Source organism: Crinia signifera, chromosome 3 (genome assembly GCF_055691185.1).
Source record: "Crinia signifera chromosome 3, ASM5569118v1, whole genome shotgun sequence".
Taxonomy (NCBI): Eukaryota; Metazoa; Chordata; class Amphibia; order Anura; family Myobatrachidae; genus Crinia; species Crinia signifera.
The window spans coordinates 275,139,324-275,211,412 of NC_139219.1; the positions used below are offsets into that span (position 1 = coordinate 275,139,324).

General features: G+C 44.9%; 1 protein-coding gene across 2 annotated transcripts; it reads right to left on the minus strand.

Moving 5' to 3' along the window:
- Positions 1 to 13,523: 13,523 nt before the first annotated feature.
- Positions 13,524 to 38,907, minus strand: AP1S3 (adaptor related protein complex 1 subunit sigma 3). 2 transcript variants are annotated; one of them, XM_083178081.1, is made up of 5 exons: positions 38,758 to 38,907; positions 28,429 to 28,607; positions 21,541 to 21,649; positions 16,907 to 17,044; positions 13,524 to 14,412 (listed from the first exon to the last, which is right to left on the minus strand). In XM_083178081.1, the coding sequence occupies exons 1-5, from the start codon at positions 38,758 to 38,760 to the stop codon at positions 14,377 to 14,379; spliced, it is 465 nt and encodes a 154-aa protein (XP_083034207.1). In that variant the 5' UTR covers positions 38,761 to 38,907; the 3' UTR covers positions 13,524 to 14,376. The 2 variants fall into 2 exon arrangements, with proteins under 2 accessions (XP_083034207.1, XP_083034206.1); XM_083178080.1 differs by lacking the exon at positions 38,758 to 38,907 and adding an exon at positions 38,673 to 38,738.
- Between the last annotated feature and the right edge of the window lie 33,182 nt (positions 38,908 to 72,089).

Here is a 72,089-nt window from a genome sequence, read left to right on the forward strand (position 1 = left end):
AACATTCAAACCTGTCAGTCATGTCAGGCAGGTTAAAAATGGTCAATGGTTCCCACACAATGTAATAAGCTCTGAAACAAAGCTGACTGACTATGCTAACTGCGTAAAGCAGACTGACTACGCTAACTACGTAATGCTGACTGACTACGCTAACTGCGTAAAGCAGACTGACTACGCTAACTGCGTAAAGCTGACTGACTACGCTAACTGCGTAAAGCAGACTGACTACGCTAACTGCGTAAGCTCCGGTTAGGCACGAACGTACACACAGTCGCAGACACAAGCTGACTACATGCTGACTACGCTGAGTATGCTGGCTGCGGAAACATGACGCTGATGCTGAAAGGGACGCTGACTACGCTGTAGGGTTACCACCTAGTCCCTTTAATTCCGGACACATGTTAATTACACAGGTTCTGTGGCAGTTTAAAATCAGGTGAAGTGGAGTCTTGAAGTCAGCCAGCCAGCCACAGAACCTGTGTAATTAATATGTGTCCGGAATTAAAGGGACTAGGTGGTAACCCTACTACGCTGGCTGCGATGCTGACAGGGACACTACACTGACTACGTAAGTGCCACCGTGAAACTACACAAGTACCACAGCATCTCCTGGAGGAGCCTCAGCTGGCTGTGATTATGCAATTATTGGCCTGAGCATCATTAGTTTTTAACCAGCCACCAGTACATCCACAGTCTGTGGTATCCCTGTAGTGACTCAGCCAGTGTAAATGATCAATTTGCATTTTCTACTACTGCCGATGCCCAAGGAACACCCACTACATGCCTCGCATTGCAGAGATTGTGAACCCCACCCATTGACAACTCCACCACTCCTTTCCCCTTTATAAAATGGTATTGCTCTTAATATCGTCAAAAACTTTGTGCAATTGCAAAAACGGACTTGGCAGGTGCGCATTGGATTGTATATGTATACAAAGCATACCGATTAATAGTACATTGCGATCCAGTTTGCATCTGTGACTGATGCTGAATGAGGGCCATGAATGTGACCATGAGTGTGGGTATGTAAGCTGCTTTCAGAGGCACTGAAAGCTGTTGTGTAGGTGTGGGCAGGAATGCAGGGCTAGTATGATGCTTTTTAGGAGTATCATGTAAAAGAGGAGCTGGCTAATTGAAAGGCAAACACAAGCTAAGGGCTTCTCTGCCAACAAGAGATTAAGATTTGCTTCCAGAATAATAGATTCCTTTTGGAATAATGAAAAATAGCAATGTACTCTAAAGGGAACAGAAGGAGGGCTGTGTGACTGTGTGCTTGTTCTAAGACATGGATATTCTGTTCCCACGGAACCAAAATGAAAATAATAATGTAAACAAAAATGAGACAGTAGATTCTACATAATAAAAGGCTACTGCTGCTCCTCACCTCTGTGGGGGGAATTAAGCTGTTTTGTGCATTGGCGGCCACTAGATGGCACCTGAGCAATTCAAGTGTTGCTCCATTCGGGCGCGCACATCTGCCACTGCTGACATTACTGTTATATTAAACCATCATTTTGACATGCTGGTAACTAGTACCATTATATATTTAATTGCTAATGAAAATTACAAATTGATGTAAAAAAAGAAAAACATTTAGGAGTTTTCCAAACCACAGGACACTTGAGTTAAAAAAAATGTGATCCCATGATAGCATATTTTAGCCCAGTCATTCCCATTCTCAAGGCACATTTAAGGTGTGTACACACTGGCAGGTATATCAGCCGTTCAATCGAAAGAAACATCGGTAAAAGTGTACCAGAGATATATCTGAGAACGGCATCTAAAGATATATTTATGTATCATGCAGTGTGTACAGGTGATCCACCGACTGCACGTACACCGGCACAGGAGCTGTTGGGATTGACAGCTCAACTGGGCGGGCGTATGTAAGTGCACCCACCCAGTTGTGACGTCAGACAGGAAACATTGGGCAGTGTGTGCAGGTCTGTCCAAACTGCGGACTCCAGCTGTTGTGAAACTACACATCCCAGCATGCCCTGCCACACTATTGCTGTTAGAAAATGCTAAAACTATTGCAAGGCATGCTGGGATGTGTAGTTTCACCAAAGCTGGAGGGCTGTAGTTTGGACATGCCTAGTGTATGGAGACCACTCTGTATGGAGACCACTCTATCTGATCCAATGAGATCTGCAGATATATCTTCTAGTGTGTACTCAGGTTCAAGCTGGGCACACACACACACATCGATCATACTCAGGGCCACTGACGGGGTTCTATGGGGTTCTATGGGGACAAGTGTCCTCGGCCTGGCGGCCTTCATTCCCCATCACATCGGCGGGCTGCACTTTGTCTGCAGCCTGCTGCACAGCACATCAGCGCCTGCCGTCCGCTGCCTGCCTTGGACATTAAAGCAGGCAGTGCGGTGGGCAGCAGGACTGCTGACAGCAAGGAGCCACCACAGGAAGCCCCCACAATTGCGATGTGACAACGTCATGAAGCGCGAGGATAAGGAGTTGGAGGACACCCGCCAGCTGGAGGACACCTGCCCCCAAATCACAGACCGGGATACCCGGCGGCGCCTGTGTTTAAGCATGGATATCATTACAACCTGCACTGTTAAGCTGGGTACACACTGGCATACATATCAAATGATCTGCAGATATATCTCTCGACTGATTGGGCAGCATGTTCTCCATACAAACTACCCAATTTGTCCTGAATGATGTCACAACAGGGTGGGTGCATTTATATGCCCTGCCCAGTTGAGCTGTCAATCCATGCCGGCTCCTGTGTGGGGGGTCCACACAGCACAATGCACAGACATATCTTTAGTCAATGCAATATGTCTGTGAACGACGTTGTTCACAGACATATCGTTGGAACACACTGGGCATTGGATCCCAAATCAATTGCTGTGGTACCCTGAGGTGCTTGAACAGGTGCCACAGGTTGATAATCCAGTTTTGGTGGCACCTAAAATAATCTAAGATTCTAGATTTTTACACCCCATCCCCCCCAGCATGTTTTATCACTGGTGTCCAAATCAACAAACACACACAGCAATGGGTCCCACAGTCCAGCCCTGTAGGTACAAGCAGCGCATGTGGCTGTCAATCATAACATAAATACAAAAATAGGTGATCAGATCCTTTCTCACCCAGGATGCTACATAGATCCTTATTCAGTCACTAATCTTCGGATAGGACTACTGTAATCCCCTCCTATATGGCCTCCCTGACAAACACCTCTCTCCACTCCAATCTATCCTCAATGCTGCTGCCCGGCACATCTTCTTCTCCAAATGTACTATGGGGATGATTCAACACCACTCAGTAAGCACGGTCCCACTGAACGTCCCTCCCCCGCCACTGAATACCCTTGGTACCATGCGATGGAAGGAGTTTGCTAACACCTCCCCTTGCATGTATATGCTAGCAGGAGAAATCATTCCAACGTTCCCGACCATCTAATGATTTCTCCTTCCATCGGAAATAAAACTGACTTTTATATCCTCATAAATCCCCCCAAATGGGGATATCCCATTGGAATGCCCAGCATTTTTATGGGGACACCCATAAAATGCTGGGCATTCCCATGGTCCAGTGACAACTCCACCACCATCCAACCCTGGCCGGCCCTCCCCGCAATAAATGGCCAGCAGGTGTAAAACTCGCAGAGGCCATTCGTTGCTGGAGTCTGCACATACCCGCCAACATCGAGCAACAGGAGCTGTTATCTGTCTGCTCAGTGCTGTGGTTTGTAAGACAGCGAGTCTATGGCATGTATTCAATGCTGTGGGCGAGCAACGACAGCGAGCAGAGCTTCCTGCTCGCTGTCACCACTCACCTTGTCAGTATTCAACGCAGCCCCCTCATACGTCAATTTCCCCTAGCTCCATTTTTGAGTGAGGGGGAATTGGCGTATGCGGCTCCTGAACCAGCGAGACTCGCGGCTAAATACAGCGAGTTTTCTGCATTAGCCGCGGGTCTCGCTGTTTTGGGGAATTCTTGCTGTCCTGTGACGGCGAGGATTTCCCCAGAACATTGAATAGAGCGAGCGGCTGGCGCGGGGGTTAAACAGCGAGGATCGCTGGTTTTCTGCAATCCTCGCTGTTTAACCCCCTCGCCGGCCGCATTGAATACCTGCCTATGTGTCAGATCACTACAGTGCTGATGCAAGGAACTGTAACAGCTCTAAAAGCTTCCAAAACTATAATGTGTGACTGAGCGTAAGCAGAGAACAAATTATTGTAGCCAGCTATCCAGACATTACCCTTATGAGGAGATTACCCGAACTCCGGATTCTAGACAGGGGACCTGATTTACAGACTGTCCACAATAATCTCAGAATGGTGGCAAGCCCACCACCAGGATAAAGCACCAACTGCAGCAATCTAAATAACATAAATGCCTGGATCAATCCGCTATAAAGCTTTAATACGTTTGCACATTAAGCCATCGGCCCCTGTACTGTTGCCACTGCCAGTAGTAGTGATTTGGATTGTTATAAATGTATTTATGCCATTGTCTGCTACTTGCCAAATCCTGGCTGTCAGCATGGGCAGCCAGGTGAGAGGTATCGAGTGATGGGAGTGCCGAATAATTTGGGCAGTGCGGGGTTGCATAATCACTTCATTGTGCCCCTGCCCCTGCTGTACAAAGCTGTGACTCCTGACGATAAAAAGGTTCAGAGCCAGCCCTAGGCATAAGCAAACTAGACAAATGTATAGAGCATTTAGCCTATGGGCATGCAGCTCATACAACTGAGTCAGCAGCAGTAGGAGTGCCAGTGTGGGGAGCAGAGACAGTGGTTGCAGCGGCAGGTAGTAACATAAATGGCCACCTTCCATGGAGGAGGGCTGCTGTGCATCCCCAGCCCCTGCCTCCCATAGGCCTTTGTGGAGTCCTGCAGAGTGAACTTTACACTGACTGACTCCTTGCAGCTAAATCAGGCTTCAATATCTGCAGAGTCCAAGCTGTGTGACAGCTTTGCAGAGGGTGGGGGTTTTGGTTATAATAATGTGTGTCATATGTGTACATAGCATTACTATGTGGCATTATGTTTTAAAGGACATTACTAATGTGCGGCATAATGTGCAAGGGGAATTACTGTGTGGCATTATGTGTATAACAGCATTACTAATGTGTGGTATAATGATTAAGGGGCATTACTGTGTGGCCCAACATGTACAAATGACACTACTGTGTAATAATAATAATATATCTTTATTATCATCAAATGCCCACATACAATGAACACTTAACGTAATTCAAATGTGAAAAGTACAGCGTAGACAAGAACAGATAAAAGGAAGCAACATCAGAATACGAGACCATGCTCAATTCCAACTAATACTCCCACTAATAGTTCAGAATACGAATTGCCACTGGTAAGAAACTCTCTCTAAACCGTCTGGTTTTACACAAGATTGAACGATATCTCTTGTTCGTTGGTTATAAAGAGAACAGTTCTCCACTAGGGTGCAAAGGATCCCTCAAAATACTCTTTGCCTTTGAGGGGTGGTGCAGTGTGAATAAGAATTCATAGAGTATAGTGTAATATGAATAAGGAGCAATACAGTGTTGTGTAATGTGAATAAGGAGTCATGGGTTAGAGTCGGAACTAGTAACAGTGAAAGGGGGCACCAGTCAAAATCTTGCCTGGGGCATCAAATAAACTAGGGACAGCTAGGAAAAGGGGACAGGTCACGATGACCTGATTCAGCATGCATCATGTTATCAAGCCACCCAGTCTACCCGCTTGAACTGAAAAGCCAAATAGGGCCTGATTCAGACCTGTTCACTAGGCAGTGTATATGTCTGCCCATCAATGAGCAAATGCCCTGGCGAGTGTGAAACTCGTCGATGGCGTTCGACTCGGGAGTTTGCACACACACATGCTCAAACCCAAACAATCGGTTGGGGTAGCGAATTCGGCCCGCACCAAGCGGGTATGAATCTCCCCCATCACTTGTTAGTAATTCACATTTTCATTTAAAATATATGCACATACTAACAGAACAACCCTCCTTATTAGTATTTTCTATTAATGACTAGTCTATACATGGCAGAGCCACGTGCATATTATTTTGCATGCAGATAAAGAAATACCATGGCAACGCTAACTCTGCACAAATCGTTTCCTCCTCGCACTCCAAGGTCAGTCTTTTGACAAGCATTGGTTCCGTCAGAAGTGCATGTATTCATCACTGATTCAATCAAGTCTAGAATTGTTTAAATTGTACTTTATATATTGAATAGAACCATCAAAAAGGAACATATTGTGCGTACAGATTTAAAATAAAATTCAACAATGTTTTTGACATTTACAATCTAAATTCATGTTGTTCAGAGGTATAAATATCTACAGGATTATTCCAAATAATATCCGAAATAATTAATGAAATAAATAAAACACTCCAAATGACTCTGAACATTGTAAATGAATACAACCCCAATATTGTTTCAGATGTATTCTAGTCTACCTGTGTGTATCCACCATATTTCGTTCAAACTCCCCTATTTAGTTGGATTTGTCACTTTGAACAGTTTAGTCAATATTTCAGTGGGCCATGGCTTATTGCTAAATGCTGATGGCTTAAGCCTTTGTACGATTGCTAAGCAACAGGTATTCCAGCACACAATCTGTTCTCTGTTTATGAAGATCCTTTACTCTGTGGAATAACAAGGGTGGGGCTCTGGGCACCAAATATGGGGCCGTCGTTGTTATGCTTAAAATGTGTAAAAAAAATAATGAAATGAAATAAAAAAACTTCACATTTGTGTGCACGTATGCGTAACTGTGGGTATGTGTAACAACACTAGTGTTTATTTTGAAAAAATAGATTTAGGTTGTGTGGTTGCATCCAGGTGTGGTTTTACAGATGAAATAACCCCTGTTCTTCTGCCTGGCAGCCAGTGTTCATACAGCAAATCCCTAGAAGTGCTCCAGGCCAATGCTGCCATCTTTCCGCCATTATTAAAAAAGATGGCGCATGCACAGTATAGATCAACGACTGTGGCACAGTGCCAGAGCCTCTGAAGTATCTTTCCAAATGCATCTCGGAAAGATGGCGCTGTTGGGAGCACTTGCAGGTGGTGTTGCTTAGCAAGTCCTGCTATGGTTACATGCTGGAGCTAGGTACATACGGGAAGGCAATCAAAACTCCATGTATGAGAAGTAGCTGTTCTCCAGTTTCATCTTGTAGATATACTTACTCTCGTTTTCAAATGAGGTATAACTAGGAAATGGTAATATGTTGTATTAGAACCCCAAGTAATACATGAAGGCTTCTCCACTGTCAGTAGTGCATGTAGGTGGAGAAGACGGCCCTACTAGAGAGATGCATATGTACTGTGGATGGATCTTGTCAAATAATAAATATATTCTGGGCTAAAATAACCATGGTGTGCTTCCAATAAAAAAATAGGCTATTCTGCAGCGAAACGTGTCAAGCATCAGGCACCGTGTCAAGAAGAACATTGAATCCACAAATTGCTGGACTTGGATGGGTGTAGGCTTCAGCTCCATCTTCCCAGCAGTCTGAGGAACCTTTGGTGGCTTATACTGTACCATCATTGAAAAAGGACATTGGCTTAAGTCTTCACAGAGGAAGCACTCTCAGTTTTGTACATTCAGTCCATCGACATCTCAAGATTTCTCTGGACGCTATATCTCCATAGCTATATGTGCATTATTAGCCACTTGTACAAGGACAGTACATTGACATTCAGGCTGCAGGCCTGCTAAAGTCCCCTCTATATACTGTTTACAATGGCATCCAGGACTATAAATGAATGCAGGGCCTGATTCATAGTTGTACACTTTTCTGATTTTAGAAGCTGACTGCATATCCGCACATACATAAAAGTGGCATAAAAATGCAAACGTATAACTGCCTGTTGGTGTTTATAGAGGTAGATTACTCTTAGGGGTAATTTTACTAAGATCAAATGGGTAGGAATGCAGCCATTTTTACCCAATCAATGTGAAATGTGAAATAAGTCCGGGACCGGGTTCCCGACTGACTACCAAACACCAAACAGCCGAATGCGGCTGATCCAGTGGCGTAGCTTGGGTAAGGCGGCCCCCACCACTGTTTGGGGGAGCGGGGGCTGCGTAGGTGCCGTCTCCCGCACGGAGAGGCATGATCTCATTCTCCGGTGTACTCCCTGCTGCATCTGTAATACTGGAGGGAGGGACTGGCAGTGGCGTAACTATAGCGCTATTGCTACGCCCCCAGCTCTCCCCTCCTTGTGGATGCAGCGGGGTGCAGGCAGGGGGCAGGGCAGGCGACAGGGGGGGTCAAGGGGGACAAGTGTGACGGGCCCCAGCAATCTCAGGGGCCCCAGAGCTTCCATGCCCCATCACATCCGCTGGCCTTTCAGTGACCCTCGTGGCCAGGCCGTCTACTGTGCACCATCTGTGTGTGGCTGAGTCTGACTGACTCACTGTGTGCCACTGCTGTCTACTGTGTGTGCGCCCTGCTGTTCGGTGCTCAGAGTCATCTACTCTGTGTGTGCAAATGGCCTGTGGCTGCAGGTGCTCAGCCAAACCCGCCGCTGGCACTGTAGCCTCTGGCTCCTGTAATTTATAGCACATGCGCGAGTCGTCTGATCCGTGCCTGCTTGTAATGTTCAGCGTTCTTTTGTGAAAGTAACAGGCCAGCAGTAGGCAGCAGCCAGGAGCCAAGGCAACAGGACTGAGAACGAGAGAAGTCCGCACCTGAAAGCAGGATCTGGAGCAGCGAAAGGTTAAATGAGGCTCGTACAGAAGAAGGTTGTGTGGATTTGGGATTAGGTGGGGGCCCCAGAAATATAATTGTACAGGGCCCCAAGATTTCTGTTGCCAGCCCTGGCAGGGGGGTCCGTGCAGGTGTACCTGCGGCGGTGTCTAAGTGTCTAGAAGCCGCGGTGAAAAGGTTCCCTGCGTCGCTGTGTAGTGAGTTGGCGCCGGGTGACCGGGTCCCTGCAGTGTCTTGGAAATAAGAAGTCTGACTCTAGCGCTATCCGCCGTGCGGTGGCGCGGGAAGCGCTCCTGATTTTGAAAACACTGAGCACGCTGATTGGCTGAGATTCAACCAATCAGCGTGCGGACAGTGTTTTCAAAATCAGAAGCGCTTCCCGCGCTGCACGGACCCCCCTGCCCACTCCCTAGGTGGGTGTTTTAACTGGGGTGGGGTGGGGGAAAGGGGGCGCAAAATTTTTCCTGGCAGGGGGGGGGGGGGGGGCGCAATATTTATTGTTACGCCACTGGGCTGATCTGCTGTGTGTATGTATGTGTGTGTTTGTACACACACACACACATATATATATATTTTTTTTTTTTGCAGGAATAGCCGGTACTTATGTATTATCTGGGCTCCCATGTTAAATTCACCCCACTTTTTCATACCCCTACTATCCAACTACGCATGGAGTCGATTTTATATAGTGTGGCGAGCGCAGCGAGCCACCGTGCCCGAAGCGTGGCGAGCGCAGGGAGCCCCGCGAGGGGATATGGTCTCATAAGAAAAATGGGAGCCCAGATATTACATAAGTACCGATCAGCCTTATTCATTGAATAAATGTCTACGCCATCGATACAACACGGCCGTATGTGCGTAGTGTTCTTATCCGAATTCACCAGTGAAGATGAATGTCAAATATAACAAGTTTTTGTTTGGATTTGGGTGAAGGCTGCACGAATCAGTCAGATCTGTGCAGGCATTGCAATGTAAAAAAAAAATGAATAAAATGTAAAAAATGGCGTGTGGTCGCCCAGCCTGTCAATAACTAGCCCTGGGCTCATTGAGCCAGTCCTTGTTGCAGAAATAGAGGGGGGTGGGGGGGTGGAGTTCCCCTGTATTTCTATAAACAGCACCAGGCTTAGGGACTTGGAGAATCACAAGTCCCAGCATGCAGGGCTTCAAAGAGCCCGCTGGGTCTTGCATTTTTACAACTTAACCAATAACCAAATATATGACATACAGACACAGAAAAATAAAACTTTAATCCACACTCCATTCATCCATACATAATTACCTATAGGGTCCACTGTAGGGCAGTCCTCTTCTCCAGTAGGGTACCTATGAAAGGAAATTATACTCACCAACTCCTCATGCATAGATTGTGTCCTCTTTGTTCCATGTAGGCATCCACGGGTTACAAAGACAAACAAACCGACAGTCCAGACAAACAAACAGACAAACACCATAATGAACTGGAGGAGCCACAAGTCCTCCCCCAAACTGATGGAATTGGGAATACAGTAACTAGTCACTTGACCACAGGAAGGTCAACATTCATCAGGTCGATCACTGATGGTCGACAGGCCTTAAGTCGACACCCTCAAAAGGTCGAAATGGCTTTAGGTCAACAGAGTCATTAGATCGACATGGGGAGGGTCGGCAGTCAAAATTTCGACGTGTTATTTAGCCGACAGGCAGTATTTCGTGCTCTACCATCCATTAGGGTGTGGAGGGAGAATAAAACAGTGTTTCTGAAGCATGGCGAGCACAGTGAGCGGAGGACCGATATGGTGTCCGTGTAGACTGTCGAAATTCGGGACAAACAAAAACGTGAAACACCCATGTCAACCTTTTGACTGTCAACCTTCCCAATGTCGACCTAATGACCCCATCGACCATATGATCCCAACCTGGGATTTGCATGTATGATTCATGATACATGAAGAGGGAAGTCCAGGAACAGAGCATTCTGTCCCTCCAGTACAGGGTAATGTTGGAAGTTACATTTAACAATCTCTACTTCCATCAGAAGTGAATGAAGTAGGATTTTATTGCATATTAGGGTTTATTGCAGAGGGATCGGTGTACTGAAACAAAATCGGAGGATCATTTTTGCAGATCTTCCGAATAATGGTGAAGGGTCCTCACTCAACCCTGCGTACTGTATCACTGCCTGTGCTTGATCACATAGTAATTAAAGATGGATCTGGTGTCTTACGGCCAACAGCGATGCTATGTGAACGTAAGGTTAATCCATGGTTGCTTATCTGATCCTCTTTGCTTATCTTAGCAACTACATACAAAGATGCAGCGTGATCGCAGATGCTTCAATAATGGCCTTCCTGAGTAATCCATGGTTGTCTACCTGACCCTCTCCTTCAGGGAGAAAATGCTCTGCTCCTGGACTTCCCTGGTAATGTATGATTGCCAGCACCTGTGGTGAAACAGCTTTCTTATCAATTACCTAGCTCCCCACAGGTGATGGCAATCCTACATTACCAGGGAAGTCCAGGAGCAGGGTATTTTCTCCCTGAAGGAAAGGGTCAGGTAGGCAACCATGGATTACTCAGAAAGGCCATTATTGAAGCATCTGCGATTATGCTGCATCTTTGTATGCAGTTGCTAAGATAAGCAAAGCCACCAGAGGGCAGCTCAGCACAAATCCTACCAGCTGACATTTGTGAATGCATTCCCATACAACTGTGAATCAGACCCATGGTCTTGTGAGATTATATATATATATATATATATATATATATATATATATATATATATATATATATATATATATATATATATAAAGAATAAATGCGTCACTCCTGGGGCTTCACCGAAATAAGTTTTAATGGCGTAGTCAACGGCGTTTCGGGACACTTCCCGTCATCAGGACAATTACGATAGTGCAATAAAAAAGACATTTTATACATACCGGCAGGTCTGGCGGTTCTCCGTTCCGTTCTCAGCCCCAACTTCCGGATCTCAGTCAGTGCACTCATTTCCAGTTTTGACACACTCCAGATACTGTTGCTGCTACAGTACTGTGAATAGTGTACATTATCTATTTTTTGTGTATACCATCTTATATCACACCTGCGATATTTTTTTATGCAGAGATGTGATCATGATTGAAAAAATAATTTTTTTACATACAGAATTTTTTTTTCAATATTCCTTTTTTTAATGTCTTCTTGGGTATCAGTAATTCTGGCTATTAACAGCCACACAACCCGATGGGGTCACTCTATACTGTAATTACACTATAGATTAAATTTTTTTCTATGACAGCGGGATGTCACAGCCCCGGATGTCACTTCACATGATATTGTATATTCCCCCTTTTTTTCCTTATTGCACCTATCCGTGCCTATGGCCCTATGTGTTACACAATGAGTCTTGTCACTATGCATCATATATATTGAGAACAAACTGAGCCATATAGGTTCAAGATGCACGTATATATTTTGTACTGTTTACTTGTTAATAAAGTTGTGCTATTGTCATTCACAGGCTTCGCCCGCCTCTGGCGTGCGTTCCACCGGCCGGAATCGCGTCACTTCCTGACTGAGATCCGGAAGTTGGGGCTGAGAACGGAACGGAGAACCGCCAGACGGAGGGGGAGCCTACACCTGCCGGTATGTATAAAATGTCTTTTTTATTGCACTATGGTAATTGTCCTGATGACGGGAAGTGTCCCGAAACGCCGTTGACTACGCCATTAAAACTTATTTCGGTGAAGCCCCAGGAGTGACGCATTTATTCTTCTATACATTTGGAGCACGTTGTGGTTTCACGTGCGTGCACCGTGACCCGGGCAAAGATTACTACAAGCCACCACCTGTTGGCGGAGGAGTGCCAGACCCCTGCCTTATATATATATATATATATTACTTTTATCAACAGGTGGACTGGAGAACACATTAGGAGGGCACATACATAGTTTGAACACTTTTCAGACATAACACCTTTACTCATCACCTGATTGCAGCTGTCCATATCACAACTGGAACAAGCTCAAGGTATGCAAGTCGATGTCCTCTTAAGCCATGGCGTAATGCAACAGGCTTTTATAGAACCTTTAAATTGAGATGTGGACATTTGCAACCTCGTGTCAAATATGGTTAATATGCCTGAAAATTGCTAAAATTATAAAAAAGGTACAATTCTAATGAGGGGATGGTTTGCCTGAGCAATATTACTCTATATTTGCCCTCTTCACCTACTTTGGGTCATCTTCAATAGAACTCCCATCTTAGTAAATTTACCCCAAATAGTTATACATTGTAGCAGGTGTAATATTTCTCAGAGAGAAGAAATGATAATTCTGCTACACACAGTGAAAAAAAAACCAGCTTACTGAATAAAATAATACTCCTTTCACATCGCACAAAATTACCGGGTTCATGCCGGTTTGACTCGTTAATTGGTGCGATGTGAATGGGGTTACTGGTTACAGCTAACCGTTAGCAACATGGCAATTCGAACCGGATAAGAAAAAGGGTGCTTACTGGTTCATTGCAGTGTTGCTATGTAGTGTGAATGGGTTAATTGGATCGAGCGACTCGTTTCCCGTTCACACTATGGAGGAGGCAGCGCTAGGAGCAACGCCAGCTCTAAGCACTGCCGTCTCCTCCTCCCCCGCTCCCGATGATGCTCCGACGCACACTTACCTGACGTCAGCGAACCGGCAATATTGCCGGTTCGCTGATGTGATCTGAACATGTAGGGTCGCACCGGGACTGAACAGTTTAAAAGTCCCGGTGCGACCCTGCATTTGTGGTCTGAAAGCAGTATCATGGTACACATTACTTATAAATCACCAGACAATGGACACATCTTCTCAGACATCTTGTTTAATTGGATAGAATGTACAAAGACAAAAGAATAGAAACGGAATGTTGGTACTAGATAACATCAGTCTAGAATGGAGGCCTCCTTCCTCTTGCACCTTTATTTATGAATGTCTGTGGGAATGCTAGATTTTTCTAAACTGCCTATACGGCATGTGTATTTGTTTTACTTTCTATTCATTTCCTCTTCAGTTATACAGATTTTCTGTAACTTCTGTGATTATACAGCTTAGAAAAAAGGTTTATAAATATATATAATATGTGTATAAAGAGGGCAAATAAAAAATTGCAGCCATAATTAGTGTTGAGTTAGGGCTTCGTACTCGAACGCTAAATGGCAGTGTAAAAATAAAGACGCACAGCATTCGTAGACAAAAACAGACCATACGATGTCTGCAAGAAAATGTACAAAAAAAATAAAATAATAATCATGTTTGGTCCAAGGTGAATTTGCCCTGTTCCCAAAATAAAGAAAAACATTTATGCAAGACCTGGCATTGGCTAGTGTTTCGCAGACAGTTGTTCTGGTTAATACAAGAGCCCAAGGTGTACATATAAAAATATTTTATTTCTAATCTTTAAAAACACATCCGTTGCATACGCGTATTCCCTTTGCATGAGCTCATCTAAGCCCATACAGCTGCACAGGGTTGAAGAAAAAAAAAGTCTTGGTAATCAGGTCCCATATGATTTGGTGCTGCCCGGTTGCAGCTAGTCTGGTGGCCCGCCCAGCGGTGCCATCACATCTGTCAGAGCACTAAGGGTGCTTGGCTACTGCCCAAACAAATCCTTCATGAAGAATTCTCTCCTCTTGCGGTAAATGCGTCATCAGTTTCCTGCTTAAAAAGTTGGTTTGTTCATGTATTCTTCCATTGTCTGTACAGTAGAAAATACATATAGTTATTATTAATCTTATTTCAGAACCCTTTTATTACAATGATTAATTTCCCCCCTCACAACACTGATCTCTTAGTTTCCCATCTGTGTATTTGTAAGTTCTCACTTGATACAGAGACTGATGTGAGTGACAAATATCCTATATATCAAAAGCCTAATGCTGCTTTCACACCGCAAAACCTGCTTTAGACCAGGTATTTAAAACGTTTTTTTTTAAAACGGGTCAGAGGAAGTTTACCCCCTTTCACACTGCATCTAAATACCTGGTCTAAAGCAGGTTTGCGGTGTGAAAGCGATAGTGAAAACAGCTCACATTGCTCCCCTGTGCACTGTGGCTGGTCCAGGCTGAGGAGGGGGGGGGGGGGGAGCGGTTGCCCCAGGGTCCCCACCAAGACTTTGTAGCCGCGGAGGGGGCAGACCTGTGCCGCCCTGTGCACCCCCATTATCATCATCCCAGCAGTAGCCAGTTACCCATGAGCCCCGGGAGCAGCCCTGGTGCGCTGCCTGCTGTAATAGCCGAGGACAGATAAGGCAGCAGCAGCGGGGACTCGGCTCGGGAGGCATCACAGAATCGGCTGAGCTCTAAGCATCCACATCTCTGATGGGGGGTGTCTACCTGGGAAGCGCAGCACGTCCCTACAGTGTATGTTATATCAGTGGTGGGGTCCCTGCAGCGTATGGGAACTAGTAGCTGCAGGGACCCCGCCACTGATATAACATACACTGTAGGGACCCCTGCCCCCAGCGCGATTATTCCCCTCCCTGAGCTGCCCAGGGGGGAGGGGGTAGGAATCCTGTTTCAGATCCGTTTTCTCACCAAAAAAAATGGGTCTGAAACGGGTAGGACCCTGCTTTTTTACCGTTTCCAAAAAACGTTTTTTTGGAAACGGTAAAATCACTTTGCACCTTTCAGACCGCAGAGATTACCGTTTCGAAACGGTTAAAAATCTGCAAAATACCGTTTTTTTTTGTGCGGTCTGAAAGGGGCATTACACTGCTCCCCACCTCTATGGTGCTTCCACTAGATGGCGCCCAATAGGGCTCTGTTTGGGCATGCGTTCGCGCACACACACACACACACCTCAGTATGACAGAGTCCCGGCTCCCAGCATTTTAACAGGCTGCTATCTAGTTCTATGTAAAGTGCTGCCAGATATGTGGATGCTATGTACTAACTGGTAAGAAGTAAAAATACATTTTGAAGTCATTAGAAACCATTCTGTTTATCCTACGAAAGGCCTTGTGAAAAACAAATTGCAACATAATAGCATAATTGTAGGATCTGCAACTATTCATTACACAAATAATAATGATCCTTCTATTGCAAGCTGGAACCTAGACAAAGAGGCGCTGCACTCAAGCATTTACATTTCTAAAGCCTACATAATAGTGTATTCGAATGTTGCCTTTTTTTTCGGTTGGAGGTAGAATTGCTGCCGTGTATCTCCCTTAGCTTGGTTGACCCCCCTTCAAAAAAATATTTGGCCTAGGAGATTCATTCATTGGAGCAATGCATGATGGGGCAGATTGCTCTCTGAGTAAAAGCTTCTCACTGATATTAGCGTGAGAGATACCCAGAATCAGGAATTAAAAATAAATAAATCATAATAAAAAAATTATAAAAACTCAGACACCGTAGTACAGTAAGTAGGGTATGTGGTCAATATGTCGACAGTCAATAGGACAGCCACTATTGGTCAACATGAAAAAAAAAAACCTTTTCCATGTCAACATTCTGCCTGTAAGTTGTCGACCTATTGATTTCAGACCTTGTGATTCACACCTCTAGGTGGGGGGGGGGGGGGGGGTCAAAGCATTTTAGAATATAGAACGCAACTCTCAAAGTTTTTTTTCCCCTGAATTCATCTAGGTTTACCAAAGTGAAATGGTAATTGTGTAGTTACTTCCGGGTTCTACGCTCGCCACAAACTATCTAAAATAAACTAACTTAACTCCATGCCAACATGGATAGTTCATACCTCCACTATCTATGTTGGCATGGAGTTGATTTTAGATAGCGTGGAGAGCGTAGCGAGCCACCGAGCCCGCAGCGTGGGCGAGCGAAGCGAGGCTGTGGGACTCAGACGCACGGCGCCATTAAACTACACAAGTACCAGTGAAATTGATGTTTAAAAAAACCAGTAGAGATATGGCTTAAGGGACCGACACAGGGGGAGACCCGGCTGCACGTTCTGAGCGACGCTAGATCGCTCAGCACACAGCGGTGTGTCAGTGGTGTGCTGAGCAATCTGTCAGGGCCAGTGTTCTCCAGTTAGAACATTGGCCCTGACCGGCAATTAAGAGATGAATATCGAGCATGCTGGATATGAAACGCTGCGCATCACTATCGCCCCAATACTCGGAGCGATGTAGGGGCTTTTTCTAAGCGATCGGGAGAACGCCCCTGTGTGTAGGCCCCAATACTTTATGGAGCAAGATAAATAAGAAATCTATATTTAACACTCAGCAATACCTCTTGCAGCATGTCGGAATCCTCGATGGCTTTCACCACAGCCTCTTTGGAGGTCTCTTGAATTTCACCCCCCATCAGAAACTCATCCAAGATGAAAAACGCTTTCTCAAAGTTAAAAATGATGTCCAGCTCGCAGACCTAGGAGTATGAATGTACAGCATCACAATATGTATCCAACAGTCCATCAGTTTACGGACAGATCAGTAATTATTGCCCCAGCTTTGTTCTGTTAAAGGGGTGGGGCATTGACAATTCATATGTAGCCAGGGTGGGATTATGATGCATCATGATACAAACCCCACACTTGTCCAATGGACTCCCCTCATCCAAACAGTAGGATCACACACACACACACACACACACACACACACACACACACACACACACACATTAATTCTATATTTTGTTTCCTAAATGCTAATTGCCAGGGTTTTTTTGCTCATTGCCAAGGGTTACATGCTCATTGCCAGAGGTTACATGTTTATTGTAATGGAGGGAGGCAGTACATGGGCGGCTCCAGCTGTTCCTGCCCACCGCAAGGTAGTGCTCCCATTGATTAAGGCTATAGACAGCACCTATTGGCTGCTGTGTAAAGCTTTAACCAAAAGGAGCACTACCTCGTGGCATGAGTCATGACGCACGCGCTGCTGGGCCCGCCGCCCACACAGATCCCGCTGCCACGCGCTCCCCCAAGCGGCAGCAGGGGCTGCCAAACAGTAGTTATGCCACTGCTGTGTTTACTCTGGTGGCTCAGTGTTGCTAAAAGATTAATAGGCTGTGGACTAAAATAGACCTTGTAAGTTTATGTGCAAAAAGGAATTTATACTGTAAACTCCAATGGGACAGCGACTAATCCGACTCATTCTTTATTCATTTAATATTACTGTGTAATACGTTTTCCCTTTTAGAAATAATTTAAGCAAATAATTTTGATTTTAAAGAGGATTTACTTACAAGGTATAAATATACTGAAATTAATAAAACCAAAGCTAATAACTTATAGTATAAAAAGTTAAATTACCAAAAAAAAAAAAATATATCCTGTCCTCTGTTGGTAACATTGTAATTGCCTATTACTATGAAATCATTTGTTACCATGACAATGTTTCCTAGAACAGTGTGTGTGAGTGTGACCACAACGCTGATGTCTGTGTGAGGACTGTATGCACTTAACCCTTTCTGGGCTATAAGCAGGTATTGCCACCGTCGTACTTCAGCATAATGAAAAAAAAAAAAAAAAAAAACAGTTTAAAAGAAGAAAAGCATCTAAAATAAAAAACAACTAGTGCTGGGTACACACTAAAGCGGATTCCCGCAGCCACTGATAAAATTAACTATACCACGGGAGAATGATATAGTCACTGTTATCAGTCAGTGACGTCACCCGCTCCGTACATACAGTCATTGACAAGATTGTCAGATTGAGCTGCATGTACAGATAACACGCACACATCTTACACACTGGATGATATGCACAAGATAAGGTTTATTATATTGTCCATATAGCTTAAAGAAGTGTAAAAGATCTTCATGAATTGTTCTAGAAACATTTATGCTCGTGTTCACCTCAGATATTCCAAATGTCCCAAGCTTCAGATATCATTCCTGGTTAATAGGGGATAGGAGGTATAGATGTAATATAAAAACAGGTTTCTATACATCTATACCCACATTAATAGGCATAGGCGTGCGCAAGGGGGGTGCCGGGGGTGCACAGGCACCTCCTAATCATAGCTGAGGGATGGGGCTTTCCAACGAGCCCAGCCCCGTGTCTCTAGCCCCCTGGGAACCGGAGATACAAAGCTGGAACGTTTTCCCTATAGGATAACATGGTACCCGCTAATTCCGACCCCCACCCAGTTCAATGGCTGCCAGTTCCCCCTTCGGCATCACTGAAGCTCGAGGTTGATTTCAGTCGAACCCAAATCGCTGGGCCTTCAATCTGATACCAGGCGGATCCATATGGATTATTTGATTCCAGGGATATTGAGGTTAAACCGTTTTTTTTTGTTGTTGTTTGTATGTGTGTGTGTGTATACTATGTGTGCGGGCGGGCATTTGCCCCTGGGCACTTGGGGTACAAGTGTCCCGTGCCCGCCACAGCCTCCTTCCCTTTTGAGCGGCTGACCAGATGCTGCCTGCCGCTGATAGGTAAAGTAGCTTCAGTGTGCAGCGTGCAGCATCCGGCCAGCGGCTCAAAAGGGAAGGAGGCTGCGGCTCCGGTGGGCATCTTATAAGAAGAGTGCACAGCGCTACCCGGAAGTCCGGATTCACGGGAGCGCTGGTGTGCAATGCACACCCCCAGCAATGAGCATGAAACTCCCCTTGTCAACGAGCATTTAACCACCCCCTTCCCAGGGAGCATGTGACTCCTGGCAAAGAACATTTCACACCCCCCCCCCCATGGCATAATCTGTAATGGCCATCACAGTCTGAGGCGTAACGTGTAATGGGCATCATGGTGTGAGGCGTAACATGTAATGGGAATTACACGTACAACGTGTAATGGGCATTATGGAATGTGGTATACTATATAATGGCTGTGTGATGTGTAATATGCATGTAAGTATGTGTTAATTTTTGGCGCGCGCCTTCGACGTGCACAGTCCCTATTGTCCCTGTTTTAATAATATTTTTTTAAGCCCTAACATAATGTGTAATGGGCATTACGGTGTGTGGCATGTGTGATGGGCATTATTGTGCGTGACATTATGTCTAGTGTGTTTCATTATGTGTAATAATAGGAGATGATGAACACGCCCAGTAGATAGTGATGGACACGCCCCCTCCAATGGTGCACCCCCTAATAAAACGGGCTGCGCACGCCTATGTTAATAGGATAAAATCAGAACAGGTTCCTGTAAGTGGCTTACAGCTTGCTTCAGAGCAGGCTTGTCTACTTTTAATGTCTCCTCTCCGGGAGAAGCCTGGAGACGAGATTATCAGCAGCACTTCAGGGGGGCAGGGCCTGATCTAGACCAGCGGTTCTCAACCTCAGTCCTTAAGGACCCCACACAGCGCATGTTTTCCAGATCTCCTCACAGAATCACAGGTGAAATAATTACCTCCACCTGTGAGCTTTTAAAATGTGTCAGTGAATAATGAGTGCAGCTGTGCACCTGCCAAGTGACCTGGAAAACGTGCACTGTTGGGGGTCCTTGAGGACCGAGGTTGAGAACCACTGATCTAGACTTGATTTGCATATCTAGCCCTGCCCCTCCCCTTGTAAAGCTACAAATCGTGGTATTTAAATGTCACGATGGGGAGATGTGTGTACTGGGGTCTGGGGGAATATGGGAGGCTTACACACAGGGGCCACAAGGGGTTCCTGATTTTCGGGAAGCTCCGGGCCATTCCGGGAGGGTAGGCAACCCTGCTTCAGAGATGGACACAGTTGATGTGTGTGCTACAATATGCCAATGCTGCAGGAGAATTCATGTAGAAAAAAAAAAAAAAAAAAAAAAAAAAAAATATATATATATATATATATATATATATATATATATATATATATATATATATATATATATATATATATATATATATATATATATATATATATATATATATATATATATATATATATATATATATATATATATATATATATATATATATATATATATATATATATATATATATATATATATATATATATATATATATATATATATATATATATATATATATATATATATATATATATTATGGAGATATAACCGGCACTCCATAGAACTTAAAGCCAATGACCCCTGGTGCCTTTCAAACAAGTATGCAACAAGATAAACGGCGTAGACGGCACTCCAAACGGGGATTTGTAATCCAGGTAAATAAGCTCACACCGCAACAAGCTTAAGGTGCTAACAGTTTCGGAATGATTTATTCCTTCATCAGAGTACAATACAAACATGAACAGTAAGTAAGTAAGCTTCCCTCCACCTTCCCCACCACCGTGGACTCCAGTGTCCCAGCGAGAGTGACCAGGGGTGACGTCATCGGCGCCGATGACGTCACCCCTGGTCACTCTCGCTGGGACACTGGAGTCCACGGTGGTGGGGAAGGTGGAGGGAAGCTTACTTAGGTAAGTGCGTGTTCATGTTTGTATTGTACTCTGATGAAGGAATAAATCATTCCGAAACTGTTAGCACCTTAAGCTTGTTGCGGTGTGAGCTTATTTACCTGGATTACAAATCCCCGTTTGGAGTGCCGTCTACGCCGTTTATCTTGTTATATATATATATATATTTATTCGAGGCATTCCGCCGGGTTTCTCTGATCCGCAGCTGTGCCCCAAGACGCAGCATTGGATCACTTTGCTGGAACACCGGCCACCTCAGTAAGCCTCAGATTGCTCAGAATGGCCGGTGTTGTTAGGCAGATGGAGCCAGTGTCGCTACACTCGATGACACAGCCACTGGCCTCGCAATGCCAGAAAATGGGGATGACGTGCCCCCGTTTACTGCAACACTGGACAAATGGCGAAGGCATGTGACCAGCATTGCAGATAGAGATATGTGCAGTGCAGATTCTGTACATCTCTGGCCTTTAGTTCACAAAGACGTATGCAGAAAATATTAGGACCTATCCAAGCTTCCTGTAGAGATGAGATATGTGAAGTTGCCTGAATTTCTTACATTTCCAAAGTATTTATCCAGCAGCTCCACAAGTCGGTGGATGACCTCCAGAGCAAGCAGCTCGTTATCCTGATCGTCAATGGCACAGCAGAAGTACAGACTGGCGTACCTAGAGCCACAGAAGAGACAGGCGTTACATTCCCAATCCCCAGCATGTACATAGTTCCCATGGGGGACTATTGACTAAGTTTTGGAGAGAGATAAAGTACCAGCCAATCAGCTCCTAACTGCCATGTTTCAGGCAGGGTTAAAAAAAAAGTAAGGAGCTGGTTGGTTGATCATTTCTCTCTCTCCATGGCTTAGTAAATGGAGCCCCATGACTTAAAAGTTGCACTGTTCAAAAGGTTTTTGCACAACATAGTCAGCCAAGCATTCAATACAAGTATGCAGACAGAAACATCGTTAAACTATTTTCAAACTGAATATTTAGAAAAGTCAAAATAAAGCAAATTCTGCCTGTTCCTATAATTGTAACAGTAGACAACTATTGCCTTGTATGTATTGGGAATACACATTATATATAGGTTAATGTAATAAAGTGTTTATTTGGTGTGAATATCACTTGTTGACTGCATATGAAGATTAAGCGGAACCTGTCAATTTAAGTTCTGGGTACTTATGTAATATCTGGACTCCCGTTTTTCTTATGAGACCGCGTCCCCTCGCGGGGCTCGCTGCGCTCACCACGCTTCGGGCAAGGTGGCTCGCTGCGCTCGCCACACTATATATAATCAACTCCATGCGTAGTTGGATAGTAGGGGTATGAAAAAATGGGGTGCATTTAACATGGGAGCCCAGATAATACATAAGTACCAAGTTCTGCATCAGTGATGTCACTTGTTCATTTAAACTGTGGGGTTGGAGCCTCATTCTCTTTTTGATACGTTTTCATACATCAAGCCCACCTTCGCTACCAGACCACTGTTACTTACCCTATGGCAATGGGAGCTGTCAAAGGGGAGGGACAAGCTGGAGCCTGCCCTGAGACTGTGCATATCAGTCTGAGCATGTACGTAAAGGCATTAGTATATAGGTTACAGAGGCGTAACTCCTAGAGCAAGTCATTTTTGATGGAGTCCGGAAGTTTGAAATGATTTTGGTCGAGGTCCAGGGGATGTATCTATTTGGCAATACAGGGACAATGCTGCCAATACGGGGGACACTGCTGCCAATACAAGGACAATGCTGGCAATACAGGGACAATGCTGCCAATATACTGTATTGCCAGCATTGTCCCTGTATTGGCAGCATTGACAGCATTGTCCCTGTATTGAATACAGGGACAATGCTGGCAATACAGGGACAATGAAGGCACATTCTGCTCACCTTTTTAAAAATGTAAACTCTGCATACTCGACTTTAAAAGTGGACGGGCAGGCCCAGGGGCGGTGCTAGGGTGTCCGGCGCCCTCCTGCAAACCATACATTTTGCGCCCTTTCACATTGCCATTGCAATAAGCTGCAGCCCGATTGTGGGAGTGTATGCAACATGAGATCCTATAGAGGATATCCGCAAAATGTTGCAGGCACTAAAGGTGCCCATACACGCTGCGAGAATTGCATACGTTATGGGCTAGAACGCATCGCATGGCATGCATGCATGCAATGTGTGTGCGATGTGATCCGAAAGCAGTACAAAAAGTAGGTGCAGCACATACTTTTTGTACTGTGCGATGCCCGCAGGAGCGCAGATCGCATCGCACGCTGCTATTGCAGCATGTATGGCCACCTTTAGGCACATAACCCAACCCATTATTTAAAAAGTGTCTAAATTAATATAAAATAAAATCTAGAATTATTAAAAATGTTGTTATAAACATGTATAATAAAAGACTCACTGTTCTTTTGCTAAACAGTGAGTCTTAAACAACTCTTGTGCAGTCCCTCCTCTTCTATCTGCGTAGGCAGGACGCTGAGGATGCCATTACACCCCTCTCGTAACTGGGGGGGAAAGGAGGGGAGAGAAGGAGGAGATGGAAGAAGAGGGGAGGAGATAGAGGGAGCGGAGTGTTGAGGACTGGCAGTGGCACTGGTACAGCACACTGAGAAGAGGGAAGGAAGGGCGGCGCTGCTGCCTGTTTGTCATTTGATTGACAGCTGACAGGCGCAAGGAGCAATGGGTAGGGGGCGGATCCGGACATGACATGTCATCCAGGCATTCACAGACAGCGCTACATGCCTCAGCGCAAGTGTCCGTGAGGAAGAGGGGGCAGGTCGCATGAGGAGAATAATGTGTGCGCGGTGCAGGGAGCTTCTTAGCCATATACTGCCACCAGCTGTCAGACAGGCGCTGCGGGCGGTGTGCAGGAGGCAGTGACAGTGAGGGCTGAGGCAGCTTTAGCAGAGCAGGGAGGCAGACAGCGCCTTTTCAGCATAGCAGGAGCTGCTGAGTGGGTAGCGCCGGCCCTGGGCAGGCCGCAACCCGTAGATGCACTTAAAAGTGCCTCCCGGCTCCGCTGCCTGCACCTCTCTCTGGAGTCTGGACCCTCTCCTCTCTCTCCAGCAGTGGACGGGGATCGCTGCGACAGCCCTTCCTCGACAGCCCCTGCTCAGGCGTGGGGTGCGGCGTGGCGTCAGCTCCGTCACTCGGCGTGAGGGAGGGGGGGGGCTTGGCGCGCGCGCGGCGTCTCCCCCTGATCAAGCTGGGCGCGTCTTCAGCGATATCACGCTCGCTCATCAGGGGAAGGAGACATCATGTCTCACTTCCCCTGGCATTTACACAATAACTGTGCGGTCCGGAGATCTGGCTTCTGCGGTCTGGAGATGGACCGGTGTCCGCCAGTTGCCGGTCCCTGTCCTAGAGGCAATGGGATCTCCTGCCTCCGGGCTAAGTCTGCACTGCAGCAAGTAATGGTACACCCTCCGCTGCTAGTGGACTGTGAGATGGGACCCACCGGTGAATGGGATTCACGCTGCAGCCGGCTGTATCTTGTGAGGTTGTCCCTGACCCTCCGGCCATTGTCACACCTTTTTTTAAGGATAACGGAGCACCAACTTTTAACTTGCCTCTGGGCAACAGGGATGAAGTTACCTAAATTATAAAACTACCTTTGCACATTGTCTACTAATGAACCCACTATTAAAACACTATGGGGGGGTATTCAATCCTGGGTCACAACTTTTGGGACGTCCCGACAGTCGTGGCCCTGGCCCGTTCTCGGCCCGCTTGACTGTTTATCGGCAGGTGCAATTCAATGTTGTGCCTGCTGATTGGCAAGAAAGGGGGCATAGCCCCGTAATCGGCCATGGATTGTCGAGTTTTATGTTTTTATGAATTTGTACATTAAATTACTTACTATGGATTGAGGATACTAGCACTACCCTTCTCCTTAATATTCCTATAATGTAAATATAATATTATATAACGTTTAGCGCAGTCACTTCACATTTCTAATACCCCTTTCACATCGCACTTTTAAAACGGTATATTGCCGTTTTTTTTTCCATTTTAAAACATTTAAGGCTGCAATGTGAAAGTGCCAGAGTTGATTTACCGGTTAAAGATAACCAGTATTTCAACACGGTTAAAAAGCAGAGTCCTACACGTTTGAAAGCCGTTTTTTTGGCAGTTTGAACAGCTCTATTTCAATGGCTTGAAACGTGTCCCTTGGGGGTTAAACGGGTTGAATGGTATTAAATGATTTTTAAAACGGTTTTCACCTGCAATGTGAAAGGTCTCAAGGCTCAGACCCGGTTTAAAGTCCCATTTAAGAATACCGTGTCATTACCTATTTCTGCAATGTGAAAGCAGTATAAGCATGTAGCATACAAAAAAGCTGCTTGCATACATGGCAAGGTATATCCTTTGGTACAGACCAAACAGTGAGAAAAACAATACTCAATGCGATCAATCATTTTAGTAAATTAAATTAAAGTACAATCACAGATTGCTTTCAACACAAAAAAAAAGTCTAATATAGGCAAAATATTAAAGATATATGGTTGTTCCAGAATGAAGAAATGCAGTAACTGGAGATTAAGGTTTCACTGGATACAGGGAGTGACATTGAGGAAACCTGTTGGGCAAGGTGGTAAAGTCTATGAGGAAAGAGTAACCAACAATAGAATACACTATGTTCTACTTTCAAACAGGTTTCCTGGATATTAATTTAGCTTTTGGTATGTTTCCATTGAAAAGGGGAATTTGAGAATGTGAATCAATTCTGACCCTGACTTTCCACACTATAATGCTGCCCAAGTTCCACTGTCATTTTTTTCACACAGGCCAAATTTTTCAGGTAATATAATCAAGGGAAAATAAAATTGCCTGTGGTAATTTACTTTGGGATAACTGACCCTCCAGTCCAGAGCTTTCCAATTAGCCTGAAGGAAGCCCAAAGTCTGCACTTATGCCGTGTTCTCAATGCGAGTGAGAAAGACACTGCTTTTATCCGGCATTCTCACTGCAAGGCAAATTCCCGGGTGAAGAAGTTCTACCCGGAAATTTGCCTTTAAACACAGGTTTTTCGGCAGTGTGAACGTGTCAACCCGTGTCTGCATACTCGGATCTCAGACACGGGTAAATAGAAGGGTTTTACCCGTGTAGGAGATCCGTATATGCGACCCGTTCACACTGCCAAAAATCCTGTGTTAAAAGGCAAATTCCCGGGTCCACATGCTAGAACAGGGAATTTGGCTGCAGTGAGAACGGGGTATTACAGGGATTTTTTTTCATTTTGTGACCCTCTGAGGTCCTGGAATAAATAAATAAAACAGAGCAATTGCTCTGTATCCATGATCGCAAAAATAAAGGGTAGTTTTTGGGCAGTAAAAATAGGCCTTAACTGAAGTGGCAACCGCCTCCAAAAAAACAACTAGTAAAAAGAATAAAAAAGGTATTAGAAGCATAGGCCACTGACAGACCCAGCGCTCCTGAATCCATTGAAATGAAAAGAATCAGCAAAGTATCCAAGAGTACAAATAGGAGGTCATTCTGCTCTGTTCTCACCGTTGCAAATTCTCAACTGTGAGTGATGTTTATGGGCTGCATATGCGCATGTACAGCCTATCTGTGCAAGTGGACGCAACGACTTGTATAGGTCACTGGCCCATCCGCATGGATCAGTGCGAGCGGTGGGGGGGGGGGTTAAGGGGTGTCAGCGGACATGGGTTGTGCCCATGAGAATGCCCAGCATTTCATGGACGTTCCCATGAAAATGCTGGACATTCCCATGGTAATTCACCGGGAATGTGGGTGCCAGGGACGGGCAGCTGACATCCCCGGAAGTCAGCTGCCCACCCTCTTCCTGCACAAGGTAGCTGCAAATATGAGACACCAAAGAGTGTCTTAGATTTGCGAGCACCTTAGAAATCATTCGATGGTCGGCGACCATCGAATGATTTCTTCCCCGCACGCAAGCTGCAAATGGATGTCTATGCAAAACTGCTTCCTGCACAGGGCGCTCGGAGATCTGAGATACCACAGAGGTGTCTCAGATCTGTGAGCGCTGAAGAAATCATTGAATGGTCGCCGACCACCGAATGATTTCTCCCCCAGGCTGCAAATGGTTGATTCCTTAAATCATCCATTCACAGCGGAATGCGAGGGGGCGGGTGGCCATGCAAGCAGCGTCTGGGGGTCTCACAAAATTCCCAGCCTTGCGAGTCAACCAGAAGAAGGTCCATTGGGGGCAGATGTATGTACCTGCCCTTTTCGACTGTAAAATAGCGGATCCCCCTTCTCCTGCAAGTGGGCACCTGTAGCAGCTGAATGTATTAAACCCCCCCGTGCCGATAAGGAGAGCCGTTATGCCCAGCATTAATGTCTCTCCTTATCGGCGCACCCTCAGGCCTGCGCATGCACATTTAAAAATAAAATGTCCCTCGCACATTTAAAAAAAAAAAAAAAGTCCCTCACGCATGGCCAGCTGTCTGGCCATGCGCAAGATCTCGCTTTTATCGCGAGATCTCGTGTGCAGCCCGGAGCCAGCAGTAGGGCTAGCCTTGTCCCCGCAGTAGGGATAGGACAACACTAGCCCTGAGCTGGCAAAGTGGCCGGGACGATTTAACGCCCCCGCTAATTACTGGGGGGGGGGATTGCAGGGGACCGCCCCGCTGAGCTGTCCCTAGCGCACGTTAGGTGCACTATTAATACATATCAAAAAACGTAATCCCCTCCAGTTAACTAGCATGAATTGCAGAAATGCACTTAACACTAGTTCATACATCTGCCCCAAATAGTTTTGACACCATTCTATCATGCAGTAGCATTAACTTTTTCAGCAGTTTGCACTACAGTAGCTCTTCTGGGAGATAGGACTAGCCTTCACTCCCCACATGCATCAATGTGCCTGGATACACATGACCTCGTCGCTAGTCTACCGGTTGTACCGGAAAAGGATGCATGAAAAGATGTTCTGAGCTACAATCTCACACAGCAACATGGCATGAATGGGTATGGATCATTGGGTCACCAGTCGACAAACATTAGGTCGAAATGTGGTTTTTACCCGAATGTCGACAGTCAACAGCGATACTGAAACATAGAGTTGCGCTCACCATGCTTTGGGCACAGTGCCTTGCTACGCTCGGCACACTATTTTATTCTCCCAACACACCCTAGTGGATGGTAGGGCATGAAATACAGCCTGTCGGCACATGTCGGTTCAAAGAACAGTGAAAAACCCCATGTCGACCTTTTGACTAAATCAACCTTCCTACATGTCGACCTAGTGACCCAATGACCGTATCCCGCACGAATAGTGTCCCTGGAAGGAACATGACTAGGATGTCACACAGAGTTGGAAAAATGTATGGCATGTCACATTAGGTATTTATGTAAATGTGGTGTTAGAACAGTTAATGTAGGAAATATTGTTCCAAACTGCACATGTGTGCAGATGATAGGCCACTGTGTGCAGAAGGTCAGAGGTTTGGACTAAGACTCTACCTTTTATATACAAGTTTTAAGTCCTTCCAATCCAAAAAGCTGCTGGTCTTAGGACTCCGCGCGAGAATCATGTGCATCAGTTCTCTCGTTATCTTGCGCTTCTCTCTCTCAGGCAGTGTCACATACCACTTCTGCAGTCGCAGCTTCCCTTGCCGGCTGAACAGCAGGAGGAACCGAATCTTCAACAGAGGGAAAAGAATATCTTAGATCAGAAACACAGACAACATGACATGTAGCACAACTTAATATTACACAAATCAGGTCTTCCAGAAATTCCCATGTAGTGACATGAAGATACATTTTCTGTTTCTATTTGCAGCAAAAAATTAAATGCATCTGGCATGTATCATGGTGCACATTCAGAGAAGGGGGCTCTATCAGGAGACCATCCCTGTTATAATCTAAAGTAAATAATAGCATAAGCGATCACTTCAATAGCTGGCGGCTGCCTCACTGCTGTACACGTATGGTGTGATAACTGTGCAAGCATGAGTGGCGAGCGCAAGGGAGGGATCCTATGGAACAAAAGATTCCGGAGCTTGCTTACTTTGTCCAGAAAGCAAACTCCGGGTCGACACTTGAAAAAAATCAACATGCAATGCATTAGATCAACAGAATGAAAAAGGCTGACACGTTTTTCATGATTTTTTTTTATTTTTTTTAACCTACTTGTTCATACTTTACCATCTCAGTGGGCATGGAGGGAAAATAAATTAGCCATGCATGGGGACACTGTACACTTATAAGGAGTCACCAAAAAAGCAGAATATATATATATATATATATTTTATTTTTTAAAGCATTGAGTGTCAATGGCGTGGTGGGCGTGACATTGGCATGCCAAAGTGGCACGAGTGTGGCTGTGGCGCAGCAATGATGAGTAGATGGCAGATCTATATAATATAGTATTACAATGTAAAGAGGAATTTTATGTGTTTTCAGGTCATTTACTTTGCTGAAAAACTTAGCTTTACATTTACAGTGCCTTGCAAAATTATTCACTCCCCTTGATATTTTTCATGTTTTTTTTGCCTCACCATCTGGAATTAAAGTGGATTGTTTTGAAGGTTTGCATCATTTCATTCACAGAACATTCCTACAACTTTAAAGATTTTTTCTAATTGAAAAGCAAAAAAGAAATCGGACAAAAACAAAGAAAACTTAAGCTTGCATAACTATTCACCCCCCTAAAGGCAGTGCTTTGTACAGCCACAAGTCGCTTTGGATAAGTGTCTATAACCTTGTCACTGGGACTTTTGCCCATTCCTCAAGGCAAAACTGCTCCAGCTCATTCATGTTGGATGGTTTCCGAATGTGAACAGCAATATTCAAGTCTGACCACAGACTCTTAATTGGATCGAGATCTAGGCTTTGACTATGCCATTCTACACACATTTAAATGTTTCCTCTTAAACCACTTGAGTGTTGCTTTAGCAGTATGCTACGGGTCATTGTTCTGGTGGAAGGTGAACCTCCGTCCCTATCTAAAATCACAGGCAGACAAACAGGTTTTGCTAAAGAATATCCCTGTATTTAGCAGCATTTATCTTTGCCTTGACTCAAATCAGTTTCCCAGTACTTGCTGCTTACAACTATCCCAACAGCATGATGCTGCCACCACCATGTTTCTCTGTGGGGATGGTGTTCTTTGGGTGATGGGATGTATTGGGTTTGCGTCAGACATAGCGTTTTCCTTGGTGGCAGAAAGTTAAATTTTAGTCTCATCTGACCTTCCTCCATACTTTTGGGGAGTCGCTCACATGCCTTTTGGCAAACTCAAAACGTGCCTATTTTTTACATTAAGTAAGGGCTTTTTTTCTGGCCACTCTCCCATGAAGCCCAGCTCTATGGAGTGTATGGCTTATTGTGATCCTATGTGCAGATACATACAGCCTCTGCTGTGGAACTCTGCAGCTCCTTCAGGGTTACCTTTGGTCTCTGAGCGGCCTCTCTTATTAGTGCCCTCCTTGCCCTGTCTGAGTTTACGTAGGTGGTCCTCTCTTGGCAGGTTTGTTGTGGTACCATGTTCTATCCATTTGAAGATGATGGATTTGATGGTGCTTCAGGGGATCAATGATTTTGATTATTTTTTTTTAAATAACCCAACTTGTACTTCTCAACAACTTTGTCCCTGACTAGTTTAGGAGCTCCGCGGTCTTCATGGTGCGATGCCTCTTGCTTAGTGGTATTGCAGCCTCTGGGGCCTTTCAGAAAAGTTGTGTTTATACTGACAGATCATGTGACAGATTGAACACGGGTGGACTTCATTTCACTATGTGACTTTTGAAGGTAATTGGTTGCACCAGAACTTTTGAGGGGCTTCATAACAAATACATATGCACATGCCATTTTTCAGATTTTTATTTAAAAAATATTCTGTATATTTTTTTCTCATTTCACTTCACCAACTGAGGATATTCAATCCCCACCTCTATTTCCGACGGGGGAAATAGCGGCAGGCACCTATTCAATGCAGTCTTTCCCGACAGCATTGAAGTAGCAGCTCGCCAGAACGGACCCCACTTTAAAAGCAATCAGACCCGTTTTGTCGAAACCGGCAATGGATTGTTAAGATCAAGGCCGAATCCCAACTATCCACGGCCGTTTTCCCAGACATGCCCCCCTTTTGCCGATCGACAGGGGGACATTGAATCCCGCCTGCCGATAAATAGGCGAGGGCCCTGAAAACGGGTCAGGGTCTTAGCAGTCGGGACCCAGGACTGAATACTGTAATTAAAATTCTGGTGACGCTTGATGTAACTAAAGTTACAGGTGATGAGTGATTAAAAGCAATCACCTTGGTTACATTTTTTCTGGTTCTCTATATAATACAGGAGGGTAGAACCCCAGGCCTTCTCTTTCTGGGAACTTCCCATCCAGTACTTCTCAGTACTGCCTCCACCACTAAGGTTATAGGCTGCTGTCGCAGATGTTCAGTCTTCCAAAATGACGTTGCTTGACAGTGCCCTGCGTGTTGTTCATAAGCCACACTAAAGACTGGAGCATTGAAGAGTCGGCTGACCAAGAATAGTCTTTAAGAGCTTTTTGTTATGGGACACAGTACTGCTTAAGGGTGACTCGCTTCCAAATGTAATAGACTTCCATGCAATAGTCCATCATATGAAGTGCAGTCAGTAAGGTGTGGCAATAAACACAAACTGAAAGATCACGCCACGCTTCAGCTGACCAGTTTTTATGCAGATACTAGGGCCGAAACTAGGATATCGGTCACCTGGGGCAAGGCAGTAATTAGGTGTTTCCTCTCAAATAAAAAATAAAATTCAAATTAAACTACACATTATACCACACAGTAGTAACCCTTATTGTGTCCCCAGTATGTGACTAATACAAACTGTGGCCCCTGGGATCAGACTGGATAGAGGCGGACTGTCCAGCACAGTGATAGGCCACCCCGCTCGCTGGGACCCTCACAACAAAAGTTGAGGCCACAATTGGAGACCACCCCTCCCTAAATCTATCTGCCTGCTCCTGCAAATCACTCAGTCGCAGCCCCCCCCCCCCCCCCTCCCCCCTCAATGGTCCGTCACCGTATCTCGCCAGCTCTGAAACTGATCGTCTGTGATTGCAGATTCAGGGCACACGCACATGTTCAGAAGTGCTGAAATCGCCAGATAGCTATTTCTGCACTTCAGCGATACCCTCTGAACAGACCCTTAGTTCCATGTAGACCTTGCCGAGACATTGGAGTAACAACTAAATATCTCCGATAAACACCCATTATCAGATGCCAAGCAGGAGGGGGGGGGGGGGGGGGGGGGGGGGGGGTGCGCAATAACCAAATTTGCCCCAAAATAAATAACCAGAGCCTTAAGTTATATTTTTACCTTAATGCTGTAAAATAAGGTTGTTCATACTGTAAAGCACATCCGGCAACATAATCTGCCAAACATAACATGACCTCTAGCTCAAGCTGATGGAAATTGCTCTTTTAAATACACAGAGATTTATTTACAAGTGCACAATCTTGTCCTAAGTGTTTAGAATTCGGAGACTTACTACAAGAAGCTTCAAAGGAAATGTTTAATGTACTAACATGATATTATCGCCTGTATTTTAGTACAAACAATCCTACACATAATATTACCAGTGACTTTTCTAACCTAGCCTGCAAAGTCAGCCAGAGGAGAAATGGTGTTTAGATATTTTAAGAATTGTTCTGATTATCATCAAATACAAGAGAATCCATTAAATGACAAATTAACACATGTATGCCTTCATACATAGCACACAAAGATTGTTGGATAATGTCAGAGATGTGGGCAGTAGTAATAAAGTTATACAATGTGGAAAATTAAAGGGTTGGTATTTTTAACCTAGAAAAAAGTTACACATTCTTCTTTTGTCCAATGTCCTAATAACATACCTCCCAACTGTCCCGCTAAACGCAGGAGCGTCCCGATATTGGGGACGTTCCCGCGTCCCTCCCGCGGCCGGCAGTGTCCCGCTGCGGGGGGGGCAGTTAGGAGTCCCCCCCCAATCTGACAGAATAAACGCTGTGAGCATGCGCACAGCATCTATTCGAGACAAAAAAATGGGCGTGGCTTAATTTGCATAAACCGTGCCCTCGTTTACATACACCACACCCCCTTTTCGGGCCGCACAAGTGTCCCTATTCTCTCATTGAGAAAGTTGGGGGGTATGGAATAAGGAGTTTTGTCTTTTGTAGCATTACAGAAACCAACCCAAAATATTTGGGGTACGGTCATTAGGTGGTGGACAGTCAAAAGGTCAACACACCAAAAATTTGACTTCTTTTTTTTTTTTTTTAAATGACTTGTTTAGACTTTACCATTCCAGTGGGCATAGAGGGAGAATGAAATGGTGTGACCGAAGCAGGGCAAGTGCAACAAGCCATGCGAGGGAACGCGGTACATGTCGACATAGACTCCACAAAACGAGGAAAAAAAAAAAAAAACTCGTCGACCTTTAGTTTCATTGTTTATTGATCATTTATTACCATTTACTGTATATAGCACAGCACATTGCAGAGAATATGTGAACATTCACATCACTCTCTGCTCCAGTGGGTACACAAAGACATTCTAGGGTTAATTTTAGTTGGGAGCCAATTAACCTACCAGTATATTTTTGGACTGTGGGAGGAAAAACAGAGGTACTTGTGTAGTTTCACGGCGGCAGGAAATTCGTATGCGATGCGATGGTACTTTTGTAGTTTCAAGTTTTCCCTGCCCGCATGCAATGCAATGCGATAAGGCACATTAAGCACACCCCCACTATACACGCCACCCCGAAGTGCGGCGAGTGGAAGCGGTACGCGTCCTCCTGACTTGTTCATACCCCCACTATCCACGTCGGCACGGAGTTGATTTTATAAAGTGTGGCGAGTGCAGAGAGCCACCAAGCCCGAAGCGTGGCAGCGTGCCCTGTGAGGGGACGCGGATTATTTGACATGTATTCCGCGTGTGCGCTCGACAAGCTTCGGGCTCAGTGGCTCGCCACACTTTATAAAATCAACTCTGCGCCGACGTGGATAGTGGGGATAGGAACCAGTCGGGAGGGCGCGCACCGCATCTGCTTGCCACGCTTCGAGGTGGCGTGGATAGTGGGGGGGTGCTTAATCGCATCGCATACGATCCAAACGCACATGCGATCCGATACGCGGGCAGGGGAAACTTGAAACTACAAAAGTACCATCGTATCGCATGAGATTTTCCTGCCGCCATGAAACTACCAAAACTGAGAACCCGGAGACAACCCACGCAAGCACAGGGAGGATATACAAACTCCACACAGTTAGGGCCATGGTGGGAATCGAACCCATGACCTCAGTGCTGTGAGGCAGTAATGCTAACATTACACCATGGGTTGCCACACCCTCCCCACCCCACTGAGCAACTGAAAGTTGTCATTCCCTGAAAGTAAAAATATAAAATAAATAAACCATGTTTGTATATATGTCAATGTGATAAGGAATATAGTTCCAAGTACTGGGGCAGTGATTTATGTGAATGACTGAAAATTCTCTGTAAAGTGCTGCCGAATAGGTGAGGCTATATAAATAACTATTAATAAATATATGCCGATGATAGGCGTCTATGACCGATGGATATAATGTGGCCATAGAAATAAAATGTAAAGCATTTATGTTTATTGCTACTTTAAACTCATTAGTCAAAACTGCTGCATCAGAAGTACCTGTGCCTCATTAACGGCAAGTAACAGTAGGTACTCCTGCCTCTCCTTTAATAACAGGTGTATACACCCTTATGTTCTGGTGCAAACACACACACTTACTGAATATTGCCTCCATCGTGCTGATGTTGGAGAGAGTTGAATTATATATTTTTAGAGTAGGTGCAGCGTGGACTCATATGCAGTGCCAGCTGCCATTCTTTAGCACTGCTCAGGATTAGGGAAGCCAATCCCAGAGTATTTTTTTCAATCCCAGAATTCGGGATTGAAAAATGCGCAATCCCGGGATTAGCTTCCCTAATCAAAAAACCCGCCCCGGCCGCCACGCATATTTACTTACATGTGCGGTGCGGCCGGGCGGGTGGTCAGTGAAGCTGGGAGGGTGGGCGGTTCATTGCTGATGCCGGGAGCCGGGCGGGAGGCGGCCACTTCACTTCAGGAGCCAGGCAGGGAGGTGTGTGGGCGGGCGATGACAGGACGGGGCTGCGCAGCTGCTTGGCCTGCGCAGCGTGACCTCTGGCCTCGTTACTCTACGCAGAGCCACAATGCCGGGATGGGAGTAGCCGGGCAGCGTCTGAGCACTTGCTCAGATGCTGCCCGGCATTAGACTGCGCATGAGCAGTCTAATCCCGAAATCCCGGGATTGGAAACTCCAATCCCGGGATTGAAATCCCAGCGTTTTAGGGGCCAAATCCCGGGATCCCGCCGATCCCGATCCTGGGATTGGCCACCCTACTCAGGATGGATAGCTAGTCTGCAGAAGTCATGACAGGAAGCTTACGCTGTACGACATATTGCAAGTAGTGGAGTTGATGTTGGTTATGGTATAAATGATAGCTATACTCTAGGTCAACAGTCAAAAGGTCGACAGTCGGTAGATCGACACCTTTAAATGGTCGACATACTGAAGGTTGACACAAGCAAAATGTCAACATAGATATGGTCGACAATGAAAATGTCAACAGGGTTTTTTTTCTTCATTTTTTTGTGTGTTTATATCAACATAGACACCATATAAGTGTACCGTGTCCCCTTGCCATGCTTCGGTCACATTCTATTCTCCCTCCACGCCCTAGTGGATGGTAAAGAATGAACCAAGTCGGTGTAAACAAAAGAAACACTTTCATGTCTGTGTCGACCTTTTGTTTGTGTGGTCCTTCTGTCGATGTCGACCTTGAGTATATCGACTCATTAAGGGGTGTCGACCTACCCACTGTTGATCATTAGTGGTCGACCTAGAGTCAATCTATCATGAGTCTGAATACCGTTGATGTTACGGTTGAGTCTAGACGCTAAAGGAACCCTGATGTCTAAGCACAAGATACGCAACAGGGAAAGGAGCAAGGTCGGCACCCGGTTACTAAACTCAATAGCAGTGATAGACCACCAACCCTGTTCCTCCCCCTGCCATCGCATGTCACATGGTTGTGACCTCACAGGTCCCATAGCTCCCTAGAATCTAGCAACTACCTTTATGGGGTGTGGTACAGGGGTCCGACAGTCGGGATCCCGACAGATATTAGCCCGATGTCGGGATCCAGACAGCATGGTGAGCGCAACTAAGCCCCTTGCCGGCTCGCTGCGCTCGCCACGCTGCGAGCCACCTATTCTATTCTCCCTCTATGGGGGTCGTCCCCCACGAGGGAAAATAGCCGGTGGCCGTCGGGCACCCGGCTGTCAGTGTTTTGACAGTCGGGATCCCGACCGCCCCCCCTTTATGTTGGACAAATTTCCCAGACATCTATATCTGAATGTAATACTGAATGCATGCTTGTTTCATGCCACACCATAAATAAGAAGTTGTTGGAAATATAAATGTATTGAGTCCTAACAATCTACTATATGTCCGTCATACAAACTTTCCACAGGATTGTAAATGGATGGTATCTATATAAACAATTAGTAAAAGTCACAGCAAACATAAAGCACGCTTAAACAGAAGTGTAAAGTCTCTGACAAACCACTGGAAAACTTATTTTGGGCATACTGTATATAGTAGTTGCCCTGTGTTAATTGAGCTGAAACGCTCTTAATCAATGTGATTTTTGGACCATGGCATGACAAAGAAAATAAAGGCGCTGCACGCAAGAGATTTCAATTATCCAAATACACACAATCTTGTGGTGTGGTTACCCACTGTCAAATTTAGGAGAAAATACATATGTGTATCTTTGTCTCACCAAACATGTCAGATTATGACATCAGAAGGAGTCATCACATTACAAATGTAGTTGATCAATCTATAATGCCCCGGTCTCACCGATGCAGTTAAGCACAGATTGCTTAGTACACAGCGCTGCACCAGCAAAGTATGCTAAGCGATCCGTCACTGCCAGTGTCCTCTGGAGAGAGAACACTGGCGATCACTAGATATATACTGCATGCAGTATATATCTAGTCAGATTGCTTGGAAATGGGGCTTTACTCTCCACGTGTGTATGCCCCATACCATGTTAAAAGCAAAGTACACACAATATCAGCTGTACATTCATTCACTTTTTCCACACATCTGACAGAGTCTGTATTATCGGTAGAACATTACAAGACAAGTTACACAGAAACGTGTTGCCATGACGTTTTCTAGTACAGTATATCTGGAATTGCAAGAATTGCAAGAACACCTTTGCATTTGGAGTAACATTCCCCGGTACTTGTGTATTTTGTCGGCGCCCATCGCATCGCATACCATAAGGCATATGATGGTATGCGATGCGACGCGATATCGCTCGATGCTGTACAATGTCATACAATACGAGGGGACGCGGATACCTGTGAAGCCCGCGAGGGGACTCCGATACCTGTGAAGGTATCCGCGTCCACTCACCACGCTTCGGGCTCGGTGGCATGCTGCGCTCGCCACACTTTCTATTCTCAACTCCACGCCGACATGGATAGTGGGGGTATGAAAAGGTCGGAGGACGCGTACCGCCGCCCCTCGCGGGCACTTTGCGCTCGCCATGCTTCGGGTTCACATTTATAGTGGGGGGGTGGCGTGGGGGTGCATTTCACATTGTAAGCACCTTAAAAGCACCCTTTATGGTGCTTAGACAATCTTTCATCGCATAGGGGGCAAAAATCGCGTTGCATCGCATGCCATGTGATGCGACATAAACATCGCGCGATGCACATCGGGGGCGCCGCTATAATACACAAGTACCCATTCCCCAACATGAAGGTTATCTAATTCATACTTTAACAAATAAGAGATGGCAGATTGGCGAGTCACCAAATACCAAAGCTCACTACTACTAAGCTTTTGTAGTAACCAAAACTTACTATTGCATGGAAATAATTAGAAATCCTCACAATAGGTTGTCATGAGCAATGGTGATGTCCTTAAACAAATGTTGTTTACATCCCAAGAGTGCAATTAACACAGGAATGTGTAGCTGATATCACCAAGCATATAACACAGCACAGCGGACTCATATACAGCGTATGGGACAAAATGATGTGGCAAAGTGCACAACAGGATTTACAGGAACTATATATGCTGGGAATTCCCAAAAGACAGGTGATAGTAGTGAGCCTATGACAACGCCACCTGTAATATACATGGGGCTGCTAAATACAGATAGCCCATATGTACTAAGCCCTGACATAGAGAGAGAAACTACCAGTCAGCTCTTAATAGTCATTTTCAAACAGGGTGTAACATGACAGTTTGTCTGGTACTTTATCTCTCTCTCACCAGTATCCACATTATCACTTATTATGCTTTAGTAATCTGGCATGTTGGAAATGAATGATTGTCACAGAGAGACAAGTGTATACTACAGACCATTTACCTGACCACACAGTACTGTATACAGCAGCTCAGTGTGACCTTACAGTACATTCATCAGAGTGTATGTAAAATACACAGTGATGGGCACATCCCAATGTACTGGCCACCTGTGACTTTTACACTAGTACAGAATTATTGTATACTGATTGCTGGCATCAATAGGACCCCCCACCCCCCACCACCACCACCACCACTCCAAACATGCCAACAGTGATGGTACAGACAGGTGAGAGATGATGAGTGTGCCTGCTCCAGCCTGCCAGGTGACTGGCACTGTACATACAGAGGCTGGAGTATAGCAGGCAGCACCCATTGCTCGCTGCCCTCCTGTCTCCCGGCTGCCGTGGGTCCCCCGTTTCTCTCCTTACCATATCTGTTCCGGCGGAAAGGGAAGGCACAGGTGGCAGCGACAGAGGTAAGACTGGAACAGCCACTTTACCGGCGGAGCCCCGCCCACCTATACACCTGCCGTGCCTGCAACGCCTCCCCGCGGCTCCGGTCACACCCCCTGGTGACGTGCACCCACTGAGAGGTGGACACTAGTAGTTACCAGCTCCACCCCTTACACGCTCTCATACACACACACACTAGTCATCCATTCCATAGACACCTGTTGCCCATAGCCGCGCCCTGCTACACACCCACCGGTACCACGCACAGAGACACACCGCCACACCCGCTCTGTCACCTTGTGTCGCTGTGCCTGACACTGCCCCAGGCATGGAGATGGCACACAGCAGCCTCTTTCACCGGTTTTGGTTTTGTCCTTCATAGGCTTCCTATGTGTTGTGTGAATGAATGCATCCTGCATGCAGCTAACTTCAGTGTTATCAGTCATGTATAACTATTTATTACCTTGCTTGCTGCTGCTGCTGATTCTAATCTCTATCAGTCTGTAGGTCAGTTTCCAGAAGTGATACACCTTCAAATTTCCACAAAATGAGAAGGTAGATGAAAATAAATTGGTCCCGTATCGGGTAGGTTTGTGGGTGACAGTGGTGCCTGAAGATACATCTTCGCCCTGTAATCACTGATGATTGCATATCTTGATTTTCAGTAATTTGTGGGGCTTGTTGAATCAGACCCAATATGTTTCCTCCTCAATGTTGCAAACTCACAAAGGGGGAAATTTACTAAGATGTGTATTCTACTTCACGTGATGTTGCTATGGGCAACCAATCAGAATCTACTTATTTAGCACCCTCTAGAACAGGCATGTCCAAAATGTGGCCCTCCAGCTGTTGTGAAACTACACATCCCAGCATGCCTTGCCATAGTTTTAGCATTCCTTAATAGCAAAACTGTGGCAAGGCATGATGGACTGATTGGTTGTCCATAGCAACATCACATGTGAAGTGGAATACACATCTTCGTAAATTTCCCCCAATGACTCTACACATTGGCCCTTATTCTGGTTCAAACGCAATTTCTTCTCAAATGCACAAAACCATGTACACTGCAGGTTTACCGCCGGGGCCCACAGCCGCTGCCGTCAGCACCGCATACTGCCATTTCATTGGGGTTTTTTTTTCATCTTAAAGCAGCGGCAGCGTGGGTGTGCGGGCCTGCATCCGGGAGATACGGACCTGACAAGATGCCGCCAGGCAGGCAACAGACAACTGACAGGCCTGGATGCAGCCCCAACATCTGCATCTATGCTGGGGGGGACGGTCCTTCTGCCTCCTGTCAGTGTCAGCAGCTGCAGCCACTGGCGTAACTATAGCACCGCAGCTCCCGCCACCGCGGGGGGGGGGGGGGGGCGCTGTGCATATGGGGGCGCAGGCTTACCTATTTCGCTGGTCCCGGCGGCTCCGTTCTTCTGCTGAGGACCACCACAAAATGGCCGCCCCCATATAGCACACTGTTCTCTGAAACTGTCTGCTGTATGGGGGTGGCCATTTTGTGGTGGTCCTCAGCAGAAGAACGGAGCCGCCGGGATCAGCGCGAAAGGTAAGGCTGCGGGGGATTGGGGGGGTTTGAATGGGCGGCGGGGGGCGCCCAAAACGTAGCTACGCCGCTGGCTGCAGCATAGCAACAGGCAGCCAATCGTGAGGCTGCCTGTTGCTGACTGGGAGCCCAGAATACACTGCACTCAGAGTCAGACAGGAAATTGATTGTTATGTATGTTATATGTATGTTATGTCAGTGTCTACGTGTATGTTATGTCAGTGTCTACGTGTGTCCATTTTATTCTTAAAAACCAGTGCTTGTGTCAGCCAATCATAATATATGTGCACAAACAGAAGCAAAACCTGCCCCTCACCAGATAACTGTGACATAAACACAATGCACTTCATTTAATATTTTTTTTCTGAATTTCTCGATAAGAAGCATTTGGCCTAGGGGTGCCTTGGAAATATTTTGATGCTCTGGGGCGCCGTGATGCAAAAAAGTTTGGGAACCCCTGATCTAAGGTATTAATTAAGTTATTGTAAGGGGGGGAAGCAATTTTAATTTCAGAGGACAGGGGGCCTGTTAAATTAAATATTAATGATACTACAAGGAGGGGTCCGTTAATAAATTAATAATTATACTCAGTGGCTTAACTAAGTTTTGGGCGCCCCCCCCCTCCGCCGCCCCGCCAAGCACCCCCCCCCCCCCCAATCCCCTGCAGCCTTACCTATCGCGCTGGTCCCGGCGGCTCCGTTCTTCTTCTGCTGAGGACCACCACAAAATGGCCGCCCCCATACAGCAGACAGTTTCAGAGAACTGTATCGCAGCAGTGTATGGCCAGCTGATCCCCCGCGACACGTCCGGGTCCTTTCACATGTGATGTATCTCATGTGACCCCTGTTCCCCACCATTGTGAGGGGGGTCCTAGGTCAGTGGTCTCAGGTACAATGTGCACAGGATCAATGGCATACTATTTGGGCCGATTTCTCGCCCCGATCCGTCAGGAACGGGTGAAATATGCCCAAACCCTGTGTAATGTATGGGGGCCTTAAGAATAACACTTTCTCTTTTTTTTAATTATGACACAAGGTTTTCTGTGAAAATTGTGACACGCGAGATGATGACTGATTGTCCCCTGGATTTATATTCTTCTTAAGTAAGAGACCTGTTTGGCAGCACACTATATTTATTTATCATCTTCTATAGCAGAGGCAGTTAAAACCCTGCATGTTGGCAGGCAATTGCGCTATAATATGGCCCGATTGCCTGCCAACGTGCGGAATTGGATCTTTGAATATACACCAATGCGCGAGGCCTTAATGCGAAAAAATCCAGTTTTTTTTAACTTGCTAGTTGTTTGCAAGTTGATTGACATGATTGTTACCTGGCTGTTTTTCTGGAAGTGTGAGGAAAAGTGTGCATTTGAAATTTGCAGTAAACAAAACAAAAAACACTTTTTTTGTGGGGGTGGGGGGGTCAAAAACATATTTTTTGCACCTGGGCCCACAACACGCTTGTTCCGCCACTGTGCATGTGCAGAGAGAATTAGATCATTTGTGCACATTTTAGTTTTTTAATAGTTTTTTTCCCCCCAGTCCACCCCATCCCCCACAACGGTCCCAATCACCAACCCAATACCCATCCCATACTTTCACCCCATTTGCCCAACCTGTCCTTTTCCCAACCCAAAACCCACCCCTTGTTTCCTACACCCCATCCCCCCAAGACCCACCTCAACGTCGCACCCCAGCCAACCAATATGAGGATGCCTCAACACAAACAGACATCGATAATGTCCAACTCGTGTCTGCTGATGACGAGGCGGTCTGTAAGTACTATATATTGTTAATGTTGTATGTATATGTCTGTAGGTGTGTGTCACCGCCATGATGGAGCTCTTAAAAAAATGTTGTTTTTATAATTTCTAAATTCACATTTTTTATAAATATTCTGTATAATTAATAAATAATATATGTTGTATAGTTACAATGTGTTTGTGTTTATTGTACATGGTGGGGTAAAATGTGTTAGATTAGGCCACAAATGTGTTTGTGTTATTAGTTGTGTGTGCATGCAGATGGATGATAAGTAAATATTGTGGTACAGTATGGCTGGGGTTGTTTTGGGTTTTTTTTAGAAAGAAAAGATTTGTCGGTACTTATGTAGTAACTGGGCTGCCGATTTTGAAATCGGGTCCATCGCATCGCATCGCACCCGACCAAATCGCATGCGATGCGATGCGATGCGATGCGATGCGATGGACCCGATTTTTCCATAGGATTCAATGTTAAAATGGACTGAGTCCATTTTAACATGGAATTCAATGGGAAAAAGGGGTCCTTTTCATACCCCTACTATCCAAGTGGGCATGGAGTTGGATATAAACCTGTGGCGAGCGTAGCGAGCCACCGAGCCCGAAGCGTGGCGAGCGTAGCGAGCCCCGCGAGGGGACAAAGAATACCGTCCCCTCGCGGGGCTCGCTTCGCTCGCCACGCTTCGGGCTCGGTGGCTCGCTACGCTCGCCACAGGTTTATATCCAACTCCATGCCCACTTGGATAGTAGGGGTATGAAAAGGACCCCTTTTTCCCATTGAATTCCATGTTAAAATGGACTCAGTCCATTTTAACATTGAATCCTATGGAAAAATCGGGTCATCGCATCGCATCGTATGCGATGCGATGCGATATCGCATCGCATCGCATCTGATTGTATGCCTTAACTTAAGGCATACAATCAAAAAATCGGCAGCCCAGATACTACATAAGTACCGATTTGTCATATGGTGGTGCACCATTTATAAGAAATTGAGTAAAAAAATTTTTACCTTTTATTGGTTATAATTTTAAAAAGAGCGCGAAATATGACATACAACATAAAACATATACACAAGTGAAAACCATGTGATTTAAAAGGCACGTGCGGGTTCAGAGAGCAACTACCTTGATCAAAAATAATAATGTATGACACTATTATATCACTCCTTCTTATATCATAAAACAATTGATGAGGAGGAAGGTGTCTATTAAATTAGAGTTTGTGTGGATTATATTAAGAATTCAGCGGTCCGTTACGATAATGGCCACTACTATGTGGTGATAATTATTAACACTTATTGACGCCCTAGATTGATGTCACAGTTGTTCACAGTGCAGGAGCACTGACAAGGCTTGTGAGATGGGCTATGTCAATTCATGCAGTGATATTGCCTACAAAGATATGCAAGGGATTGTAATTCCTTGCCTTGGTATTCGCTACATATGATGTGTCTGTTAGTTCAATATTGATACAATATGGCAATCTGCCTTATCTTATGTATTCCTCGTGATTAGAGCGTCCAGATACAATCTATGTGGGTAAGCGCTAGTGTGGTCTTATAATTGCGTCGCTATCTGCAGTCACTCCCTGTGCTAGGGACAAGTGCTGCGATGCGGGCTATTATACCCCGCCGTCTCTTTCTGTACCGCTGCCAGCTAGTACTGGTGACACTGCGGTTACAGGGAGACTGCTGTTCTCGCCGTGCAGGGTTGCCTCTGTCTACATTCACTCCCTGTATAGGGATAGGCACTCCCTGTGATAGGGACAAGTGCCGTGATGCGGGCCTGCTAGGCGTTTGGCCGTCTCTCTCTCTGTACCGCTGACCGCTATCACTGGTCACGCTGCGGTTGACAGGGAGACTACCGGTGTAGTCGTACGGATTCAGAGCTATCTGCAGGCACTCCCTGTGTAGGGACAAGTGCCGCGATGCGGGCTGGCGTACGCTGATCGTCCTTCACTGTGCCGCTGACAGCTCGTGCTTCTCCTACTGCGGTTACAGGGGGACTATTAACGGTTAGCTGCTGGGTACATTAGAGTCCTGAAAAGGACTAGTAAATACAGTTCACACACAAACAAACAATATAGGTGGTAATGCTCAGAGAACGTGCGCACGGCTGGGTCAGCCGGCGTACGCTTCGCAGGTCTTCCTCAGGGCAACCGGTACAGGTGCCCAGGGCAGGTTTATAAGGCTGAGCTTTTTTCAAACTGTCCAATGGTGGTCCGCCTATTCTTAGTGATACCGCCCATATCTCAATCAGCTTTGTATTGTGGGGTTAGATATACTTTATTAAGTAGCCTCATCTATCTTTGGACTTCTGTATGTAAATAGACTAACTTCTTTTCCATCTATATGTGTTTATTAGTTGCACGCATTCTATTCGTGCTGCTGTCCGTCTGATGTTTTGAATACGGGTCATGTTCCTATTAGGCTCTGTCGATCCGGGCTCTGCATAAGGGATTATTGCGGGTGTGTAGACATCCCAATGTAGTGCAAGGAGGGCTGTGAGAGTCTCATGAGTGCCTGTGTTGACAGTAGACTTAGTGAACGATTAGTGTAATTATGTATAAGTGACCTTTAGTGTTGCCCATTGGGCAGTAGTATGTGTAAGTGGGATTGTAAAGTGTTGCATATTCGATTGAGAAAAGAGGTAATGATAAAATAAACAAGATGAAAATAATAAATGTGTGATAACCACAGGTTTCAGAGTGAGGACAGTGATAAACAAGTGTCAAACTTAACTGCAAACAAACTGCGGTGCCGGTGAAGGGGGTGAGTGACAAAACTGGGTGTGAGTGGGTCGGATACCTAATACGTAGGGTTTTGTAACCATTAATACTGCACCCTCTGTGTGTGCACAAGTATGGTCTGATGTATCGGGTCATAGAGTCTTATTTGTTATAGGATTTATTAGGTCAGATGTGTTGACATGTCAAATCGACCAGTATGTTTGTCTCATCATTGCTCTGAAGATCAGGGAGTCCTGGTTGTTATACTAGGCCGGTTACATATGGACACTGTTGATGATATTATGCGATTAGTGATTTTCCTATCATCGGGGCTGCTGTCGCCCATGCTTCTACCCGGAAGGGGTTGTTTACAGTAGAATTGTGATGGCCATGAATGCATATGATTGTCAATGTGTAAATGTAAATGAGTTGGATAACTTACATGACATTCCTAGCATAGTGTGTGATGCAGCAAAAGAAAATCATAGTGGTGTTTAACATTTTTACATTTTTACTGTAGAAAAAAAAAAACCTATTGAAATAACACTATTAAAAAACAATAAAAAGGGATACATAAAGAAAACAAGGGGGGTACGTGTAACTATTATTTATGAACAGTTTCTTATATAGTGCAGCATATTCAGTTGCGCTTTAATCAAAATTACTGGGATTAAAATTACACATATTCCGTGACACATGACACAATCATTTGAACCAAATACACATTTTGCTGTAAACACCCATTAAACATAAGAAAGGCACAGGTATATTTGTAAATGAAAGGCAGAACATTTAAAAAAGTAGGGTAATAATTTTGACATTACACATAGCTAAACAAACCTAATAAACAGTTAATTGAAAAGTGATAAAATACATTAATTAGTTTCAATAAAGACATTTAGGTAAGCCAATAGGTGTAATTGAAGTGTAGTGCTTAACATGTTTAGGTTGCAGCGTGTGTCTGCCAACAGTCCGCAGTACAAAAAAAAAGGGTTGTGCGTGTGCGCACAGTTAGATGGAGTACACACTCCTTTCTGTTCCCTTCTGAACATTCACATCCACATATGTTATGGCCGTTGCTTTGCATGACTGCGTGTGTGCGACTGCCGTTCGGACAGGTGCATGCAAACATGCGCACGAACAAATCAACCAGAATAAGGTCCTTAGTCGGGCACTGCATATGTGTCTATGCTTTAAAGACATTTCTGAGAAAATTCAACAACTGTAATGTGCTACCATTAAGGCTCATAAAAAAGCTATGAAAACTACACCTACTCAAGGCATAGATAAAAAGGGTGTGGTATAACACACCGACAGTTGGGATTTCGACAGTCATTAGCCCGACGTCGGAATCCCAACTGCACAGCGGGGGGAGCGCAACAAAGCCCCTTGCGGGCACAGAGGCTCACTGCACTCACAACCTATTTTATTTTCTCTCTATGGGGGTCATGGACCCCCACGAAGGAGCAGTCGGGATTCCGACGTCGGGGTAATGACTGTCGGAATCCCGACTGTTGGCGAGTCGTCCGGCACCCGATAACAACTGTAAATTATTCTTGTTTTTACGAAGGTGGTCTCATGCCTCCCTGTAGTGGGAGGCAAAATAACCGGCAAGGCTGAGAGAGGCAAACTTGAGTTACAGTGGAGGTTGAGGGAGGTAAATTATAGGGTGAGTAGGTTTTGGGGGAGTAATTTATTTGGACTGGATTTACAGAACTGTGTGGGTTGTGACTAATCATCTTCAGAATGTGGCTTTTTACTATGTTGGGGTAGAGATTAGGGATTTTTACTGGGCATTTTTCGGGGTTTAAATTTTGGTTTTGGATCTGGATCGCCGTTCGTGTTTTGGATCTGGATTGATTTTGCCAAAATCACCCTTTTTGTTTTTTTTGGGGGGGAAAAAAATCATAAAAACTGGTAAAATTACAGATTTTTTTTTGTGCTTCTACAGTATTATTAACCTCAATAACTTTCATTTCCACTCATTTCCAGTCTGATCTGAGCACCTCACAGCTCACAATATTGTTTTTAGGCCAAGAGGTTGCATCTAGGTACAGTAGCTGGATGACTAAGCTAAGCGACACAGGTGGGCATCACAAACACGTGGCACATCTAGGAGTGGCACTGCAGTGGAAGACAAGATGGCAGTTTTAAAAACTAGGCCCCAAAGAGCACATAATACAAAGAAAAGAGGTGCAAGAGGGAATTGTCCCTCTGACAAACAAAAAAATGTAGATGCTGGAGATTGCAGGCTCTAGGCAGTAGATAATGGACCTTATCCTGGTCCACACGCAAAGCTGCTTTGAAACGCTGCACGCCACCCACATGCATGAATGCCCTCCTCGCTTGCCAAATTCCCCCCGCACGTTTGCGAACGGATGTTTAGCCAAAATCATTTCATGGTAGGCGACCATCAAAAGGTTTCTACAGCGCTCGCAGATGTTTACCAGACACCTCTCTGGTGCGACCTCACTGGGAGTGATGTGATCATAATAAGACCCAATGCCAATTTTTTTTGTAGGTGCTGCCAAAGAGGAGGAGTGGAGAAAGAAAAATAGGTACTTGTATACCTTCACGGCTCCCATCGCATGCCATCGCATGCCATATGTAGTGGATAGTGGGGGTGGTACAGTAACAAATGCCCTTTGGGGTGCATTTAACATGATTTTAACACGTCAATGATTTCTGTGAAAAATGGCATCACATGGCATGCGATGCGATGCGATTTTTTCCTATACGATGCCCATCGATACTACACAAGTACCGAAAAATAGATGATCATAGAAGGCTGAGCTGATGTAGACATACTGGAGTATTATACAGGCAGGTGTGAGATTAGATCACATCGTCGTGAATTTGAGTCCCCACAAAGCGAGCAGGCAATGTTTCGAAGAGCACATAATGCAAAGAGATGCAACCTCCCAACCATCCCTATGTTGTTTAAACAGGACATGCCCAATGTAATAAACCCCACAGGTGGCCCCTATGTAAAAAGCTTGCCAAGCTCTCTTAATCATAGCTAGCTACAAACATACCACCTCCATATCTGATTACTTTTCCCATGAGAAGAGGAAGAGGACAGTGAGGACAAAAGAAGCTGACAATGACACACAGTCTTGCTCCAGCGTTACAGGCTGCATCTTCAGTTGATGGTCTCCCCTTATCCCACATGTGTCTGGATTGTACTCCAGTCTGTCTTCATCGGCTAACTAGTTTTTATTTTTACACAGCACAGCAGCTGGGCAGCAGCATCCCTGGACTGATTGGGCAGAGGTTTGAACAAAAAGGTTATATGGAGTGTGGCGCACTATACCTGAAAGATGTTATTATACACAAATCCAATTATTTTCAACAGGATTTATTTTGACACAATGTACACATAAAAGCAAAAAATGTGTGGGGGGGGGGGGGGGGGAGGGGGAAATACAACACTGATGCAATGCTCCTATGGAAACGTGGATAGTGCAGCTGATGATTACAAGCCACTGCACTTTTTGATTGAAGCACCTTGGCACCTGACACTTTACTGCAATTGCACTTTATTGGAGACGCACAAAGCACTTTATTTGGACTCTGGAGGCATTTGGACGTAAGCTCACTGCGGTGGTGCCGCAGACTGGTCCCATCCTCAGTATAGCCCACCGCAGTGCATCTATATGGTGAGATACCCATTCATTGCCAGACTGTTAAACTACATCTGAGACCAGAGTGTATCCACGTTTCCATAGGAGCATTGCATCAGTGTTGTATTTCCCCCTTTCCCCCCCCCCCACATTTTTTGCTTTTATGTGTACATTGTGTCAAAATAAATCCTGTTGAAAATAATTGGATTTGTGTATAATAGCATCTTTCAGGTATAGTGTGCCACACTCCATATAACCTTTTTGTTCAGAATTCTATCTTTGGGGGTGGTGTACCCCCACATTATATTGGAGCGGGCTGCACTATAACCAGATTTATTGCGCTCTACCAACCACAACACTTTTTTCCTTTGATTGGGCAGAGGGACACAACCACTGGACTTATACTGCAGACTAATACGGCAGCACAGCACCGCTGGGCTTATAGGGCAGACTTACTGTATACCGCAGCACCACTAGACTTATATGGCATACTTATACAACAGCATAGGGCAGCACCACTGGACTTAAACGGCAACACAGAGCAGCACCGCTGGACTTATATGGCAGCACAAAACACCACCACTGGACTTATATGGCAGACTTATACGGCAGCACAGAGCAGCACCACTGGAATTATACGGCCGACTTATACGGCAGAACAGAACACCACCACTGGATTTATATGCCAGACTTATATGGTAACACAGGGCAGCACCATTGGATTTATTCAGCCGACTTACTGTATATGGCAGCACCACTGGACTGCAGCAAAGGGCAGCACCGTGCTGCACAGTACCACTGGACTGATTAATACAGCAGACTTTGCACAGCGGAATGATGATGTTCGGCCTCGTTCTGGAACCGGAAAATGGTGTGAATGAGTGAGTCACCCCCGAGCCTACATCGGCTCAGGCACGTTTGGAGGGATTCAGTTCTTTAGGCACCAAACCCGCTCATCTCTAGTAGAGATGTGCGCTTACCCCTGTGCTTTGTTTCTAACTCATCATCATGTTTAGGTTTTGGCAAAAAACACCTTCAAGTGTTTTGGTTCAGATCAATGGAAAACCTGAAATTCAGAGTTAAAATCCAAAGACAAACCAAGATCCTCCAAAAGCCACCCGCATGACCTGCATGATTTGCATAATCATCCATTTGCAGCCATGGTTACGGGGGAGTAATCATTCGATGGTCGCGAACATCGAATGATTTCTCCAGTGCTCACAGATCTGAGACACCTCTCTGGTGTCTTAAGGCCCCCATACACTACGCGATTTGGCCCCGATTTCACCCGATTCTGGAGGATTGGGCCGAGAAATCGGGTGAAACTGGGCAAATTGCGTAGTGTATGACATCCGATCTGATCCGATGCGCGGGGTCCCGTGTACATCGGATCAGATCCGGATGTCGGACGGTCTGCACATAATTTTAATCATGTGCAGCCGTCCGGGGGAGTGACAGGAGCAGGCTGGTTGTGGGGTCCAGTCCTGGGTACCTGTAGGTGCAGGCTGTAATCTGTATTGTGCAGTGGGAGAGCCTCAGCCTCTTCAGATGTAGCGGCGCTGCGGCAGGCAGGGTCAGGAGCGGGGACCGCAGATGCAGAGAGACCGGGTGCGCGTCGCGAGAATAGAAAGAAATCCCATTCAAAGGACTGGGCGGCCGCTGATTGGCTGAGATCCTTTTGAATAGGATGGTTTCTATTCTCCCGCTGCTCTGCGGTCCCCACGGCGAGTGGGAGAATAGAAACCATCCTATTCAAAAGACTGGGCCAATCAGCGGCCGCCCAGTCCTTTGAATGGGATTTCTTTCTATTCTCGCGCCGCGCACCCGATCTCTCTGCATCTGCGGTCCTCGCTCCTGACCCTGCCTGCCGCAGCGCCGCTACATCTGAAGAGGCTGAGGCTCTCCCAGTGCACAATACAGATTACAGCCTGCACCTACAGGTACCCAGGACCGGACCCCGCCCCCAGCCTGCTCCCGTCACTCCCCCGGCCGGTCCCCACTCCCATCCTGCCGCTCCCCCCCCCCCCCCCCCCGCCTGCAGCTCCCCGGATTTTTCATGTGATAAATCGCAACCGATTTATCACATGTAAAATATGGCACATCAAGTGCCAAATGTTATCAAGCTCCCCCGTGGAGCTGCCGGGGAAGCTCAGGGTAAATCGGGGCTGACTTGTCCTTAGGACAAGTCGCCCTAGTGTATTTACGTTGAAGTAGACGGGCAGCTGACATCCACTGACTTCAGCTGCCCACCCCCCACACCTGCGTCAATGGGACCATTACCATGGGAACACCCATGAAATGCTGGGCATTCCCATGGGCTGTGCCCCCCACCCCCACTGCTAGGTGCGAATGGGATGGCAAACATGCAGTTCACGTGCACGCTTGCACCAATTGTCTGCACATAACTGTGCATGTACAGATGCTAAAAAATCGATCCCCCGTGCGATTAAACTAGAATAACCCCCTTGGTGTGGATCGGATCTCCTCATGATCAGTTTTTGGTACAGTTTGGATGGATTCGGGTTTTGGGGAACTGAATTGCACATCTCTATGTTGGGGACATTCACATAGATTGGGGTGCTTGAGATGGTAATCATTAAGGCCTCCAAGCCATTGTCCTATATGGGGTAACCTTGGCAGGGAAAAGGGCTGGCTGCACAGCTTTTCTCCCCTACCTATTTGATGCCCAGCACATTGCTTATCCCCTGGGCACCCAGGAAAGGGAAAGTACAATATGCTATGCTATCTGCCTTCTAGAAAATGTCAAAATCTAGAGACAGCACAGAAGGGGTTAAATAGGCTCCCAACATTCTCAGTCTCCTTCTGTGTGAATTGGTCTCAAAGCTCCACATCTGCAGTCTCTAGTTTGTATTATTTTTAGCTCAGGTAAATTGGCTGCATGGTTTGTGGCTGCAGTGATGTCACCATGCGTCATACACAGCAAGCTTGTTTATCCTCTGCCATCAATCCTGCCAAACAAGTTTAACCTGCTCTCTCCTAGCACAGCATATAGGCTTCTTATTATTACTCAGACAAAGATAAAACTGCCACAGAACTAAATCACATGGAAACAGTGAAGTGCTGGAGAAAAAGGAAGTCTGTCCCTTACTGTACATTGTGATGCTATTCATGGATTGCTCTCCTGTGCTGCTAGACTCGTACTCATTCCTTTCCTTGCTAGACTCGTACTCATTCCTTTCCTTGCTAGACTCGTACTCATTCCTTTCCTTGCTAGACTCGTACTCATTCCTTTCCTTGCTAGACTCGTACTTATTCCTTTCCTTGCTAGACTCGCACTCATTCCTTTCCTTGCTAGACTCGCACTCATTCCTTTCCTTGCTAGACTCGCACTCATTCCTTTCCTTGCTAGACTCGTACTCATTCCTTTCCTTGCTAGACTCGCACTCATTCCTTTCCTTGCTAGACTCGTACTCATTCCTTTCCTTGCTAGACTCGTACTCATTCCTTTCCTTGCTAGACTCGTACTCATTCCTTTCCTTGCTAGACTCGTACTCATTCCTTTCCTTGCTAGACTCGTACTCATTCCTTTCCTTGCTAGACTCGTACTCATTCCTTTCCTTGCTAGACTCGTACTCATTCCTTTCCTTGCTAGACTCGTACTCATTCTTTTCTCTTGCTAGACTCGTACTCATTCCTTTCCTTGCTAGACTCGCACTCATTCCTTTCCTTGCTAGACTCGTACTCATTACTTTCCTTGCTAGACTCATACTCATTCCTTTCCTTGCTAGACTTGTACTCATTCCTTTCCTTTACATAATGCTCCACCTATTAACATAATCTTTTATAGGCCCTGATTCACAGGTGCATACCTCCCTACATCTGTATTTCGCTAATCGGGGAGGGGGCATGGTCTATTGAAAAGGGGTGGCCTCACGGGATGTCGCGTCCTCAGACGATGCCCTCATTGTTCACCACTCTGGATCGCGGAATAGACGCAGGGCCGGTGCAAGGATTCTTGGCACCCTAGGCAAAATTTCTGCGCAGGGGGGGGAGCAAAATTTATAGTTAGGCCACTGCACTTCCCCCTTAGGTTTCTATGGGGAATGCAGTGCTGGCTGATGTATTAACATCAGGCAGCATCACATCAGGTCCCAGCGCTACCGCCATTCTGAGATGGGGTAGCCCATTGTAGTGCAGGTCAGCGCTAACCGCACATGCGCAAACCCCGGGCACCTGACCAAGCAGATCGCAGGGAAGGACTTTTTTCGGAGTCCCTGTCCCTGTGCCTACAGGTACATACATTCCCCCGAAAGGATCGACAAGGGATGTGGCTTCGCAGGATGACTGTGATAACAAAGCCACACTCCCTTTTGACACTGTAGGGTAGGGGTGGCCATTGGTGCTATCACCATTGATGGTTGCCATTGATAGCCATAGTGTAAATGGTCATCGATGATTGTATACTATGTGATGTGTGACCATCGATGATTTTACCTATCAATGGCCATCGCTTTTCTTTGACTGACTGGCCATGGGCCAATCAGAACCTGGGGATGTGGCTTCATGGGAGTCAGGGGGGTGGGGGTGGGGGGTTGAGCTATGCTCCCTGTTCTGGAAACCTGGGGGGGGGGGCTATTTGTTTATGCTGAGCCACTGACAGAGGAAATCATCTGGTTCTCCCCATCGATGGCAAACTATTCATCATCGGTCAAAAACCATTGACGATTATGAATCATCGATGGTCGATGGCCATGCCCCCAGCCCCCTCTGTCTCCATAATTAGATACTGTGCGCATCTGCACAGGGTGTACTCCCAACTGCCCCCCACCCATGGGACACTGCAAGACCAAACGGCACTGTCCTGTGAAAAATGGGACATTTGGGAGGTATGCTTAAGCTAAAAGCCATGTGGACTAACTTCCAGAGTGAAGAGTTAAAACTCCCCCCTCTGGTGATCCCTGCCAGATCCTCCTCAGCACTAGGCCGCATGTCTCTTCCCGGCCGGCTCACTGGGCACGCTTAGAGAGGAGGCAGCCGCCGCAGTCAGGGTCATAGCTCTCCCTGCTGTGGTGAATGGGCAATGATACATGCAACTGTTCAAATAAATAACTGCAGGTGTTCGGACAGTCCATTCTACTGACTTTTCATACATTAGCCACAACATTGGCAAGCTATATTATAGGGCGCGTTGTCATGTAACACACATTCATACATAGTTGAGGGTTATGTTCACTTGCGCTGATAATATGTGGGTCAGGGGGGAAAAAGAAGCAGCTTCTAATTGTTTAAAAGATTTTTGCACAAAAAAACTTCTGTGCAAAAACACATCCATACATGGGGAGAAGCGGTATCGGGGCACATAATGGCACCCATAACACTTTTTCCCCATACTGACATATAATACATCAACCGAACCTAATAATTGGCACTGCACACCTAAACCCAGAGCTCACAATTAAGGGTCTGGTTGGGGGACTGCCAATTTCTTTTAATTACCCTTTTAATTTTAAACAGTACATTGTGCATGGGGAGTATTTTAATACAGGTGGCAAAGACAATATTTCAAGAGAACTATTTACATATTACCTCACCAGTCTCTGTATCACCATGATGCAAGGGTTGTGATTTACAGTTTAGTCAGTGCTAAGCCACTCAGCAACCCCATCCATTCCCATCCTCTCCAAACAATCAAGCAATACAGTGTTCACCATTGTTCCATGCACACAATTCCCCTTTCTTTAGCACAGCAAAGTGGGACAGTCAGACAAAATCGAACAGTTGGCATACTGCCCTGTTCTTGCAGCGGCATACGGTTGTATTGTTGACACCACTTAGGTCGACAGTCATTAGGTCTACATTGTTGGGTCGACAGGTGTCTAGGTCAAGATGGGTGAAGGTCGACAGGTGTCAAGGTCGACATGGGACAAGGTCGACATGGTTTTAGGTCGACATGGGACAATGTCGACATGGTTTTAGATCGACACATCATTAGGTCGACATGGGTAATGTCGACAGGTCGGAAGGTCAACATGTGTTTTTTTTACTGTTTTTTTGAGCCGACATGTGCCGACAGGCGGTATTTCATGTCCTACCATCCACTAGGGCGTGGTGGGAGAATAAAATAGTGTGCCGAGCGCAGCGAGGCACCGTGCCCGAAGCATCGCGAGCGTAGCAAGGGGCTGCAGTTGACTTCCAACAGTGTCGACATTCGGGTAAAAAAACTGTAAAAAAAATGTTGACCTTCCGACCTGTCCACCTATCCCGTGTCAACCTAATGCTGTGTCGACCTAAAACCATGTCGACATTGTCCTATGTCGACCCTGCCACCTGTCAACTTTCACCCATGTCGACCTAGACACCTGTCGACCCAGCGGTGTCGACCTAATGACTGTTGACCTAAGTGGTGTCGACAATACGATCCACACAACTTGCAGCTTTCACTACTTTCTGCTGCTGCTGCGTCTTATTTGGTTGCTGCCTGTCTGCATTTGGTATGTTGGAGCCCGGTTAGGAAAACATATAGTGCATGAAATAGGAAAAGTCTAACAATGAGTGATCACTATTACTAAGATGGGAGTTCTATTAAAGATGGGATGTTGCCCATAGCAACCAATCAGATTCTATCTATTATCTTCTAGAAGGTGCCAAATAAAGCAGAATCTGGTTGGTTGCTATGGCCAACACCCCATCTTCAATAGAACTCCCATCTTAGTAAATTGACCACTATGCCTCCCTCTGCTTATTAGTACAACAGTTAGTCAGTAGCACTCATGGTTAATAATAAGGCTTTGCCTTCAACTAGACCAAACATCAAATGAATAGAATTCACATTTAATTAACATACCTATATCAGGCCAGAATGAATTACTATTGCAGGAATACTGAATTAATACAATTCATTTACATGTAATAATCATTGCAAACCCGTTCCTGTGAACTCAACTTCAAATTAGTACTATTCACATTTAATAACAAGTCCTCATACTGCCCATCCACTATTACATAATTAGCCCTAATGCTCACTGCACCATTTAGTTAATAGTCAACACCTACATTATATTAAGGTCCCCACTCCGGCACCTATCTATTTTCATTTGACAGTACAGGCTGCTCAAAATGGCCGGCATATACTGTATACGTCAACCCACATAGGATTTAGGATCAGCAGGGTATAAGAAGGAACGGTACTTATGTATTATCTGGGCTCCCATGTTAAATGCACCCCATTTTTCCATACCCCTACTATCCAACTACGCATGGAGCTGATTTTATATAGTGTGGCGAGCGCAGCGAGCCACCGTGCCCGAAGCGTGGCGAGCGCAGCGAGCCCCGCGAGGTCTCATGAGAAAAACGGGAGTCTCATAAGAAAAACGTGAGCCCAGATATTACATAAGTACCGAAGGAACAGATATAACTATCAGTGGCAGCAGCCTATCAATCAACTAACCACCACATTTCAGCTTTTGGTTGGATTGGAGGGCTGCTGGTTGGATGGCAAATATAACATTGTACAGTGGCTTAATGTGGTTGGATCCTGGGTTTTACATATTCGATGTGTTGCAATCCACATGTGGATCTCGGTTAATTGCTAAATGTGGATTAAACAACATACTATAAGTATATAAACAACATAAATGCTGACACTCCGGATGAGAAGAATACTCTAAAATAGCGTTTGATGCCGTTTTACAGTATTATTCCCGTCTGGAGTACCGCCGCGTATGTTGTTGCTGTATATGACTGCGACTGGACGTCTTTTTGGGAGGGCACCCAGCAAGTAATTTCAAGGCGGAATCATGAGTGACACCTTAGAAAATATATACATAAGCCCCCATTCTCCTCTTGTCATATATATTTATGCCCCCATTCTCTTCTGGCCACATCTCTCTACCCTCCTCTTGTTTTTTATATATATATATATATATATATATATATATATATATACCCACATTCTCCTCTTGCCACATCTCTCTACCCTCCTCTTGTTTTATATATATATATATATATATATATATATATATATATATATACCCACATTCTCCTCTTGCCACATCTCTCTACCCTCCTCTTGTCATATATACCCACATTCCTCTCTTGCACATGTCTTTCTACCCTCCTCTTGTCATATGTGCCCCATTCTCCTTCTGCGACATCTCTCCACTCCCCTCGTTATATATGCCCCTATTAACCTTTTGCCACATCTCTCCACTTTCCTCTTGTCATATACATCCACATTTTCCTCTTGCTGCATGGCTCTCTATATTCCTAGTTATATATACCCCTATTCTCCTTTTGCCACATCTCTCCACGCTCCTCTTGTCACGTATGACCTCCATCCACCTTCCATTCATATAACATGTGACAAAACTTGGCAAACGTTGCTGCTCTCTCCTACCTGCTTCAGCGGGTTTGACAACTTGCCCTGCCGCTGGTGTCTGAAGGTCTGTTGCTGCTCTGCAAGATCCTGGAATGTTGGGGTTCTGTTTGTAAAATGTATAGCTGCTAATTGCCTCCCTCCCTAACCATCCATGAATAGGAATCATATAACAAAGACGTTTTCTAAACAAACCTTTATACTCCCAATTAGTCTTGTCATTAAATTATTATTAATCCTAAGGGGGAGTCACAATCCATGTGACTGATGAAAGGAGAGATGAATAGGGTGGAGCAACTGTAATGCTCTATGGCATCTGCCTGGGGTGCGGGGAAGCTGTGACTGAACGCACTTATCTTGTAATTAAATGTAAATGTTAGGAAGGCATATATCCATATATTAAACTGGTTTAATAACCAACTCTATCTCCAACCCTACCTAAAATCTGCCATCTCTCCCTTGCTGCTGGTACTTTTCCTTCTCTATTATTCAGGTGCGTGCACACGGTTCCATTCCGTTTTCAATTTGATTTCTGTTACATATGGACTATTCCACCTGCTCTGAAGTTTTATCTGCTCCTTTTCTATATCCACTCATTTCTATTCCATTTTACATTCAGTGTGCATTTGATTTGCTATTAGATCAACACCTGCTTCAGGCAGGAGATGGACATCGAATTGAATGCTGCAGTGAACACATTAGATTTGCACTATGTACTATTAGATTTGATCTATGTACTATTAGATTTCCACTATATAGTTTGGCTGCCAAGACTAACTTTCTATTTGATTTACACTACACGGGAGCATGCATGGGGATTGAATCTGCATCACCGTGTGCATGCTCTATAACTCTCTCTCTCTAACTACCATCCAATCTCTCGACTCTCATGCCTCTCCAAGCTACTTGAGAAACTCTACTCTCGCCCCACACACTTTAAAAAAAAAAATTTAACTCTCACACCCTATTAGACCCACTTTGTTCAGGCTTTCTTTCCCAACACTCCACTGAGACAGCACTGTCTCCATGGAGTGTGGTGAATTATCTGGTCACTGCTAAGTCTAAAGGCCATTACGCACTACTCAACTTTCTGCTTCATTTGTCACTGTTGATCACACTCTTCTCATACAAACATTACAGTCCCTAGTTCTTAATGATACAGCCCTTTCTGATCGCTCTTTCAGTGTTCGCTTCTCTGATTCCACCTCCTCTTCACTACCTGTCAGTCGGAGTTCCGCAAGGCTCAGTTTTAGGTCCTCTGCTTTTCTCAATCTATACCTCATCTCTTGGCAAACTAATCAGCTCTTTCGGATTTCAGTATCACTTGTATGCGGATGATATTAAAATCTATCTATATACCCCAGAGTTGTCACCAGTGGTTTTGGGTCGAGTCTCTGATTGTTTCTCTGCCATCTCATCCTGTATGTCATCTTGCCAGCTCAAACTCAATGGGCGGTATTCAATGAGCCAGAATCGCCAAGTTTTATGGCGATTCTGTGTTTTTTTCGTGTCTGACGGTGATTTTTGGAGCTCCAAATGCGAATCACCCTATTCAATGACCTATAATCGCCGTTGAGGACCGGTGAATGAAGCACCAATCGCCAAATGTTATTCTCTCCAAATCGCCGTTTTTAGTCTATAGGATTTTTCATGGGGAATCGACGGTAGTCGAGGGGAATCGCCAAAAGTGTATTCAATGAGAAGTTGGCGATTCCTTTTTCTTGTTACATATCGCCGTTCCTCACCGAGTGTCCCTCGTCATCTTTTTCTGGTGAACTTTTATAGGAACATGTCAAATAATTGGTTTTAAGTGTTCTATTTAACTGTGCAAGTGTAATGTATTATTATTTGCTGCCCTTGTGTGATGTGATGGTCGTAGAAGTGCTATACAAATATATATTTAATTTTTTCAGGTATTTTTTTTTTCTCCCACAAAGCACTGTTCTTACCCATGGTGCACCTCACTTACCCATGATTCTCCTCCCCACCTCACTCCTTCGTTTGGCCTTTGTGCAGATTACCCAGATTTTGCCGTCTGCTGTATTGGAAGCGTTTATTCAGGGTAATTTGCATTTTTCTTGCATTTCACTGCAATTTTTTAAACACTGACGACATTAATGAAGCTGTTTAGGGAAACGCAGGGTTGGCTGAGAATCGCCGTTAGGGCCGGCGATTCTCAGCCACGTTGAATAGGGTGACTCGGCGACTCCACACGAATCCCCATGCATGGCGATTGGCAGCAAAAAAACGGCGATTGGCTGGCGAATGAAAAAACTGAATCGTTGTGACCAACGATTCAGCTCATTGAATACCGCCCAATATATTCAAAACAGAATTAATTATATTCCCACCAGCCAAGAACAGATACCATCCTGATCTCTCCATAAGTGTTGACAACTTGACAATCTATCCTACCCCACAAGCTTGTTTCCTAGGGGTCATTATCGAATATATTCCCCAAATTCAATTTGTCTCCAAATTATGTTACATGCATTTAAAAAATATATATAAAATATGACCCTATCTCACACAAGACACTACTAAATCTCTTATCCATGCACCCATTATATCCTGCATTGACTATTGCAATAGTCTCCTATCTGGTCTTCCCAAGAACAAACTCTCGCCACTGCAATCCTTTTTAAATGCTCATCGTCTGCTGATCCGCTCTACCGGTCCCGCTATTGGTTGTCTGTAGTTTACAGTGCTAGCTACTGCAGCAGCAGCAACAGCAGAGAATCCTCCGACATGATATTGGGATGGGGTTACTCAGCAATGTATCCATCTTTGCAGACGATACAAAACTGAGCAGAGTTCTAAAATCATCAGAAGATGTCACCACGCTTCAAAATGATCTTGACAATCTAGATGAGTGCAGATAATACAGAATAAGTGTAGGAAAAAAATGCGACCGCTGCTCTGCAGCCCGACAAAATGCTCCTGGGTTTACCACACCCTCTACAGATATGCCCCCCACAGTGCTAGTTATGCCCCCCACAATGCCACACATATGCCCTCCACAGTGGTAGTTATGCCCCCAGTGCCAGATATGCCCCATAATGCCACACATATGCCCCCACAGTGCTAGTTATGCCCCCAGTGCCAGATATGCCCTATAATGCCACACATATGCTCTCACAGTGCTAGTTATGCCCCAGTGCCTGATATGCCCCCAAAATGCCACACATATGCCCCCCACAGTGCTAGTTATGCCCCCAGTGCCAGATATGCCCCATAATGACACACATATGCCCCCACAGTGCTAGCTATGCCCCCAGTGCCAGATATGCCCCATAATGCCACACATGTCCCCACAGTGCCACACATATGCCCCCACAGCCCACAGTGTCAGAAGCCAGGAGCAGCAGCACAAGTAACTCGCCCTTCTGGTGTCCTGGTCTCCTCTCCTCCCCCGCCACTGCTGCTTCTTCCGGGGAAAGGGGAGCGCATCACGCTTCTCTCCTTCCCCGGCCTCACCGGGCCGTCAGCCATTCCAGCGGGCTGGCTCCTGATTGGCTGCCGGCCCGCAAGCTATGAGTGGCTGAGAGCCCAGTCACAGTGACACAGGGAGGGGAAGGAGAGATGCGCGATGCGCTCCCCTCCCTTCTCCTCGGCTCTAGTGTCGGCAAGAAATCAGCTGTAGTGGGGCAGCGGAGGCCACGCCCCCGCCACCTAAATATGCAAACATGCGCATTGAACACTTTGCAGGGCATTTTTTATGGCGGTACGGAGTACGGGCACAATATGTGTTACCGGTATGCTGTACCACCCCGTACCGCCATACTTACAGCCCTGCACTTATGTATTTTATAGTTTCCCTTCTGGACTTGTAACTTGGTGGGACTGCTATGCTATTACTGGTGCCTATCCTTGTGTTTCCCTCCTATGTCCCTATAGATTGTAAGCTTGCAGCAGGGCCCTCCTACCTCCAAGTCTGTCTGTTGTTACCCAGTTTGTTCTATCACTGTCTACAATTGTAAAGCACAACGGAATCTGCTGCGCTATATAAGAAACTGTAAATAAGATTAATAACACAATATGCAATTATATAGTACTGGTGATAGAATTGTTGTGGGTGCAGGTGATTTCACTGCTGCAAAGTGCACAGGTGAATGGACACCCCCTTCCCGTATCCCGTGTGTGGCAGAGGCCTCTTCTGACATTCGCATGCACTGGCGCCTCAGACACATTTAGTGATGCTCACTTTGGTAAATTTTAAGGCGTTTATTAAAATGAGCAGAACCTCCGGTATTGATCAATAAGTAATTTTTAGTGACAGGAACATTCCAAATGTAATTGACAGGTCACAAAAGATGTTTCTAGTGCACATCACATGAATCTCTTGTTGATTCAATACGCTATATACCACATAATGGTGAGGTCGGCCATTTTCCCCGATTTCCACATCGCTCCTGCTGCCTGCAGCAGCACAGCATTGTGGAATCTGATCACTAGAGCTTTCAGACTATGCTGCGCATTTTTTCGGCGATTTCTGCAGCATTGCTGCTATCCCTGATCTCCAGAGAGTAAGTATTCAAAAAAATGGAGGCAGCATGTGCAGTTTGGGTCCTCCTGGGACTCAGGGGACCCATGTGCATTGGAGACTGAGCACCCATTATAAATACGCTAATGCTCCCAAGTGTATAACACCTATACACTAATTGTGACAGTGCTTTCTAATAACTTCCAGGCTGTCAATGGTCTTGCACTAAACATAACCATGCTTACAGATAACTTTCTGGCATCCGAGTGTCCTGAATCCTGTGTATTCATCCTGAATCCGGTTTTAATCTCGTCCTGTATTTTGATTTTCTGATTATTAGTTTGGGCACCATTATCCACCATCTTCATCTGATTACAGTTACACAATCCTGTGTGGCCTTGAGCCAGTGGAGTGCATTAGTTATTATGAGAATACAGCAAACAAGTTATAAATACCATTACACCTACAATCTGTTATGCAGTAGACAGAGAACAAATGGAAGGAGTTTTTCAATGCCAGAGGCATACACAGTGATGATCTAGTTATGGGTCCAAACAAAACTGTATAGCCTGGCTCATGAATCTTAGTTATTATAGGCTATTCCGCCATTCGCTAGTATTATTGTACCAACTACAACAGTAACCGAAATGGAGACAATCCTTCATTACACACTGCATAATGGGGAAGATGTATTCGGTAAAAATCGGCCGATATATCGCACGATCGGTCGGAAATCGGACAATCGGCCACAAAATCGTTCTAGTGTGTAGGGGCCTTTAAGCCTTAACAAGAGATAAATGCAAGGGTGATAAGGAGAGATAAACGTCCAGCCAATCAGCTCCTTACTGACTTTTTTCAAACACAGCCTGTAACATGGCAGTTGGCAGGTGATTGGCTGGACGTTATCTCTCCTTATCACCCTTGGATTTATCTCTTGTTAAAGCTTAATACATCTGCCCCATAATCTGTTATCCTTCACAAATTACTGTACATAATCCCTAATCACAACTGTACAACACCCCAATGTATACCTTACATTCATTAATAAAGTTAGGTTAGATAGGTTGTTCTACTTGGTACTACAGCAACTGTATTTCTGTGGGAGATTACAAAGGGTCCTCACAGGGTGAAAACTGGTAATCATCAAGGGATTGACACCACATTGATCGGTTGCCAAGGTCTTCATGTCAAAATCCTAGATTAATAGTTAAATATCAGGATGGTAGAGAGCCGGTCCTTTCTCTGATGTCTACCGGCCCTCATAGGGAATAAGAAAAAAGAAACCGCTACATGTTTGAGTCCACGTCCACCCAAGTAAGCTTGTGTGAGGAATTTTTGTTTTTAAAGAAACTGCTATAGGATTTGCTTCCACTTCCACTTTTATATGTAAGCAATTTGCCTATGAAAGCACCTGGTGATCACATAAAAGATACCATGATAGGAGTTCACTCACCATTGTTCATGTAAGCACAAGTAAGCAGAGACATCTAAGTTTTTGTGGGAGACCCCATTATTCCGTCATCTTATTATATAACATCCCCATTTTTACCCCCTCTCTGCACAAGTTACATCTGCCCTACCTGCAGTGCAGATGGTTTTGTCCATTTGAGAAGGAATTTGCCTTTGAAAGTGGACCAGAATAAGGGCCAGTGTGTAGTGTTCTCTACATGTTCTCCTGCCAGTGGCCCCACAATCTCATGTGAAAATGTGTTCCAGAACGGGGATGCACAGTGTTCTGTGAAGCCCTGCTCTTGTGCTTGGGGGGTCCACCTGCAGCCCCAAGGCTGCCTGATGCCCATCACTAATTTAAGAGTATATATATATATATATATATATATATATATATATATATTTTATTTTTTTTTCCTGTGATAAATGTTCCATTTTTGGTACCATATGTTATTTTATGTTATGATACACTTGGTGCATTCATTTGAAACTTTCTTGCTACATTATATGTATTCTCCAAAAGATCACACTGTACAATTGGCAGATCTGCAGTGGGTATCCTTTGTTCCTAAGGAGTGTATATTCCTATTTCCGGAATGATAGTTGGTTATGTGTTCTAAGTATATAGTTTTATGTATTACTACCCTGTCTATATCACTGCAGTGCAGGCAGGGATATCACCGGAATCATTGTCTGCCCTTGGGGAATGTAGATTAAACACACAAGATTACAAGAACCAGGTTAAAACATAACTAGTGGTGATGTATACATATATCTATTCTATGAGGACAATTGGCACCATGATTCATTAGTTAAATATTAAATAATGAATACCAAGTATATAAACAATGAGGAATACCAAGGTATTGATTTGATATACAGATGAATGTGTGTGCTCAAGGACAGATTTATAATGGGTAGAAGAGATTACAGCCCCAGGTCTCCAAATAATAATAAGTCCATTATAACAGCACAATGATGACCAGCCGACCAGCTGGCCACATATAAATAAAGCAAACTATAAGTAGGCTATTAACGATGTATTTCTGTGTTACTCCAAGCCATACCTCCCAAATGTCCTGGTTTTCACGGTACCGTCCAGTTTTATTGGGAGGGTCCCGTGGTGTGTGTGTGTGTAAGGGGGCAGTTGGGCGTGCTCCCTGCCCCCCCCCACACAGCGTCTACTCAGGCACGCAGAATGATAGGGGGCATGGCCAGCAGCCCCTGGTGCAGGCAAGCATCCCTCTTCAGCCTCTTTCAATGTTGGGAGGTATGCTCCAAACTGACACAGGTCTTCTTGAGAAAACTGTAACAGGAAGGGCTACTAAGGGTTGCAGCCGAATTTATGCTAACACACACCAAGGTGCCTATAGAAGAAACATGCCTTTCATCATAGACGGTACATGACATGTTTCCATCCTACTGACTGACATACATCTTCATGACAGGCATACTATACACATAGTATATCCATGACCAACGTACAATAGAGATAGCAGTCTAGTGATGAACATCCACTTTTGTATCTAGGTTTGAGAAATGATGACCACCCGAGTCTTGTCCAGCAGTACACCAGCCTGGGGACGGAAGAGCCTGACTCTGAACACAGACACAACAGACAAATGAGAACTTTATACATGTGCCACCATAGCAAGTTAGTCACATTTACACATGCTATACAGGTAAACGTAGTAATATTCCAAATGGTCCTGATTAAACCTGAAAATGCCAAGTACTGCCATTAACAGCGACAGCTTGCACAGTGAGGTGTCAGGAGCATTATTTATTTCGTTGCGCTTTACAATTGTAGACAGTGAAACAAACTGGGTAACAACAGACAGACTTGGAGGTAGGAGAGCCCTGCTGCAAGCTTACTATCTATAGGGATCAAGTGATGGAGGGCTACAGTGAATCCAGTACAACCCACCCAAATGCTTAAAATAATTGTAAGTTACTTTTAAGAGTATAATGGGTATTTTAATGATACCTCTTCCTCTGCTACAGAGAAAATAACAATAATGAAAAAGGACACAAAACAGGTTTTCCCCAGCATACTAAATGTCATTAGCAATAAGACAACTCCCTCCCTTTCAGCACCTTAGGTGCATTACTAACTTACTACTAAGCTTCCCTTGTATGTTTTATTTTAGAGAGGCATGGATGAGACCTGCATTTGTAGAGCATGATGGTCCCTGTTGCGCCACAAGGAGGATCTAGGCAGGGGTATAGCTAGGTGCCGTGGTGCCCGGAGCAAGGGCGGCCTAACATTATATCACACATGGTAATGCCCATTACACATTTGATCGAACTTTGTAATACATTACACATAAAGCCACCGTAATGCCCATTACATTCTATATAACAAACCGTAATGTCCATTACACATAAAGCCACCGTAATGCTATATAACAAACCGTAATGCCCATTACATACTATATAACAAACCATAATGCCCATTACACATAAAGCCACATGCCGTAATGCCAATTACACATAAGGCCATACATGATGCCCATTACATACTATATAACAAACCGTAATGCCCATTACATACTATATAACAAACCGTAATGACCATTACATACTATATAACAAACCGTAATGTCCATTACATACTATATAACAAACCGTAATGCCCATTACATACTATATAACAAACCGTAATGCCCATTACATACTATATAACAAACCGTGATGCCCATTACATACTATATAACAAACCGTGATGCCCATTACATACTATATAACAAACCGTGATGCCCATTACATACTATATATCAAACCGTAATGTCCATTACATACTATATAACAAACCGTAATGCCCATCACATACTATATAACAAACCGTAATGTCCATTACACATAAAGCCACCGTAATGCTATATAACAAACCGTAATGCTCATTACATACTATATAACAAACCGTAATGCCCATTACACATAAAGCCACATGCCGTAATGCCAATTACACATAAGGCCATACATGATGCCCATTACATACTATATAACAAACCGTAATGGCCATTACATACTATATAACAAACCGTAATGCCCATTACATACTATATAACAAACCGTAATGTCCATTACACATAAAGCCACCGTAATGCTATATAACAAACCGTAATGCCCATTACATACTATATAACAAACCGTAATGCCCATTACACATAAAGCCACATGCCGTAATGCCAATTACACATAAGGCCATACATGATGCCCATTACATACTATATAACAAACCGTAATGCCCATTACATACTATAGAACAAACTGTAATGCCCATTACATACTACAGAACAAACCGTAATGCCCATTACACATCTGACACATAAGTGCCACTTACCTACATGCTCATTGCTAGGAACTTCATGCTCGATGCCAGGGGCTTTATGCTCGATGCTAAGGGGTTAGGGTGTTTCCTATATTCAATTAAGTCGCCCGCTGGACTGCTAGCCAATAGGCGCTTGTGGTCCATCACCGATCAATGCTGCTTGACCGTAAGTGGTCCAGCGGGAGACTTAATAGTGGCGGACTGGGCAGTTGAGCTCAGCCAGGCAGAGCAGGGAGCGGGCTGCACGGCTCTGGTGCCCTTTGGATGTCTCAGTGCCCAGAGCTCGTGCTCCGCCCTCCCTATGCTGCTGGATATAGGGGTGATTCCTGGTAAACTGGCTCTCAATTTAGATGTATTTGTGTGTGCCATTATCATGTAGCCTTACAATAGGCAATTATACAGTATAGTGGATAGTGTTATCTTGCAGTGTAGGGACCCCCAGTATCACACAAGCCTGGACGTTGGCCTGGAGCTTTACCATATTTTTGCAAATATATGGAATTAAGATCTCCAAATTACCTACTATTTATTGTATCATGTGGTTTTTCAAAGTCTTATAGATAATGCCCCTTAGCATGCGGAGGCAAACCTGTTTTGTGTATCTTTCTAGCCTAGAACAACCCCTCCGTTTTAGCACATGAGGGGCATTACTAATGTGATTGAGCAGCTTCCATTGTATGTTTTATAACAAAAAGGTGCCTATAATTACAGCAAGATAACATTTCTGCTTTCATAAGAAGGTTGGGTATTATCAAGACACTACACCAAAAGTGGCCAAACAGGTTCTCAAGATCTACACAGTTCATGTTTTCCAGATCACCGCTGAATCTGTAGAATGTGTTTGTTAGGAGTGAATGCACCAAACACGAATTAGTAATGACTACCCCTGTACGCCAGCTAGGTGGTCTGGAGAACGTGAACTTGGTAGATTTTGCGGACCAGTTTGGCCAACACTGAACTACACCTTTTTCTTCTGCTGGCTCATCTCAAACCCAGTTCAACATTGCAGTTTACTTGTTGGCTCAGTCTTTATGGATCATTCTTCCAGTGGTTCCTCTCAGGTCCTGGCTCCTCCTCACGCACTAATAGTGTGGCAGAGTCATCACCTGATGTCCACGACTCTTAATAGGTGGAGCCTTTGCTGCTGGGACTTTTAGTCCAAGTAATGATACAGCAACTGAGAGCAGGGATGAGACTGATGGACCTTAATTCTTACCTCTGGACCCAAGCTCGGTGACACAAGTGGAAATAGTATGGGCCTGTAATGGGTGTATGTGCACCCCCCCCCACAGCCTGGCACACATGGTACACACCCAGCTTTCCCCATTCATGTTACCTCACCGTTGCTGCGTCTTGAAATTAAATATCCATGAGAGCAGTAATTCTACTACTGCATCTCGGCATCCCCTCAGTTCCAAGACACGTTCCCTATACATATATACCAATACTGGCTTGCCGATTGTTTTACAGGATTTTTTCAGATTTTGATAAATAAACTTGCCTGAACTTGCAGAAAGACACATAACAGACATAAGGCTCACACATGATACAGATGCTTTCACAAAAGTTGGCAGGATTTGGGTACAAATTATTCCACACACAAGAGTTAGCTTTTTTGCTCTTATGCTCAGGCGTGATAATGGCCTTGCTACTGGTGGCTGACTGACACAAATCATAATTCACATCATCAACATCCTCATAAAATATCCCCCTCATGTTGGCATGACCCTATAAGATAACAGCACCCACCCCACTCTGTGTAAGCAGCCTTGTCCATGCTGCATAGAACTGACAGAGCACTCTCCATGGTTTAGTACATTTCCCTCAGATATCTGTTGCCTTTAACCCTTACCAACCATTCTGATTGTTTGTAGGCACTGTAATGGCACCTTTTTTTCCTGTTGCCCCTGGAAAAGAACTGAATTGCATTATTTAAAATCATGTATTTCCAGATGAGTCTATGACTGATGGAACTAATGATCTTATAATGAATATTTGTGTCCATGGTATTTTGCAACGCGACACAGCTCATTACATTTGCAGGATGGCGTAGGCAGAAGATGACATTTAGAAACTGGATGTGTAAACGCTGTCAGCTTGGATATGAGGGAGACAGTGTAACAAGCTTGTGTGGTATAATGAACATTTCGAACACCCCATTCTTCTGGCAGATATATTTATGTACATGCAAATTAACTAAATTGATAACAACTGTAAAATAATGCTGTCAGTCATTAAAGGTTGATCTACTATATAACACAAGCAACAGTGTTCCCTTATGGCATGCTACATAACACTAGCAAAACAAATTGAATTAAATAAAAAGGGTCCATATGTACACAAGAGGGACTCTAACACAGGGCTGGTTACAGGAGAAGGAGCTTTGTAGAGAAGAAAGCACACAAGGGGTAGGTACAGGTATAGGGGCCGAGTACAGGAGCAGGGGTCGACACACAAACACAGAGCTGGGTACAGGAGCGGGGCTTGCACATACACACATAGGGCTGGGTACATGAAAAGGGGCTGGCACATACAGGGCTGGGAACAGGAGTGGGGGCTACCACACACCCATGGCTTGGTACAGAAGGGGACAGACAGAAACGCACACACTGCTAGGTACAGGAGCTGGAACACCCAGGGGAAAATGGTTTGTTCCACTGGGCTTTCCGAAGCCATATGGAAGTGTACAAGAATAAAACATGAATAAGGGGCACTGCGGTGTGTTGTAACGTGAATAAGGGACATGACTATTTGGTATCATTTGAATTGGGTGTACTTTTGTGTGGCCACACCTTTTTGAGCTGTTTGTTTATAGTTTAAAAGGGAGTGCCAATCACCCAGCACCAACAAGATTCCACACTCTATACAATTTTCTGTGATCTGCAACTGGCGCTAAACAGAGATTGCAGCTAGGTAAATTTCCCTGGAGACCATCAATCCTCTAAACAATGTAGACAAATTTGAACAGGGGTAGGATAGGAAACAACCAGCGCAGAAGATGAAACTTGCAGTGAGCAGGAGAAGAGGGACACAGGTGTAGCACTTGGTGGACTAATAAGACCACACTTACTTTAAGTTCCCTTCTCGCGTTCACGTAGCAGTTTCTTTATAAAGACCACACTTCCTCAGGTATATGGGTAACAAGTAAAACTTACTTAAAAATTCTGTCACGCATTCCCGTAACAGTATCTTTAGGAACCGCACTCCAGGGTAAACGAAAACGGTTTATTCAGACATCCAACAAACAATAAAACAGCAAACAGAAAGGTGTTTCCACGATCCCTTCAATGAGCCTGGTGTTCTCTGTCCCGCTCCCAGCGCTGCAGACGCTGAATCAGAAGGCTCTCGTCCGGGACCCGGCACCAACACTTCCACGCAGACCTCTGGCGCAGGGTACGCCAGCAGGTATCACGTCAACGCGTTTCGGAAATAATTCCTTTTGCAAGACATCTTGAAAAAGGAATTCTTTCCGAAACGCGTTGACGTGATACCTGCATTGAGTACTGCCCTATGTTGTTCCCTGCCAGGCTCTGTGTGGTGGTAGAAAGGACTACTAATTTCTTCACTTTTCCATAGTATAATTCTTTGATTGTTATTACGTCTTGCTGTCCTGCATACTGCTGTTGTGCATTGATATTGGTCCACTGGCTTTTTCTGGAGAATCCCTGTGTGTCATCTGTTGTGTGGTTTGCAGGGCTGGCAGGAAGGCTATGGTCTAACTACCGTTCCTGCTTGTCAGTCTCCCATCATGGTACTACTGTAACTGCTCACATCAAACTGTAGGAGCTTAGTGATAAGATAAAGAGCCCTCTGGTTAATTTCAGAAAACCATACACGGGGGCTGCCAACAATAAATAAAGATTTATTTGTAAATGTTAATGTGCGTTTTAGCTCTGGAAACACAACATTGATTTAAACCGATTTCAAAACTATTTTTTGTAAATATAACCAGAGTACACACTATATGATATGCTCAGTCATTTTGTTTATTCCTTGATAGGTTGAGATTGTCGATACAACATTTCACATTGGTATCTTCTTTCTTTAGATATACTGCAGCAAAACACTCAAATTAAAACAAAGCTGATGCGACCATATCATTCGTCTCTTTAGCGTACAATGAAACGTCATTAAGGTTCTTTGTACATATTACTTATATTTGTATGTTTTACTGTAGAAACACTTTGATAAAAAAAAAAATTATATATATTTATTTAATTTAGATGTTCCTTCTCAAGAATATAAAACCTACAACCTATTTTTGGTCAGTATGCAAACCTAGCAGGACTACCACATTTTTTAAGATATGTATGTAATGATGGTTATTGTCCTTGACCTTGTTGTTACTTATAAAATTAAGTGTGTGTCCCTGTATGTGTAACAAGTCTAATTGTATAATCCATTAGTGTGGTTTCTTAGCAACATTGTGTAACAGAAAAGCCTAAGGTATGACGAGAAGTCCATGTAGACTGATATTCTAGCTGATATTCTAGTAAATGATTAACTGGCTCTCAGTTTATTCATTTGTGGAATTTGTCCAGAAAACAAACATACACAATGGGGTACAATTCACTTAGCCCCATTCATTTTCTGGGAATGAATAAGGGTGGCATCCTCAAGCTTTAACAACCGGCTATTCAATTAAAGCTCCTTTTTCTCACCTGTTAAAGGATTTATTTTCATTCAGTGCAGCATTACAAATTGAATTTCCTCATAGGTCATCTTTTAACCAGAAAATGTGGATTATGCAGTAAGTAGTAAGGCTTAAGATGTACCATAGCCCAATTGCCTAGACACCTTTACAAACTAGGCACACTCTGCAGTTTGAGGCCCAGCCAAGAGGACAAGTGGTGAATCCTGAGGGAGAGCACATCCACCGTCTCCATAGTCACAATCAACAGTCTGCACTATCCACCAACCCCCCCCAAAAAATCTTACTTGAGGATTCCAAAGCAGAAGATTAGTGTCTACAGCTGTTCTGGGTCCAAAGCCCTGCCAATTAGGATCTCACTGGCCAGCAGTACCGTATAAGGTAGGGGCACATGAAAAGCATGGGGTGGGGGGTTGTTGGTGTGCATACAGTATCCTACTTGCTCTGTATACTGACTATATCATCCACTCGCGCGTCTGGACCACCTTGCTACAAAGATCATCTGCTGCTCCCTGAAACATGTGAAATTTTTATTGACCTTACCACTGTCTTAATACTGCCTTTTATGCCACTGTAGTATTCTCTTACATTTTCTTCCTGTTACCCCGTACCGCATGCTACACCACTACTATGCACAGCCTGCCAGCAGCAACCTACACTGTGTGCCCCATGTCCGTGGCGCTCAATAGAGTGCATCCAGCATATATCTGTACTGTTTTACTTGTCTACCTATCATGGTGCAATCACCATGTGGCGCCGCTGAATGGCTGCATAGCTCAGTAATAATATGTCCCCCATTAGAGTACATCTAATCTATATATCTGTACTGTTACTGGCTACCTATCTGGCTGGTGCAATCACCATGTGGTGCCACTGAATGGCTGCCTGGGTGCTGCACAGCTCAGTAATTATATGTTCCCCATGCATCTAGTGCATAGCTGTATGTGTGATGTATATCTGTACTGCCATTGTTGCTCGTTCTGACAACCCTTTGTATTACAGTATGTGCATTATTTTTAAATGTCTGTAAAGCGCCTTGAGTCCTGTTGGAGAAAGTGCGCTATATAAATAAAACTTACTTACTATCCATTTGTACAAAGGAATACCTTGTGAATGTCCTTTATTGACCAAAACACTATTTTTTACAGTGATCATACAGAAAAGATTAATGTAAGGTGCCACTGATCAATATGCTGCAGCTCTCATCCATTAACACCAAAGTGGGGTGTGAGATCTGTATGCTTTTAATTACAGCTTTCGGGTGATCTATTGAACCAAATCTTACAGTATGTGAAGAATGAAGGCCTCTAAACATAATTATTCATAACAGAAACACTAATGCAATACAGGAACTACAAACAGACAGACAGGGAGATTGGATTTTGGGTC

Excerpts from the sequence above, each read along its gene's own strand:
- AP1S3 (XM_083178080.1), bottom strand. The coding sequence starts at position 38,702 with ATGGGTGCTGCCTGCTATACTCCAGCCTCT. Across the intron at positions 17,045-21,540 it reads TGGATAAATACTTTGGAAAT|GTCTGCGAGCTGGACATCAT; the intron begins GTAAGAAATTCA and ends TCATACTCCTAG. Across the intron at positions 14,413-16,906 it reads ATTCCGACATGCTGCAAGAG|ACAATGGAAGAATACATGAA; the intron begins GTATTGCTGAGT and ends TCTACTGTACAG.